Source organism: Mytilus edulis, chromosome 3 (genome assembly GCF_963676685.1).
Source record: "Mytilus edulis chromosome 3, xbMytEdul2.2, whole genome shotgun sequence".
Lineage (NCBI taxonomy): Eukaryota > Metazoa > Mollusca > Bivalvia > Mytilida > Mytilidae > Mytilus > Mytilus edulis.
Window position 1 is genome coordinate 105,048,804 of NC_092346.1, and position 72,089 is coordinate 105,120,892.

The 72,089-nt window shown below is 32.1% G+C and overlaps 2 protein-coding genes and 2 long non-coding RNA genes across 5 annotated transcripts; all 4 read left to right on the forward strand.

The window, feature by feature from the left end:
• Positions 1 to 4,561: 4,561 nt before the first annotated feature.
• Positions 4,562 to 5,272, forward strand: LOC139518091 (uncharacterized). Its single transcript, XR_011663294.1, has 2 exons — positions 4,562 to 4,651; positions 5,018 to 5,272. It is a non-coding gene; the product is annotated as an uncharacterized lncRNA (long non-coding RNA).
• A 9,947-nt stretch (positions 5,273 to 15,219) lies between these two features.
• LOC139518092 (uncharacterized) lies at positions 15,220 to 33,941 on the forward strand. 2 transcript variants are annotated; one of them, XM_071309757.1, is made up of 7 exons: positions 15,220 to 15,355; positions 16,871 to 17,015; positions 17,876 to 17,949; positions 22,658 to 26,201; positions 30,672 to 30,837; positions 31,292 to 31,374; positions 32,673 to 33,941. In XM_071309757.1, the coding sequence occupies exons 4-7, from the start codon at positions 26,147 to 26,149 to the stop codon at positions 32,840 to 32,842; spliced, it is 474 nt and encodes a 157-aa protein (XP_071165858.1). In that variant the 5' UTR covers positions 15,220 to 15,355; positions 16,871 to 17,015; positions 17,876 to 17,949; positions 22,658 to 26,146; the 3' UTR covers positions 32,843 to 33,941. The 2 variants fall into 2 exon arrangements, with proteins under 2 accessions (XP_071165858.1, XP_071165859.1); XM_071309758.1 differs by lacking the exons at positions 30,672 to 30,837; positions 31,292 to 31,374; positions 32,673 to 33,941 and having other exon boundaries at positions 22,658 to 25,679.
• A 4,644-nt stretch (positions 33,942 to 38,585) lies between these two features.
• Positions 38,586 to 45,183, forward strand: LOC139514723 (major prion protein-like). Its single transcript, XM_071304328.1, has 4 exons — positions 38,586 to 38,721; positions 41,452 to 41,551; positions 42,480 to 42,556; positions 44,044 to 45,183. The coding sequence occupies exons 1-4, from the start codon at positions 38,673 to 38,675 to the stop codon at positions 44,331 to 44,333; spliced, it is 516 nt and encodes a 171-aa protein (XP_071160429.1). The 5' UTR covers positions 38,586 to 38,672; the 3' UTR covers positions 44,334 to 45,183.
• A 7,282-nt stretch (positions 45,184 to 52,465) lies between these two features.
• On the forward strand, positions 52,466 to 62,444 carry LOC139515014 (uncharacterized). The gene is made up of 4 exons (XR_011662798.1): positions 52,466 to 52,616; positions 56,822 to 56,882; positions 59,946 to 60,019; positions 62,256 to 62,444. It is a non-coding gene; the product is annotated as an uncharacterized lncRNA (long non-coding RNA).
• Positions 62,445 to 72,089: the final 9,645 nt, after the last annotated feature.

The following is a 72,089-nucleotide window of genomic DNA, read 5'->3' on the forward strand; positions in this document are numbered from 1 at the left end:
AATCAAGCATAATGAAGGTTGGTCAGAAGGAAACCCAATGCAAACAATACAATCTTAAAAAGAGAGTGATGGTCATCATAAATTAAATTAGCTTCGTGGAGGAAGATCCATTGTTCCGATGGAATTCGGGTTATCTTCTGTGGCCCGATCGTAGCCATATCAAGCATATATGGGACATTTTTGCGCCTAAAGTGCACGAAAGGACACCACAGTTGAAATACGTCATGAAATAAACAATACCCTTCGTCAGGAACGGTTGCTGCTACCCTAGCAACAAATAAGCCGACTTATGGCAGGAATCAGAAGACTTTAATATGCGGTTAACCGTTTGAATCGAGGCTGTGCACAAAGTACTAATTTTTATTTAAAGATTAATTTTTAAATGTCTGACATTGTAAAGTTCGACCACAAGTAAAAGTTGTAAAATACATTTTTTTTTTGTACATTTTGTTATAATTTTTTTTGTTAGATAAAACATTTTTTTTCATAAATCGTTTGTTCGTTTTAATGCCAATGTTATCATTAACTACCTTTCAATATTATATTACAAATATTTTATCATATTCCGTCCAAAATAAGATGCTGATATTTGAAGTTTTAAAAAATCAATGTGTTGCAATACTTTTTTCCATGTGTATATATTGACGTTTTATAATTGATGGGTCACTGCAACTGCTGATGAACTTTACGTTCCTAAACACTAGTCAAGTAATCTGCTCTCCTGTGATGACACAAGTATCATTGATAAGATTATTTCCCTTCAATTTTTTTTTTAAATGTGGCTTTGCAAACCATTAGGGCATTTTACACCCAGGTATAGGATAACTCTAAGGAAAATTTGGTTATACTTAATGTACATCATTCATCCATTCTGAAACAAAACAAAAAATCATTGCTTACAGATGGACCTTATCGTTGTTTATCTTTAAATTATGGATCATTATTTCAATCATATGTATATAATTGATTTCATTCACTCTGCAAAAAGCTTTTATTTCAGAGTTCTTGTTTGTTAAAAGTGGATTCATTTAAATTCAACTATTTGAAATCAGTGGTCTATAAAATTTACAAATTGAAAAGAGACTTATATGAGTCATTTGTAGTAATTTTAAACAGACCATAGACCTCGTAAAATTTTGAATTTAAAAAAGACTGATATGGAATTTTTACTATTCACCATTTCTGTTTCCGAGTTGATAAATATTGTTAAAGGTAGGTAAAATGCAGATAAAAAATATAAAATGAATCTGAAAATGCGAGATTTTTTTATATTGCATCCTTTTTTCTTTTTAATCTCAATTAAAGTGCATTGAATAGACCAATTCATGAATAGATATTTTTAAAATGCTAAGATATGAAAACTTCAGTCATATATAAAATGAATTCATGTTGTATGTGTAATCCAATGGTATCATACCAAATAAAACATTAGGTGTTTCGTATACATTGAAAATATTCTAATTTGATGTAAAAACAACTACATACGTACATACCTTCCAATCTCATTTCAAGGACATTAAAGTTCAAAAGCAATCTTAGATTTTGTCTCACATTCATATAGGCATTAATTTTAGCATACAACTTTATTGGCTTTACGTAAAAAGTTATCATAGATACCAGGATTATAATTTATACGCCAGATGCCCAAAGTGATGACTACTGGCTGGTGATTCCCTCGAGGATGAAACATCCACCAGCAGTTGCATCGAAACAGTTGGGTGAATATTTATCAAAGATACCATGATTATAATTTAATACGCAAGACGCGCGTTTCGTTTTCATTAGACTCATCGGTGACGCTCAAATCGAAATAGTTATAAAACCAAACAAGAACAAACTTGAAGAGCATTGAGGACCCAAAACTCCAAACATTTGTGCCAAATATGGCTAGGTTATTTCTATGTCTGGGATAAGAAAATCCTTAGTTTTCGAAAAAAGGAAATTTATAAGAATGACCAAATAATTGATTTTCATGTCAAGACAGAATTGCCGACTACTGGGCTGGTGATTCCCTCGGGAATGAAACATCCACCAGCAGTGGCATCCAAACAGTGGGGTGAATAGTTATCAAAGATACCATGATTACAATTTAATACGCAAGACGCGCGTTTCGTCTTCATTAGACTCATCGGTGACGCTCAAATCGAAATAGTTATAAAACCAAACAAGAACAAACTTGAAGAGCATTGAGGACCCAAAACTCCAAACATTTGTGCCAAATACGGCCTAGGTAATCTATGTCTGGGACAAGTAAAAGGTTGAAGAGTATTTCGAACCCAAAATTCCAAAAATGTGTGTCACATACGGCTAAGGTAATCTATGTCGGTGGTAAGGAATTTTGAAAAAAGATATTCGACAAACATAAAGCAATTCAAAAGAGAAAACCCACGGTGTGGTTTATGTACAAAAGAAAAATAGAGCAAAAAACGACCACTAAATAACAGTGGCTATCAAGAGGCACTCGTCGATAAACAAATAGCAAATACAAGTCCGATAAAAAAAACTTCCTGGTCAGTTCTTTGTTGTGTTGTTGTGCAGATCTGTATAATTCGAATGCATATCTTTCATACTTTTTTTTCGGTAATATCAATAAACAATATACAATCATTTTTCAGTTTGGGTATGTAACTGTAGAAAAAAATAAGCCAACGTATGTTGAATCCAACTTTACTTTTCAAATTTCATTTCAATAGAATTTGAAGATTATAATACATGTATAAATGTTATGTGTTTTATCCCCTTTACCGCACCTTGAGGTGCACAAGGAGTCAAGGCAAATTAAATTCATTAACCGATACAGATAATATATGCTTTGAAAAAACATTTTCCTAATCATTTCAGAAAATATACCATGTTTTGCCAAGCAATTATATATTCTTGATATTGTTAAAAATTCACCAAGAGATTGATCCAGCGTGTGCTGCAAAAAAAATTGAAAATCACTTAATAATCAAAATGTTAATTATGTGCAAAGTATATACGCTTTTCTGTTGACAGCATGCCTGTGAACTATACGATTAGTTTTGGCATCTGCCAATTTTGAAATTATCATTATTCATTTGACATACACGGAAATATGGTCTCCATATCTGACTTTAAATCATCGACTTTAATACACTGACCGTGCATTATCTGTCCCTTGAAAGCTTATTTTCTTTACGTTGTCTGTTTGACTGTTTGACAATAATGCACACGGTGAATTAATTCTCAAATAAATTATACCTTGTTGATTGGATTTCTTATGATAAAGAAATACCAGGCGATATAATAAAGTGCATAGAAAATCAACCTTACGATGTTATAATGACTGATTTGAATAATGAACTTTACAGGTCGCTATGAATCCTGTCCTAGTAACTACGTGTCTTCAGGAGAGTCAACATGTCTTTGTACGTTTTATAACGTTAATGTATTAAAAGTCTGATAAAGTCCTTGGTAGATATCAAACAAAGGGTCACTTGGAAAACAATTGTTATATACCTGAGTTTCTGCAGGCATTTCCAAAAAAAAATGATATTGAATTCAACTTGATATTAAGGCTAGCTTCACTCCTACTTGTATCTTTAAAAGTTCAATCCTATTGTAAAAATTGGTTCAGCAACCCAAGCATACTCAATTGGTTAAGCTTGGGATCAAAGATCCATATTTTATAAAAACAAAACACAGAACAATAATGACCAATGAACACAAACCTTAACAATGTCTGATGGTGAGTACATGTATTCCTGAAAGCTTAGTAGACCCGTCTCCATATGTGACACCCTTCAAATTATATTTCATAATGCATCAATTAGAAGCTCGTTTACAGTAAGAAATACAAAATATATGGGGTATCCATCACTGACGCAATTTGTTCTAAGTGTCTTTTTTATTGTAAGAAGGATGGATAAATAACCTGCCTAACCCAGTCTATGTTTTTGATGTTTTGCTGCTTTGTATCGACCTAATGAGTAAACCCTTTTAAACTGATTTTGACAGTTAGTTCTTATGTTGTGCTGCCACACATTTGCCTCAGTTAAGGGGAATTAAGTTTTCAATGCGCTTGTCAAGAGCCAACTAGTTCAGTGGTTTCCGTTGGTTCATGTCTATCATATTGATTTTCGTATTTTTTTTTATATATAAATCAGGCCTTTAGTTTTCTTATTTAAAATGTTTCATTTTTATCATGTCGCGTGTTTTTATCGTTGTTGGGGCCGTAAGGTTGCCTTTAAAAAAAATCAAAAGCTCAGGTCATGTACATAGAGAAAGTGTCGGGATTAAATATGTTTGAACTCGCAAACAGCTCCCTTACCTGGGAAAGTGGTGTGACAGTACAAAATAAGAACAGGCCTTAAAAATCTGATGAAAAGGACTAAACTGATCAGTTTCATACAAAACAAGAAAAAAAACTTAACAAAAAACATGGACTGGACGTGCCATTTCTTGATTTTTCTAACTTATATCCACTTCAGCAACATGACTTTATACTATAATTGTTGTTATTATTCGCCGTCGATTATGAATGAGTGTCAATCAAACTTCTTGCTTATGTATTTGAAAAAATAACTCGAGTATGCATTGAATTATATTTTCAGATTTATTATCGGAATCTGTATTGCATCTATTTTTGGTCTTGCATGTTTATGCGCCATCATAAATGGCTGTTGCAAACGTAAGTTTCTTTCAAGCATACACAAGCTCAATCAAGTAAACGGTTCTAAAATAGACGTGATTAAATGTGAATAAATATGAATTCCATTTCAGTGACATTAACAGACTATGTTGCTAGTTTCATCTTTCAGCAGTTTTGAAATATAGCTTCTCCTATGAATGTATAAACGCTCATATTTTATTTGGGTGTTTCATATAATTAATCAGGATGAGAATAATGAAAATGAACAAGGTTTTTAATTAAAATCAAGTTTAAACAGAAATAACTAAAAATGTGCTAAAATATTTTATAATGACTAATAAATATTTATGTTTTCAATAGTAAAGATACTGATGGTTTCAATATAGTTTTTAATATGTATTTCAGATTTATGTAAGGAGGATGGCAGAGTTGGAACTCTTGGATCAAATCCAGTTGTTGGTCAACCCTAGTATGGTCAACCAACTTTTGGACAACAACCAGCATACAGTCATCCGATGTAGGAACATTGTCCAATTAGTGATTGATCCGACATACATACAACCTTTCAATATCACTTGTGTTACACCGCCTATTTCAGAAACTAGACATGTATTTGTGTTAACATATAGTTCATTTTGTTGATTAAATTTCTGGTTTTTCTGGGGTTTTTTCCATTTTAAACGGCCTTTAGAAATATTATGATGAAATAATTTCAATCAGCAGAGTTAATCAGACAGACTTTTTAAGAAACTTAAAAGTTGGAGTAATATTAAACTTTTTGAATGTTCTCCGCCATTGTAGCATTAAATAGTGCTGTTATAACAAAAAATACGGAAACCTAACTTCAAGTTTCTTTATATAAGTCATGAAAAATCTTACTGTGTAAAAACACACTGATTTCTAAAAATTAACATGCGTGTATTTTTAACACAAAAACTGTCCAGACAGAGTAAAGAAGAACAACTGAAATCGAGGTAAATATTATTCAAGGTCGACACCAGAGAATTTGTTGACCGATACAGTCTGTGAAGTAACTCACTAGATATTTTTTATCAGTTATAGATTTTAAGATACAAGAACATTCATCTGATTTGTGATTTTAAGGATTTTATTACATTCTTGGTTATGACGTTTTGTCTGCGTGTGGATTTTCAGAGTATCTGGATAAATTATCCTTTTGCAAGTCTTGAAATTATGACACATAAAATTGAAAAGCTGAAAAACTAAAATCTGTTACGTACTTTTAAAATTCAGAGTATTGAAATTGATGTCAAAATGAAAATGAAACAGTACTTAATTTCAAGTGGACCCTCCATAACTTCCTTTTCCCAGCAATTGGGATTAATTACAAGGTTTTTACATTCAGGTAAAGAGATCAACAATTATAACTACAAATTATAGTAGAAATATGCTGATTATTAAAAAATAATAAATATATTTCAGATAGGTCAAATAAAGGTTTCCCTTCAGGCGAAGACGAATCCGGTTGTGTATAAAATAAAATAGCTTGAATAAATAGTCAAACATGGTGACAACCATTTAGAACTAAACATTTTTATGGAGTTCCCCTTTCGGAATAAATATTTATCTTCGGTATTTTTTTATATCTGACTGTTTGTTTTCGATTACTTATAATATAAAACCCAAATATCAATTCTGCCAAATAAATATATCATCATATGACATTAAAATAGTGAAATATATCTTATATGAGTTTATAAACAGAAGACGTTATCTAGTCTGTACGAAATTGGAAAATAGCATGTAATAGTTAATATAATGAGGAAGTTGGTTGGTATTCATGTGGAACATATCGTTAAATTATGTTTCACAAGATTTGTGTTAAATAATATTGTTACTGAAATCTGTCGGACGAAAACTTAGTAAAGATTTTTCACCTTTTGAAGTTTAAAATAAGATATGCAAAATACATATATTTGCACATAAACTACCTACTTTAGGATAGTGCACAGTGAGGTAAAAGATGGAAGAATTACAAAGTATATTTCACTTTAATTGGCAGCCACTTGACCTTGTTCTGTTTATTTATTCCTCAAATTTGGCTATTCAATTTTATAATTCATTTGGCCTTTCTAAATTTTTTTTAATTTAACGCAACTTATGAGTCTTATAAAGACGGAGCCACATCTAGCGCACACGGCCTGGTGACCTTGATGAGTTTTACAACAACTCAGTTCATCCCAAATTCCTATATTGAAATTACATATTTTCCTAAAGTGGGGAATTTCTTCAGATTAACTGTTAATAGAATAATAAAAGGCCATATTTTGGTTTGGCACCACGTTTCCGATTTTTGATTTTATATGCTTTTCATGGTTTTTTTTCAATGATAACTATAAAAAAAAAAAGAATGTGTTAATAGTACCAGGATACCCCACTTGCACTATCATTTTCTATTTTCAGTGGAATATAAAATTAGAGTCAAAACTGGGCATTACAATTAGAAAACTCATATCATAAGGAACATGTGCACTAAGTTTCAAGTTGATTTGACTTCAACTTCATCGAAAACTACCTTGACCAAACATCTTAACCTTAAGCGGGACAAGATGACGATCGGACGAAATGACGGACGAACGAACACACAGCCGAACGTACAGATCCACAAACAGAAAAAAAAACCATAATGCCCATAGATGGGGCATGAAATATGCCTCCCATGAACCAAATTAATACTTGTATATATGCTGATATTTTACATAAACCGAGTCTTTGATACGACTATTTTCTGTCAATTCAATTTTCTATGAAATTAGGATTATGTAAAACATTAAGGTTTTACACCCTTTGCATAGATGATGTTTTTCAGGTGACATGTTTAACACCAGTCATTGTAAGGGTCATTTATAGCTTGAAGTACAGTGTGAGCCAAGACTCCGTGTTGAAGGCCGTACTTTGACGCATAATAGTTACTGTTTTATACAAAGTCATAAATATTCTATATCATATGATCTTTTTGATTTTAATGCCAAATATAGAGTTTGACCCTCAATTCCACGGTCCAAATGTTTAATTGGTGTGTGGAGCTGGCATGTCAGTTACTGCTAGTAGTTCTTTATTAATTTATGAATCATATTCGTTTTGCGTAGTTTCTTTTGTTTACTATTCTGTCATCGGAGTCGGATTTCTGTTAAACTGAGTTTTTTTCTGTGCATATTGTTGTGTGTTTGTCCATTATATATTACCTAGCTGTAGTTGTATAGCGGGAGGGTTGAGATCTCACAAAGCATGTTTAGCCCCGCCGAATTTTTGCGCCTGTCCCAAGTCAGGAGACTCTGGTCTTTGTCAGTTTTTTATGTTTTTCAAGTTAAGTATGACGTCCAATTTCATATAACTAGTACTATATATTTTTTATTTAGAAACCAGCTGAAGCCCGCCTCTGGTTGCAGGATTTTCTCGTTGTGTTGAAGACTCATTGGTGGCCTTCGGCTGTGCTCTCTGGTTAGGTTGTTGTCTTTTTGACACATTTTTTATTTCCATTCTCAATTTTATTGATTGATTGATTGATTGATTGATTGATTGATTGATTGATTGATTGATTGATCATTTTACTACAAGCAAAAGTCATCATCATTTTAAAATCCTTTATTTGTATTGTAGTGTTAATTTCACCAATGCAACTCTACATTAATTTTTGTCTTAATATTATTTTTTTACATAAATTACAATTACCGTCTGATTATAATAAGACCCGCATGAATAAAATTATTTGGCCTTCAATGTCTAAACCTTTTTTAATGTGAGTAACTTCATTGTTCATTTAGATTTCGATTTCTATATTGGTTTTTTTTCTAGTTTCCATAATTATAGATTTCCGGTAATTGTTCTACATAAAACCCTATGGGAAAGAACATTGACTTAATTTTCCAAACATTTATTCAATATTGGAACCCAATGATTTGGCAAGGTGTTGCAACCTGTAATGTAAAGAAATTACAGCCGATTGCATTGAGTGTGTAGGCAAAGGTAACATATCCTTGGTTAGCGTGCTTATATTATCAGGTTAGGTAAACTACCCTCCTTTAAGAGTAGACTAGTTCGACAGATAACCATTAAATCTGTCTGTAGGACTAAGCTCCTTCTACAGGAGGTAAGTATACCTTACCTAATAATGATTTCACAGTTCAGCTAACAAGCAAGCTAACCAAAGATATTACCTTTGTCTACACACTCAATGTAATCAGCCGAAATGAAAATGCGGAGTTTGTGAGACCAGGCTCAAGCAGCCAGTCGGTAGCAGAAAGTTTTCAAATATATATAAACACAAATGTTGCATAAGACTCAAAACTACTTGTTTTTATTAATATATAACTGTTCCAGACGTATGAGTATTTGGACCGTACGCGTACGGTTTGGACCGTATGCGTACTTTTTCAATATACGCATACGGTCGGACCGTAGGCGTACGGTCTGACTAATATTAAGAATTTGGTCAAGTTTATTAGATACAAATGTATATAACAGATCAACATAACTTATATCTCAAATTAACATAAAAAGTTGAATAGTTATTGAAATAAAAACTTAATATTTTAAAACTATTTGTAAAAAATCAGGCTTATTTAATCTGTTAATCTCCTGTACTTAGCATGTCAGTAATTCATTAATTACAGCCCAGTATGCTCATTGAAATTGAAGTTATCGGAAGTAAACATAATGTGGGAGGACAATTGTTTTAGAATATTTAGGAACTTTACAAAAAATGCATATGCAAAGGAACATGCATGAACAAAAAATGTTAATGTTAAAAAATATATGACGTTCCTTGTGGAAGCAAGCGTCATCTTGGGCCAGAGTAACAAAATAGAATTCACGGATATAAAATTAAACAAAATTTATTATTTAATTTTAATTGTTCGCTTATTCCCTTTATCCATCTAATTGTAATAATAACAATTTGTATAATTAAAAATAAAGATTTTGATAAATGTTTGTTAACATTTAACCCATAGGATCCCAAAACATGTATGGTCAGCTGGACCGTACGCGTATACTCATACGGTCCGACCGTACGCGTATGGTCGGACCGTACGAGTATACGTATACGGTCCGGACCGTACGCGTACGGTCCAAATACTCGTATGGCCTGGAACATAACCACTATATCATCAGTGTTTAATATATAATTAAGCAGTCGAAGACACTATTCAATGAATTTTAAAAAATGTCATTTCTGGTTCATTTAAGAATTGAATGCTTCTTTTTGTTACTTCATTGAGGTGTAAAGCGTTGATCGAAGTACGTTTTGTATGTGCGCACGGTCAACGCTTTTACAACCCTATGAATTTACAAAAAGAAGCATTCAATATTTATAAATACATTTTCTAGCTAGGATCATGAAAACACGATTTTCATCAAGTTTTTATTAAATTCACCTGTGCACTTTATTGTTGGACCTTGTGTCATCATGAATGATGAAGCTTTAAAAAACAAATAAGCCAAACAGCAACCTTGACTTTTTTCTACAGCAGACGCCAGCTACCCAGCTCCCCTTTCTGCGGACAGAAGTATTTCCGTAGACATTTATTATTAATTTTATGTAATGATGGGATAGGGTGGGTAACTAAGGTCCACTTGAAAAAAAAAATTTACAGGGACTCCAATGTGGTGTGGTTTTATGCAGAACAATTACCGGAAATGGTTATTTGCCAAATAATAGGGGTTTTTTTATAATGTGATATGTCATATGTTGGCAAATAATGAAAGCAAGATGCTTAATTAATAGACATAGAAATAAAGAGAAACCGTATGATACACAATAACAATATCCTAGAGACAAACTAGCGTTCATTAAGGCAACTAGTATGATTGTCTGGATTTGGGGTTCTTAATTTCTGTATTCTTTGATATTTGAGTCCATTTTTCTCTATTCTTCATACTTTTTGACAATAATTCTCTTCTCATTACATTTTAACACCATTATTCTAGCTATTTTATTTATTTCTTATTCCATTGCCTCTCTTATTTATATGTTTTGTCCACTATTCTCAATTTCATAATCCCCCATCAACGGCCTCTAGTTAATTTCACCTTATAGTCTTCACAAATAAGCAAAATTAATACCGTATAGGCTTTTAATATCCGGATTTGAATTCTGAAATTGCGGAAATTTGTAAATTTGATCAAGCAAAATACATTATCGTCTTAGATGTTCGTAAAATACTGCCAGCTGGCCCTTGGTCGTCAATAGGACAGGTCCGGGATACGGTTTTCAGACGAATCTGTCATGTGATTTCCATTACCACGTGACAAAAATGTATGCATAGAAATTTCCAACTTCCGAAAATATATACAATATATGACAAACAAAAGACAGCAGAGAACAGAAGTTACAGAGTATACAATAATATTATGAAAATATATGTGATCTAATTTTCCAAGCTGCATTTAAATAATTGCATAGTTTTACTGTCAGAGATTTAGAATACCGTTTATCTAACTTGTGCCGATTTGGCCAAGGACAGTAGAACAAAATATAAAATTCTATACGCACAGATATATACGTTGGACATGATAAAACTAAATGATATTCGTCATCCAAAACATTCATATTGCAACATATACAAAATCTATTTTATCTTTGAGTATTTAGATAACGACCTAATCAACATTTAATCTAAGTGTGCCGCTACGCAATTTTGTTAATATAGCTACATTACAATGAAAATCTAAGTATATTTTAAAACTAAATACTAGTTTATATCGTTATAAATACAAAGTTGGTTACATTCTTCTAAAGCTGAAGATTACACTGACATATTAAAGCAGACTATTTTGACCGTTATGTTAATTAATCTTAATTACAAATGGAACGGTTTGATATGTCATCTTACTTTGAGTGTTACCTTCACGCAAACATGGACATATTCATGCTGTAATGTTCACTTAGCATATATATTGAAGAAGGTACGGATGCTATTTCATTACCATATCTTAGGCACTGATCTTAGGTCACACAAATAAAAGTCAATCAACACCTAGGCCATATGGTATCATGCATAAAGTGTTACCTTAAACTACTAATCTCACTAGGCGACAGTTAGACACAATTATTATACCCTTAATAATCATCGTTAGGTGCTATTAAAATATATGTTCAAAATCCTAGTCCTGCATATTTCATGCGTGTATTAAATTTACATAAAGTTTATTATGCTTTTAAAATATTTCGAATGCATCAGATATTGACAACTATTGAAAGGAGGGGGATCTGGGTCATTCAGCATTTTTTTTGACATCTTGTGAAGCATAATAATATTGTATGTATACAGAATATCTAATTAATTTCAATGAGGTTTAATAAGATCTTTAACAGAATAAAAGATACTTCATATTTTTTGTTGATCTTCAAAAAGTAGATTTTCACACACATATATATATATATAGTTTGGCATTTGATTACATACTTTTAATGAACAGTTCTGTCGTATATTTATTTTTGTGTAAGAAATTTCACGTTAATAAATATTGTTATATTACAATTACTATATAAAAAAGACCCCCCCCCCTTACCCCCTAAGACAAAAAAAAATATTGTCGTCTTGTCGAAAGCAAGGCGGTCTTTAAGTTTTATGAGTGAAATAACTGCCTACTTGGATCTTTTTACATATATCCTTCTTTTTGACAAGTTTCGTGAAAGCGATACTTGGCGATCCTAGATTCCGTCGTCAGCATTAACGCCGACTACGTCAGCATTTAGGTTCAATATGTGGTTAAAGTTTTGTTTAACATCAAAATCGTTGTCAAACATAATGGAATTACGGGAAATTGGGACAGAAGCTTCTTAATGTCCAAAATACAGTATACATTATTTATTTTCATTTTTTCGTATTTTACTACTAGATGGACTTCGTTTTTCCTGAACAGTTTATTTCATGTTTTGTCTGAGGTTAAAGTTTTTCATGCAGACGAGTCATCAATAACCGTTTTGTTTAATCGTCCAGTTGCAAGTTAAATGCATATCTATGCAGGTCAAGATCATGATCATGATATATGAGTGTTGAAACTGTTTTGTTCTACATTGCGCTGGACTTTTCACTTGTTTGTTCAGAATGCAACAGAGTAAAGACATTGTATATCTTATGAGTGGGTGTTGCTTTCAAGTTTGCAAAGAGTTTTATTCCATATGACGACCTGAAGCTGTTTGATTGTATGGGAACTTATTTTATTATGGTTAGAACAAGGAACGTGTACACTGTTCCAAGCCTGAGGTTTAACGATCGACTAGTTATACAATATTGAAAACATAAAATTTATGAAGCCATGGTTATTTTTAATGGAATACATCGCATAATATCATTTATGATATCGACTATGTGTTATGACCAGCAACAACTTTTCAAAAAGCTCCGTTTTACATGACAATCATATGGTTTAAATTTTTTATCTATATTCCTCAAAGTTCTTAACAGCTTCCCGGGACTTGAAGAACCTCGTTCCTTCTTTATCAAACATTTCGTTTTAGCTATTTGCAACCGGTAATTTTCTAGTTTTCTTTAAATTTCTTTCCAAATTTTCTCCCGAAATTTTCAAACACTGGGTCTCAAAATTGTTTACAATATTTGTTATTTTACTTCATTAGACATAAACATAAACAAATAAAAAACAGATGACACAACGACTTCACAGGTAAACGGGAAAGCGGCGGACGTCCTAATAAACATCGAATATTGATGTTTATCACATATTTGTTATGAATACCTTAGTTAGGTTTTGCATATGCAATAACCTCAAAATTGCCCGGGGCAAAAAAGAGTATATTGATATTGTGCCCTCCAAATGACGTGACGTCATTGCGTCCTTAACGACAATGGCGAACAATAACGGTGCAAAATTCTCGCGTTTGTTTATTGCCATATTCCAAATTTCTCGCGTTTGTGTGTTGCCATACTCCAAAACTTTCGCGTTTGTGTATAGCCATGTTCTAAAATAAGTGGAAATGTGACAATAAATTTCTAAGGAGTAAATGATAAAAACTAAATTTGAAAATGTGATAAAACTTTTGTGATTTTTTTTTAAAGATTTACCTGTTTTGTTTCATTAAATTCTTATAATTGAACTTTTTCCCCTCTTTCCTGCAAAACATAAATATGTGATAAATAGATTATCACATATTTGTTACGAATACGTTGGGTTTTGCATATGCAATAACCTCAAAATTGCCCGGGGCAAAAAAGACGATATTGATATTGTGCCCTGATTCCAAATGACGTCACGTCATTGCGTCCTTAACGCCACTTTTGTGATACAAAATTTAAAATTTTACCTGTTATGTTTTATTAAATTGTAATAATTGAACTTTGTGTCTCTATTCTGCAGAACTTAGATATGTGATAAATAGATTATAACATGTCTTTTCCATATTGACCCTGGTATCATCCCTCGACCCATATCGGCCCTCGGCTAAAGCCTCGAGGCCGATATGGGAGTCTCGGGATGATACCAGGGCCAATATGGAAAAGGTCATGTTATAATCTATACTTATAACATGTCTTTTCCATATTGGCCCTGGTATCATCCCTCGACCCATATCGGCCCTCGACTAAAGCCTCGAGGCCAATATGGGAGTCTCGGGATGATACCAGAGCCAATATGGAAAAGAGCATGTTATATTCTATACGTACCATATATATGACTTTGCCACTTTGCCCCCAGTTTATCCAAATCTCGCATATTCTCGCATGAATTTTAATTAAACGCTTGACCCACTCAGAATTCTAAGTCGCGAACAAGCTTTCCTTGAACTAGAGTATTATGAAAGTGATGGAAACTTTAAATAGAGCAGGGATACAAGTGCACCTGCTATGACATGACGTCATAAAGGCGCGCAAAATTGACGATTTCTTCCGGTGAAAGACATGATTCCAGAAATGACCTAAAAGTCTTGAATCGACCTTTCTAAACTTAAAAGTAAAGTTCACTCACCCATATTGTTCAGATTTTTAAAGACTTTTGCATCCGTCGACATTATCTTCGATTAAAGTAGTATTGATCTGACAACCGCTGTGCATGTATACTTTAACGACCTTTAAATGAATGACAAATGACAACATTGTGTGAAAGATAAGTTGAATACACTTTAGTTTTTCGTTTTTTTGTTTTTGAGAAATCAAAAATGAAAAATGAATACACTTTAATTTTTCGATTTTAGTTTGTGAGAAATGAAAAATTAAAATACTTTTGTTTTTCGTATTTTGTTTTGTGAAATCAAAAACGAAAAACGAAAACACTTTTGTTTTTCATTTTGGTTTTTAAGAAATCAAAAACGAAAAATGAAAACACTTTCGTTCTTTGTTTTTTGTTTTTGATATTTCAAAACGAAAAATGAACGGACATAGATACACACGGACCGATTTGATATCCTTTTTATAATACTTTTTTTCTTTTTTCATACTTCCACCTGTGGAAATTACAACGCATAACAGTACTCGTTATGCCTTGTAACGATAAGATTTTGTTTGCTTTTTCAACCCGGATTTTCTTTTTTAATTAAAATATTAGAAATATAGAGTAAAAATTTCGCAATACTTGTGTTATTTGGGCTATTTTCTTGGTCTTTGAAATTTGCATATAATAAAACAAAACATTGAAAAAGAAAATTGTATTCGTCATTTGTAGTACTTCTAGGCCGATCATAGACCTCAACTAGTTAACGCAAAAAGACTGAAATGGATTGCGCTTTATTCATACTAACTATTTCTGCGTTAATAAATATCATTAAAGGTAGGTTAAATGCACACAAAAATATTTTATAAATTATTTATGTGATATTTCATTTTTTTTTTTTTATCTCATTTCAAGGGCTTTGAATTGAACGATCAATCAATAAATAATAAACAATTTAAAAATGATAGGATATCAACACTTCAGTCATATAGAACGTTAATTCGAGTATTCTTTGTTTTACATTACTAGTATAATAAACAAATGAATAATTGTTATAGTAAAGGTTTCGTATACAAAGAAATTAGGAAACGTGAAACAACTTTATATGCCTTCTCATTTAATTTCTAGGACATAAGGGTCCCATATCAATCTTTATATTCGATTTTGTAATCACAGGACATCATACAGGCATTTATTTTATCATACAACTTTATAGGCTTTACATGATGAGTGCAATTTCGCATTACTAAAAGACGTGTCAGGGTACTTGTTATTCAATTTGAATGTATTTAGTAATGATGTTGTATTTGTAATTCTGATCGGATATTATCAAATGTCTTATCGTTTGTAGAGTTGTACGTCTTATTTTTCAATTTTCTATTCGTATGTAAAATTAAAGATAAATAATCACCCAGTTCATCTATACTATTTTAGTTTGGTGCAACTATGCGTACACGATTATATGTTTTACAGTTTGGTTTAGAAGAAATACCGACATGGCTAGATAAAACAATTCATTATCTAAGGATTTTCTAAGACCAGACAGAGATTACCTTTAACGTATTTGGCATAATTTTTGGGAATTGTGCTCTTCAACTTTTTACTTGTTTGACTTTCTTCACTATTTTGATCTGAGCGTCACTGGTGAATCTTATGTAGACGAAACGCATGTATGATGTATTAAATTATAAGCCTGGTACCTTTGATAACTATTAGCTCGCCACAGTCCTATTTTAGTGTTTATTTGTGTTTTTCTCTGTCATGAATGGTCTTACCTTAATTGTACTGTAGTCCTGTCATGTAAGGTTGTCATTTTAGTGTTAAAAGGGCGAGGTTTGGCTAGCCACAAAACCAGGTTTAACCCACCATTTTTTCTGAAAATGTCTTGTACCACGTCAGGAAAATGGCAGTTGATCATATCGTATCAAAATTTTAACTTTTTGATTATACCTATTTTACATTTCAACAAAGTCTGACGAATACGTTAAAATTATATTCGATACAAAGATACTATTCATTGATAACGCCGTTCTGTTTTTTTTTTGTATATTTTATTTTTTTAAACGTGTTCTTAGTTGATAGAAAACGGCAATTGTGATTTTCAATTTATTAAATGGTGTTTTACTATTCTATCATACTCCGTAATCCGTTGTTCACTATAGAAACACTTCATATGAGTAACAATCGTATACGAACGACGTTTTATATTTACACTTTGAGACGACCCACTATTTATTTTCTTCCTGTACGTGTAAATTGTAATCGTAGGTGTATGACAGTTTCCGCAAATGTCTACAACATTATATTAATAATTTACATTGCTTTATTTCTTCATTGATGACACGTGTTCAGGAACAGGGTGTCAATATCGTTACTACCATTGTACTGGATATAACTGGTGTTGTCCCAATGGATATTATTGTACAGGAACATCTACATGTAATGTGAATCCTTATTCATCATCTTATTCTTCTTCCATCAGTTACTCGCGAATTGGGTGAGTAGATTACTTTTAAACTCAGGTAGTTTTCAACCAAAATGTAACGACGGTTGATTCATACATTTAATGATATACATGACAATACCAATACAATAACATGCAATTGTCGCAATATTATATCGTTGGGAAAAGTCCTTGATTCTCAGTCTGTGTTGTGGATGACCCTGTTAGATCTCAGTCTGTGTTGTGGATGACCCTGTTAGATCTCAGTCTGTGTTGTGGATGACCCTGTTAGATCTCAGTCTGTGTTGTGGATGACCCTGTTAGATCTCAGTCTGTGTTGTGGATGACCCTGTTAGATCTCAGTCTGTGTTGTGGATGACCCTGTTAGATCTCAGTCTGTGTTGTGGATGACCCTGTTAGATCTCAGTCTGTGTTGTGGATGACCCTGTTAGATCTCAGTCTGTGTTGTGGATGACCCTGTTAGATCTCAGTCTGTGTTGTGGATGACCCTGTTAGATCTCAGTCTGTGTTGTGGATGACCCTGTTAGATCATAATTGTCAGTTCTTGTTTATAATACACACCAATTTGAACAAAGCAACTTTAAAGATGTGTATTAAGCCTATTCGGGAAAGAAAGATGAATCTTTCTTTTACTTTTGTTTAAAAATAGTTTATCAATAAGATTATCAAAATGATAAGTTAAAAATGCCCGATCATACAAATATTAACTAATTCTCGTTGATATAGTTATCAAATCTTCACCGTTAAATAAACACACAAAGGGTAAACATTATTATGTTGAAGTACATCTTTGTCAGTAGGAAATGAAAATACCTTTTTATTAACTTTGAATGTTTAAAGTAATCGATTTGAAACTCTGTTATGTATAAATCAATTCATGTTATTTTTTTTAGGTATATTGTTGGCGGCTGCATAGCAGGCCTTGTTATACTAATTTGTATAATAGTTGCCGTGTGTAAATCCAGTTGTAAGTTTATATTTTTCCAAACAAAGTGTGTCAACTTTGTTTAATGTGAATATATTTCCAAACGAAAGGCGTTTTATATCTTTTATTGTAACATCTAAAAAGCACAACGGCACAAATTTTGAAATAAATGTGTTTGTAAATTAATGCATAATAAAAATGAGAATGGAAATGGGGAATGTGTCAAAGAGACAACAACCCGACCAAATAAAAAACAACAGCAGAGGGTCACCAACAGGTCTTCAATGTAGCGAGAAATTCCCGCACCCGGAGGCGTCCTTCAGCTGGCCCCTAAACAAATATATACTAGTCCAGTGATAATGAACGCCATACTAATTTCAAAATTGTACACAAGAAACTAAAATTAAAATAATACAAGACTAACAAAGGCCAGAGGCTCCTGACTTGGGACAGGCGCAAAAATGCGGCGGGGTTAAACATGTTTGTGAGATCTCAACCCTCCCCCTATACCTCTAACCAATGTAGTAAAGTAAACGTATAACAATACGCACATTAAAATTCAGTTCAAGAGAAATCCGAGTCTGATGTCAGAAGATGTAACCAAAGAAAATCAACAAAATGACAATAATACATAAATAACAACAGACTACTAGCAGTTAACTGACATGCCAGCTCCAGACTTCAATTAAACTGACTGAAAGATTATGATTTCATCATATGAACATCAGGCACAATCCGTCCCGTTAGGGGTTTAGTTTCATACCATCATAACATATATGAGAAGAACATAACCCGTGTCATGCCAACAACTGTTTTTAGAATAAATGTGTTTAGTTCCGATGCAAAGACCTTATCAGTGACTCAATATTAACGCCAAAATATGCAATCTTTAATGACTTGACAACAGTATCGTAATTGTATCCCTTCTTACACTACAAAAGTCTAAAAGTATGAAAAGACCAGTTTTTGTCTTAATTTGCATGAACTTTTACTCGACATTCTCCAAAAGTATGACTTGTGTCTTAATTTTTCTTGACAAATTCTCATTTATATTAAATTTGTATTAAATTTACTCGACATATTCTCGACATTCTGAATATTGTCTTAAAATTTCTTGACAAATTTTTGACATTTGAATACTGTCTTGAAATTTCTAGACATATTCTTGACATTCTTATTTTTTATCAGTATGGCTTGACATATTCTGGACATTTTGAATTGTGTCTAAAATTTACTTGACAGTTCTCAGCTCTACAAATCATGACCAATATACATGATATAACTTTATCTTTATTTCTCTTTTTATGATATACTGTTGTTTCAAGTTACACTTCTTACAACAAATATAAAAGTTGAGCATGTAAAATAATTGAAAATTTGGATATATAAATATTTTTACAAATGCAAATATGGTTATGAAATCTTAAGTATGAAATAATTTAAATGTGGGTTTTTAAATAATTACAAATTTTGAATCCTAAATCTTATAAATTGAATGATTAAACCAATCATACTGTAGACATATTTCATTACACATTCATAATACTCAATTTTTATATGATAAATAATTATTGTACCAAAATGTGGTTTATATAAATAGCAAATCATGATGATATACAAATCATTCATTTAATAAAAGAACAATTTGTGTAATGTCACCTGTTGGAATACACATGAACAGGATGTTCCCCATAAAATTAAGGTATTCCACACCCAAGAGTACATGCAACTGTTACATAGAAATTACTGATTTACCTGTTATCAGCCATACAACTTATCAGTCTACTGACCATGCCAGTACAATTTAAAAGTTTGTTGATAGATGAAAATGAAAATCATCATTTTGATGATGAAAAATTGAATTAAAATGAATGTTCTTCATCAAAATTATGAAGTTAATTATTTTAACATAAAAACAAATTGAATAATTCCCAAAGATTAAAAATAAATTATTATCTACTCCGGGAATAATAAGTCTGTTCACATTTTAGGCGAAATTTATACTGTTGAGATAGTGTCAAGACATATTTAAGACTGTCAAGAATGTGTCGATACATATTCAGACATTATTTAGAATGTCAGGAATATGTCAAGACATATTCAGACATTATTAAGAATGTCAAGAATATGTCAAGACATATCGAGACAAATTTAAGACAGTCAAGAATTGGTCGAGACTAATCCAGACTCTTATCAGATGATACAGGAAGTGTCGAGAAATTTTAAGACAATGTTCATACTGTCAAGACACATGTCAAGAAAAATCAAGAACCTCATTAGACAAATTCATACTATGTCAAGAATTTTTAAAAATTATTCAGGCAAATTAAGAATGTCGAGTAAAAATTCATGCTTATTCAGACAAAAACTGGTCCTTTTAGACTTTTTTTACTTTTGTAGTGTTAATAAGTCTATTCAAAGGTTTTGTAAGTTTCTGAGGTGAATACTGACACCTTTGTGCTTTATAAAGAATATTACCATAAAAAATTGGATGTGAAATACCTGAACGTATTAGAAGTCTGCATGTTGAGCTATATTTACGAATGATGTCTTTATACCGATGATAAAATTTAGTAAATGTTTTGACTAGTTTGTGATATCGAAAACCCTGGTGTAATAATTTTTCAGTAATACATAAATTTCTCTCGTTAAAATCTAAAACATTGTTACATACACGAGCGAATCGTACAAGTTGAGATATATAAACACCATAAGATGGTGACAAGGGAACGTCACCATCTAAAAACGGATAATTAACGATAGGAAATGAAAAATCATCCCTTTTATCATAAATTTTAGTATTCAGCTTTCCATTAGTGATATAGATATCAAGATCGAGAAAAGGGCAGTGGTCATTGTTAGTATTAGCTTTATTTAAAGTAAGTTCAACAAGCTTTATTTAAAGTAAGTTCAACAAGCTTTATTTAAAGTAAGTTCAACAGGATAAATTTCATTAATATACATACTGAAGTCGTCATTATTGAGAGCCAAAATGTCATCCAAATATCTAAAAGTATTATTAAATTTGTTTATCAGATGTTGTTTCGATGGGTCTTTGCTTATTTTTGTCATAAATTGTAACTCATAACAATACAAAAACAGGTCCGCAATAAGTGGTGCACAGTTAGTCCCCATTGGAATTCCGATAATCTGACGATATACGGAATTTCCAAAGCGAAAAAAATGTTATCTAGTAAAAATTCAAGGGCATGTATAGTATCAAAGCATGTCCAATTAACATAGTATTTGTGTTTATTGCTACTAAAAAATGACCTAAAAGAGTTTGAACATATATATTCACATTCTGATTTTTTGAATGCCCATTTAATTAGGTGTGTGAATTTTTTCTTAATGAGAATGTGAGGCAATGTGGTATACAGGGTAGAAAAATCAAAACTTTGAACAGATTCAAAATCACCAATATAAGCATGCAATTTATCAAGTACTTCCAACGAGTTCTTGACACTCCAAAAGTAATTTATTCCACTATTTTCGAAGGCCTTATTTGAACAATTTATTATCAGGTTTTTAATTGTACCAAGTGTGCTGGTAAGAAGAATAGACAATTTAGTAGTTGAACAATGGCTTGAAGACGAAAAAAATCTATATTTGTAAGGGGTTTTGTGTAGCTTCGGAAGCCAATACATAGTTGGGACTTTCATTGTATTTGGCTCTGCTTGTAAAGCGGTGGCTAAAAGTTTATGTTTGTAACAGATTTCGTTTTCTGAAAATGGAGTCAGTTGGAATGTTGGTGAATTGGTGATTTCCTTTTTCAGAACCTCAATGTAAAATTTACGTCAAACAATAATAATATTATTAGCAGCTTTATCTGCCGGGACAAAAACAAATTCCTTGGCTAGTTCTTTTAGTTTATGTTTGATACGAGAAATAGGTTTATTGTGGTTATTGTTTATAGTAAAATGTTCTTTAAAATGTTGAATACGTATATCAACTATCTTCATTACTGAATTAAAAAAAGAATCCAAAGATTTTTTGTCAGCTTTTTCCCGTTTTATCCATTTCATACAGTAAGTATGGAGTGAGTCGTGGATGATATTACGACACTCATTCCAATTAATAATTGACGGGGGACGATATTTAGGTCCTTTACTGAGGAATGATTTTAACTCTCGGTCTTGAACGATGTTAAGATCTCCTGTTATAACATGGGAAATGGGTGCATAAATATATTCGGAATTACTGCAATTACATGAAGTAGGTGTATTTTCACTGATATTAACATCTTTACACAATTGACTATAATTAAACACAAATTTCCGGGTAGATTTCTTGTAAATATAACAAATGAGAGGTAGCTCAGTATTGTCAAAATATCCAGGAATTACTTCTTTAACAGAATGGTCGTTAAATATACCGGCAATATTTACAAAATCAAAGCCTTTATTGACAATGTATTTTAACATTCGACATGTTAAATCAGATGAAAATAAAAATTATTGTCGATAGACAATTTCGCCGACACTAAATAGATGTGATCAAGGAGAAAGTTTACAGCGTTTATCGTCATATCATATTACAGTTTTGATTCTAATCATTTGAAGTATAAATCAATAAAATACAAACATGATAACAGAACTCGCTTTTTATTTCATTTCGAGTAAAAACGTGAGCAACTCAATTCATAGACCAACATTTACATCAATTAAGGTATGACTTGGTAAAATACAACACAATCCTATTTTATAAATTTCATTCTTTTACTTCATATTTAGCTTTTTCATTTTAACAGCTAAATCTAGAAGAGTGATTGCACCTCCAGCTGTTCGAAGAACAATTGTAGTGGCAGCGAACACTGCACAGCCAACAAATATTGCCAACCAGCCTCCTTCTTATAACCATATGTAGACAATACACATTTGATTGATAAGCTTGTATGACATGGAACAATTGAAATTGTGTATTATTATATATATATGTAATACTGTCAAGTGCGATTGGGACGCTAAAGTACGATGGTCACGCTAAAGTGCGATGGTCTGTGCTAAAGTGCGATGCCTCCATACGCTAAAGTCAGTTGGCTCGCGGAAGTATAGACTATAAAAACGCAGTTGGATTATGACGTTAACAGTTGTTTATACAAACAAAAAGTGTACATACCGTAAGATAAACTAAGACTACCACTTGATCAACATCTTTTTCAACCAAATGTCTTTGACATTATTTCAAACTTAACTGTGCAATGTCGACTGAAGCAAATGTGGTTTTTAGTACTAAAAGATGAACCTGTGTCCTGCAGCCGATCTGGCATTTTACTATATAGATACAAAATAGTATGCACATAGGTTTCCTGTGTCCTGTTCCTTTGGAAGCGAAACAGATCAAATTATATCATTATTTACGTTGCAGTTTTTTTTGCGGTCCCCGTTTAAATATTGTCGATTTTATTGAAAAGTGATATCAGTAAAATAAAAGTTCCGTTTTTTAAGCATAAATACTAAATTGTCGGCTACAACGGCATAGTTTGTACATTGTAGGAAAGTATAACATGTATTGGTACTCGTTACAAAGAGGAAGAAAGCTTTGCGAATATTGCATTTTTCTCGCATTTAGATATAAGCTTATATCAATGAATATTTCTTATTTAAACATTTTGTATTTGTAAATTACAATGACGACTGTAAATAAAAGGGGGAGGCGTTTAGAATATTGATAAACTGTGTGAACGGCAAGCCGCGCCAATCATCCCAATATTTAAAAAAAACAAGACTGAATTGTTAAAAAAATGATTTAACAGGAAATACAGTATTTTGTCACGCCTAAATTATTTTTTTTAAGCAATTATAACGTTTTTGGTCTTCTACATACAACCACTTAATCCTACAGTCCAGTATATCATAAAGCCTACATGAATCACATATGATATACCTCAGCATACTTACTTTTGCAAAAAGACTATTTTTCAAAATGCATGTAATTTAACGTTTAAATCCCCCAAACCTTACCCTATTGGTGCATTACCTATTGGTGCATTGTACTTTAGTGTTATATACCATCGTACTTAAGAAACACAAAACCATCACACTGTAGCATGAGACATCATCGTACTTTAGCGTAGACCATCGCACTTTAGAGTCTGTCATATATATGATTTCAGCTTTTCAAATTTCAACTTTCCATTCATGAGGAACCACATTGTCTTGTTATGCTGTGTTAATTTTTTGTATTTTTGTCTTTTAAATTTGTTGGTTTTTGTATTGATTAATATTTTAACACAATGTTGAATGCTGTATCTCTATTTTTGTGATTTTTATTTTGTTTACTGTCAATATAATTTAATTTTATCAGTGTTGGCAACGATTAACCGTCGAAAGGACCGAATAGTGAATACCGAAACGAAACGCTCACCGGTTAACCGTTTCTTTTCAATTTGTTTAGATCTGATATTGATATAATCGACTACCTACCGAATTAGACTATTTACCGTATTTGTAATAACATGAGGAACACAACGGTGCCACATGTGGAGCAGGATCTGATTACTTTTCGAAGCTCCTGAAATCACCTACAGTTTTTGGTGGTGTTCGTGTTGCTCATAATTTCTTTTTCTATGTTGTTTCGTAAGTACTATTATTTTCCTGTTGTCGTTTTATTTTTAGTCATTGCGTTGACAGTTTATTTTCGATTTATGAGTTTATTATTTATGACTGTTCCTCTGTTATCTTTCGCCCCTCTTTTGAAATCTATAATGTATTTTGTTAACTTTCACGTGCTAATTTAAAAGAACAATTGTCCAGTTAATTGAATACTAATTTAACTTTAAAAACATTAAAGTTTTATAAAATTTATTAACACTTATACGACTTATTTCTCAGCTTGGGGCAGCCTCTTAAGTGACCAGAATTAGCATATATGTTTTTAGAACAGTGATCAGCAAATTAAATTTTACCTTTAACTTTTAATGTTCTTCACTTTGTTTTAACATTTGGTAGACCTGCATTAAATTATGCATCTAAGTCGTCCTAGGCAGAGTCATTCGATAAACGAAAAAAAAAGTCAAATGCAACTTCAGTGGAATTATTCATTACTTAAAATGAAATAATAACACCTTAGCGTCAGTGCTAAGGGACATTGTTCACAACCAGTAGTGAAATAAAATATTTATAGTTGAAAAAAAAATAATTTTAAATTGGAATATTACCGAAAATTGTTGGATACGCAAGAAATAAAATGAAACGATCACCATTTAACACTTTGTAAATTCGTCGAGATCAAGACGAATCGAATGTCATCTTCTAAATCCGAATGAAGATATGTCGAGAACTTATGGTAGTATTGGATTATTACGGGTAAAAAAACTAGTAGTGATCAAAGCTGAGCATTATAATGAACAAGTATAAATATCAATTCGTTGTACTAACAACCGTGCATTAGTCGAATACTGTAGATATATAAGACATGTAAAAATCAACTTTACTATTGGTTAACCGGTAAATTGGCCAGAAGATTGTGCGAGTAACCAGGTAGGAAAAACTGTTCGATTTGACATCACAAAGGTTTATGCGACTGTCAAACAATTGAGAAGTTTAGCTAGCTATAAAACACAATCAATCAACTATTTTAACATGTGCATGTAACATGTCAGGAATATGACAGTTGTTTTCAAGTCGTTTATTGTGCTTGTTCTTTTGATTTTTGTCATTTGATAAGGGACTTTCCAATTTAAATTTTCCTCGGAGTCCAGGATGTTTGTCATTTTACGTTTAGTATCATAATTTGTTTGACCAACACTAGAAAATAAATCTCAAGGATATTTTAGTTTTGTTTAATCATATCAGGCGTTCGATATAATGATCTCACTACAAACCAGTAAAAGTCTGAAATATTACATATGACGTGTTGCTTATGTTATACCAACAACAAGTCTTCCTATTTTTTAATGTATGTCTTTGATAAACCACTATCTCATACTTAACTCTGATTTGTGTTTTATTGTTGCCTAGGGAACATATATAGATGCGCTACATTAACTTGGTAAAGTAATCTTCTACAAGTTATACAAGACCTGTTATTGATATACTACGATTAAAGCATTTTAGTTGAAACTCATTATCAAACCCGGATATACAATTTGAATATTTGCAATACCTATGGGTTTGGTTTTTTTTTAAAAAGGTTTTTGGTAGTAAAGAACATATGCATATATAATAAAGTTTAGGACTTTCTGTGACGTCTTCATACACCACAGAGATCGAATAGTTGTAAAAGTAATATAACTAATATGGATTTCGTGTTATTTACAATAACTATTTTGGAGTTTATTAATATTGTGAAAGGTAGGTTAACTGTAATCAACAAACATTTTACTAATGTTTTTAATTCACGAATTTTGTATAAAAAAAAACACGGACTCAAAAAGTGGTATTTTTTTTTTAAACTGACATTGATTTTTATACTTCGTTTTAATGTTGCACTGTTAATAGTTATCAAAAATACCAGGATTATAATTTTATACGCCAGACGCGCGTTTCGTCTACATAAGACTCATCAGTGACGCTCAGATCAAAATAGTTAAAAAAGCCAAACAAATACAAAGTTGAAGAGCATTGAGGACCAAAAATTCCAAATAAACCACTGTTCCAGGTTAGGGGAGTGTTGGGATCCCGCTGTCATGTTTAACACCGCCACATTATGTATGTATGTGCCTGTCCCAAGTCAGGGCCTGTAATTCGGTGGTTGTCGTTGGTTTATGTGCTACATATTTGTTTATCATTCATATTTTTTTAAATAAATAATGTTGTTAATATTCTCGTTTTGAATTGTTTTACATTGTCCTTTCGGCGCCGTTTATAGCTGACTATGTGGTTTGTGATTTTCTCATTGTTAAAGGCCGTACGGTGACCTATAGTTGTTTATTTCTGTGTCATTTTGGTCTCTAATGGAGAGTTACTTGGTATGCAGTTTTATTACATTAAACATATCAGTTACTAGTACATTTAGGATATTTGACCCCGCTTCCTAAGTCATGGTCTATTGACTTTGAAATTTTTAAGTAGTTTACATGTATTGGTTTGTGAAGAATAGTTTAAGATGAACCACTAATGTGAAGTAAATGGTATTTGGTATGCTAATGTATTTGCATTTGTAACTCTCATATCCGTAAAAACCCCAACAACCATCATGGTTCCTCCACTTTAAAACTTTTACATCATTTGCATGTTAATGTTTCTGTCCAGGTTTGTTTGAAGGAAACGATAAGTCAATAATATTTAGTATTCAGCTATATTCACATTTACATATCTTATTTCCATGGATATTGTTTAGCCATATACTTTCAGTCATGACTCATTAGCTTTAAATATTTGCATAACTTACACGTAATGTATTGCTATTTTTATATCAACATTTGTATTATCATGTTTATAAAATTCGAGACATATCTCTGTGTTAACAGTTTATTAATAGTGTACAGTGCGCTCTTTGTACGTCCATTCTGAATTGTATAATATGAACTCGCTGTTTGTTCATTATATTACTATCAATGTTAATATCAATATAACCGCTACGAACTGATCAGAAAACATTTCATTACAAGATGTTCTTTATTTTTATTTTCTTATCTAGATGTGTTATTTTTGTAATGAGAGGTTTATGTAGCTATAAAACTAGGTGTAATCAACCATTTTCTATCATAAAATGCTTGTATTAAATCCGAAATATGAAAGTTCGTTTGATGTTATGGCGCTTTTAAATTTGCCATTAGATAAGGGACTTTCTGATTAGAATTTCCTTGAGGTGAATTACTTTTGTAGTTTCTTTTTACTTATACTAACATTTATATTCTGTTTCTTAAATGCCTTAATTTTGTTGCATTTTAATAAAAACAGCAAATTATATATTAGAGTATAAACTCGTTTTGAAATTCCATTGAGCTAATCTTATCTTTAACTTCAAACTTCTACACCAAAATAAAAGTAATCTTAAAAAAAGAGATACTAATGACATTCACCATACTTTGCTATATAGGAGATTTCCGTATTAATATTCAAACTAAATATGGAATGCTGTCTAACAGTCACTTTTAAAAACCACATCGTATTGTATCTATGTTTATGTTGATGATTACCAGTGCTGGAAAATATTGCTAACAGTGGGAAGACATATCAATTAATATGTCTAACTGAGGTTTGGGGTGTTGTTCTTGATTTGTGGTAGAGCTTTAGAAGCAAGCATGACACGCAGATGCAGGGTGATTTTGACTGTATGATTTCAGTTGCTGTGACAAAATAATTATCTTGTTGACGTGAGTCTTCTGACAGGCCTGAAAATAGTCGAATCTGATTTCTGAGATAAGAACTGTGAAGTGTCTTGCTATTTCACCTTGAACAGTGTGAACTCTAAAAGTGTTTGACTGGTTTCTGAATTGTGCAGCCTGACATGCATGGGATTTGCAGTAAACAATTAAACAAATTATAAACTATTCATTTGTACTATTTTAATGTCTCTCTAATTGAATAATTTCGACTTATTCTCGGAAACTTTTACTATCAAAATCATGTATTTACAGTGTAACATAGCTGTAAGTTATTATTTACAGAAAAGCAAACAGTTGTAAACAAATTTGCATCTAAAGGGGGAGATAACTGTGAAAGTTAAATCTTGGGACTGGGACTAGCTCACATACTAAAAATAAGAACATGGGGAACTTTATACATCTAGTATATAACACAATAAACGAAGTTCAATAAGCGCATTTACTTTGAACAAGAAAACTATATAAACAAACTGGGAATCTTATGAAATAAGAAAACAAGAAACACTGGGCTTTGCAAACGGGATAAATAGAGGACATCAGTTTACTAGCTTCTAAGAGCTTTCTGTTACCTAACGACCATGGCAACTAATGCAAAAAGCTTTGAATAAACTCATCATAAATTTTGTATATACGCCAGACGCGCGTTTCGTCTACAAAAGACCCATCAGTGACGCTCGAATCCAAAAATTTTAAAGGGCCAAAATAAAGTACGACGTTGAAGAGCAGTACGGACCAAAATTCCTAAAAGTTTTGGCTAAGGTAATCTATGCCTGAGGTAGAAAAGCCTTAGAATTTTAAAAAATTTAAATTTTGTAAACAGTTAATTTATAATTATAACCATATCAATGATAATTCATGTCAGCACAAAAGTGCTGTCTACTGGGCTGGTGATATCCTCGGGGAAATAAATCTCCACCAGCAGTGACATCGACCCAGTGGTTGTAAACAAACTCATCATAGATACCAGGACTAATAATGTTCTTACACAAACCATTGTTCACAAATAATGGGTAAACTGTAAATTGATACATATTACTTGCTCATGAACTTGTCGCGGTGAAACTGGAGTTGTCACCCACATAAAAAATACTTCTGATGAAGCGTATTTATTTTAGTCTAGTTTTAGCAACTAGTGTCCATTTACAAAAATACTTAATATGTTTTAAATTGATAAATACTTCCAAAATATTAACTTGAAAAGATATATACATATTTACAATTAACCAACTGGTTTGGCGTCTTTCTCTAACTATTTAAAATGATAATTTCTCTTAAAATAATAAATTGGCTTAACTCATTTACCTGAGCTTTTAGAACTTTAGAAACGACACATTGTAAAAATGAAATAAGTACTTTGAATCTATAAAGAAATAGATATTAAAATAAAAATCAAACTTAGTTTTCAATTACCTGAAAATAGTCAAATCAAAATCAAAATCTGAGAAATAGTCTTTATTCACTGCGTTCAATTTGAAAAGTGACGCTTTCCAGTGAATAAAGACAATAACCATTCACAGATTTGAACAATTTTGCAGGTTCAACCAATCAGAATTCGTTTCTACTCATTAATTCATGTTTACACAAAAATTGAAGTCACCACGTGTTAGGATTATCCCCTATATCGCTCGGAGAACCTTTACGCAAGAGCATAATGATTAACAATGCAAAGAATTTACATCTTTTTAAACAAAAGAGTGTAAGAGGATCTTATGTAATAAAATCTGTTACTTTAGTTTTGACAAAGAGAAAAGTTAATTCTTAATTGAACACCTGTTTCTTATGTCCTTAAGAATTTCAAAATGTGACAAAGAATAAATAAAGTTAAGAATTCTTAATTTAACAAAGAATAAATGAAGTGTCCATTTGTAACAAAACTTCAAGATGTTTGTCCTCAACCTCAACTCAATACCAGCTTTCAAATGACCGCTATTATCCGTTCCGTTGACTATTATTTCGTGTTTGTTTATGCCTGAGCCCTGAACTTCTCAGATTTTAAACTAACACTAATTTTCTTAACTACCGCTACCTCGAATGAAGGGTTACCACAGATTTCAATATAAACAATATGCACATGTATATTTACTGGTAACATTTCCAAGTTTTGTCTCTATGAGATGCAACATACAGATCAGAACTGGGAACCAGTATGTAAACAAAATTAATTTTCTATCAATATTCTAGATCTCCCAAAAGAGGCGTGGTTTGAGAAACAGCTGTATTTACAAGGTGCAACCTTAAAATACAATAATTAAGAAAAAACGATTGATATTATTTGATTCTGTAACTTAAGTTGAAATTTAAAGAATAAAGTGTATTCAATTCCTTTTTCTGAATTTCATAGATTATTGTTACGATTTTTGTTATAATTGTTTTTTATTTCAGTAGTTATTGGTAGTAGCAGTGATATTATTATCATTAGTTATATAAGTCGTAAGTAAATATTATTAATTATAAACATGTATATATTTATTTATCAACGCCACATTTTCAGGGGCGCAGTGTCAATCTCGTTACTACCATTGTTCTGGATATCTCTGGTGTTGTCCAAATGGATACAGTTGTACTGGTACCTCTATGTGTAATGCAAATTCGTTTAATTCACCTTATTCGCCTAATTTGTCATCTTATTATTCCTCCATCAGTTCAGCGCGCATTGGGTAAGTGGATTACTTTAAAACACATGTAAAGTCCAACCATAACTTACGGAGGGTTGATACATATTTTAATATATATATGCAGTAAACAAAAGCCAAAACAACATGCAGTTGCCGCTATTTGTTGGTAAAAAACAAAATTATTCTGCAGTCCGCTTTATAAAAAAAAACAATATTTATGACGATCATCCAGTTAATGGAACAGGTACAATGTGAAATGGGAATAGTTCAAGATGTATTTTTAACGTATACGCGAAATAAAGGTCAAGTCTTGTTTTCTTTAATTTCGTTTAAAATTGTTATACCAATACCTCGTGGTGTCAGTATTGTCCAAACAAAGAACGACTTTATCGATAGAAAGATCTCCCTAAAGTCGTTCTTTCATTTGACCAATACAACAATACAAACCTTAACATTATATTATCTTTAACTTAATCTTTATTTATTTTATTTTAAGGATGATTGTTGGAGGCTGCATTGGCGGTTTATTTTGCCTTGTAATAGTAACTTGTATAATTGTTTACGCTTGTAAAGCCAGATGTAAGTTGATATTTTTAAGTCATTTAGCAAAAGGTTTAAGGATGTTCTCTACTCTATTTTACAATAACAATCTTTCTAAAAGACTGTTATAAATTGCTAGTATAGAAATAAGGGAACTAAAAAAGCGGGACAAGAATGAAGGGTGCGTGTGCTTGTTTTCGAGAATTAAGCCATTGAAAATCTAGCATGAAATATTTTCAAGGCTTTTCATATATTTAAAAGTGGAACCCCTTTTCTTTATGTCTTATGAAGCAAAAGAATGGCACTACATAGATAAAACCAGAAGATTCCGAATATGTGGCAAAAATTCAAAAAAAGAAGATGAGCGAACATCCATAACTGAACAGACCGGCAATAAAAACAACTAACACAATGACTCAGAAAGAACGACCAAAGGAACATTTACGTCCTAAAACAAAATAGGGAAACAAAAATTCACGATTAAATCAAAATAATTCCCATTGTGTAAATTTCCGCCGTTTCTTAAGAACAGTTTTGACTATGTACAGCGAAGAATTAACAGGGTAATGATGTTATTAATAGTTTTACCAAAATTGTAATTAACCACAACTTGTGTTAATACAGGAGTGAGTACAATTACAAAATTCCTACCTCTAAAGCTATAAAGGGCCCCACAATTACTAGTGTTAAACCATTCAAACGGGAAAACCAACGGTCTAATCTATATAACATCGATACACGAGAAACACGTATAAATTACATAAACAAACGACAACTACTGTACATCAGATTCCTGACTTAGGACAGGTGCATACATTTGCATTGGTATATTAAACACAACACACAAGACTACAGATAGAACATAAAGTACTCCAACAAAAAACCCAAGGTTGATCTTATGTGCCCTTAAGAGGTAGACATATCCTTCTCCACATATGGCACCCGTTGATAGCTCGTGTAAGAACAAAACGGTGATGCGGAAGGTGATACTCGAAAAAAAATAGACGGGTTTGTGGCAAAAAACATTGAAACATGTCAGTCATCATTTGTGAGACAGATAATCCAGAAGTATTAACTCGTGATGGTGTCCGTCAAATTGTCGACGAGTTCATATTTGAACTTAAAGCTTACTTGTAAGCGCCAGTACATATCAATTTTTACTAGTTCATCAACCAACACATTTCTCAGTGAGATAATGTTATAGACTTTAATATTTGCTTTCCGAAATGTCGATACTTCTAAATAATTGTTAAGGATATAACAACGATTAAACTTGTGATACAATCCTTTTTGTAATTGCTATACATTTATCAATAATGTTTTGTTTTCATTTGAAGCATCTACGCCTGGACGGGTGATTGCACATCCAGCTGGTCGAAGAACAATTGTAACAGCAACGAACACTGCACAACCAACTTATCAGATGCATTCAATTAACAGACAACAATACATTGTTCCTGATTCCCGAAATATTCTTAAGTCGCCTTATTCTTATAATCATATGTAGACCATGCAAGTTTACAAATTATATGTTTCTAGGGTTTTTAATAAGCTTAAATATAAAACAAATATTTACATTCTTCTAAAATATGATTTCAAAAAGTAAACTTTCCATTCGCTGTCATAATATATATGATATATTCCAGGTTACTCAGGTAAACATTGATTAATAACATTTCTCACACTACTTCCGACTTTCTATGTGTAATTTATAACTTTCCATTTGTAGACACTTTACATCCGGATTACTTATTTGGTTCAAATAACCTTATTTGTAATATTACTTTGAGTGGTTTCTGGATTTAATAAACTTATTATAGATACTGGGTTTTAAATTTTGTAAATACACCAGACGCGTGTTTCGTCTACACAATACTCTCGAATAAAAAAAAAGGCAAAAACAAAGTACAAAGTTGAAGAGCATTAAGGTCCAAACATTTCTAAAAGATTTTCCATATACAGCTAAGGTAATCAATTAAAAACAAATGTTTTCGTCGTTAAAAGTTTCATTCATAGAAAAAATCTATTGTAATTGCTGTTTATCTATTTCGTTTCATTTGAATAGTTTTCCATTTTCTGAATATGTCAATTTTACCATCTAATCGATTCAGCAGAGTTTTCTAATCCAATAATTTTAATACGAATGTTCTTATGAATAAAATACAAAATTATTGTATTTCATTGGCGCCTAGTAATTATAACTAACAATGTGTTATAATACAATTTTAAAAATGAGTTAGAGGACGACCATTTGATATTCTGGGGGTGGGGGGAGCAGAAGGTTTGATTTTGATCAGTTATTTATTTTTGGAAACTAAGAGGACAGATTTTTTATTATCTGCACTGTTGAAGCAAGATTTTTCATTTTCATTAAAACAAGGGACTAATTATTCATTTTTACAACTATATTTATAATATTTAAAAACATACAATTTTTAAATGAATTTTATTATACATTTTATAAATACTACATGTAACTATTATGTATAATCATTGTCATTTAGTACCATTTAATTAGAATTAACCATTATCATCTGCAGCAATGAATGTTGCCAACTGCGTATACATGTATTTCATACATACACAGTATTAAAGTTTTGCTGGAACTTGCCTTTTAATTAATTATTGCCAAACATATTTCGCCGAGCGGAGCGAGACAATATTTTTTTGGAAGGGGTTTTGATGCTGCTGAAGGCCCCAAGAAGCTATGGAACAACTGATGCTAAATCATGCTTTCTGGGTTTTAATCCCAGACCTTTCCTCATCTGAAAATGCAAGTTCTGCTTTAATCATTTTTGACAATATTTTCAGTGTAAGAATTACGTTTTTAGGGACAACATTAAAAGACCAAAATGTAGGATAAAGCAAAAATGTAATTCTCATAGTTAAGTATGTGACATCTGTTGTTCTTTTTTAAACTCATGATTAAGTTAATAACAAAATTACTAAATTACAAAAGGAATGCAACACTAACAGAATACAGAATGAACAAAAGACAAATAAATAAGAAACACTGATCCTGAAAAAACAGTGACCATGTCCAAGGAGAACAGAACTTGCTTCATTATGTCGTCTAATCTTTTAATTACCAAACTTGACTTATTCCTGATTGTGACTGTTTTGCTGAGTGTGAATTCGCATTACTATAAGACGTGTTACGGTACTTGTCTATCCCAAATTCATGTATTTAGTTTAAATGTTTAATGTTATATTTGTAATTCTCATCGGATTTTGTCAAATGTGTTGATGTATTTTCTATTATATGTTTGTGTTATGGTAAATAATATTAATCACCGCATTCATTTCTTAGATTTCATTTTGTTCAACGTAATCAGTACGATATTTTACGTTTGAAGTCAGATTCAAAACAAACCGGACATAGCTTTATAATATAGTTAATTGCTACCTTAGTTTAATAAATATTAAAATGTGCATTGTTATTAAATGCAATATCAGTATTTAGTTCAAATATAATCTTAAATCGATCTTAATTCTATCTTATTCATTCAAATGACGTCATTTTTCATTTTTTGATGATCTGTTTTACAAATTCAAATGACGTCATCATTTTTTTGTCATTTTTTACAATTTCAAATATGACGTCACTGGTGGATCTTGTGTGGATAAAATGCACTTCTGACGTATTAAAATTTTCAACTTGTTGCCTTTTGTTGGCTGTTGTTCGTGTGTTTCTTTGTCAATTGTATTCTCCAATTTATTTATATTGTAGTCCTGTGGTGTTGAGTTGTCATTTTAATGTTATATTTCACATGGCTATGAAAGGGGAGGTTTGGCATGCCACAAAACCAGGTTCAACCCGCCATTTTTTTCTTCCAAAATGTCCTGTACCAAGTCAGGAACATGGCCATTGTTATATTATAGTTCGTTTCTGTGTGTGTTACATTTTAGTTCGTTTCTGTGTGTGTTACATTTTAACGTTGCGTCGTATGTTTTCTCTTAATTTTGAGTGTAAATTCATATTGCGATAAGACGTGTCACGGTACTTGTCTATCCCAAATTCATGTATTTGGTTTTGATGTTATATTTGTTTTTCTCGTAGGATTTTGTCTGATGCTTGGTCCGTTTCTGTGTGTGTTACATTGTAGTGTTGTGACGTTGTTCTCCTCTTATATTTAATGCGTTTCCCTCAGTTTTAGTTTGTTACCCCGATTTTGTTTTTTGTCCATGGATTTATGAGTTTGAACAGCGGTATACTACTGTTGCCTTTATTTATTCATTTTCAAAATCCTTCCCCCCCCCCCCCCCCCCGAACATTAAATGCTCGTCCCCTTAAACCTTTCTGCTCCGTGGTTGTTGTCTCTTTGAAACATTTTCCAGTTTTATTCTCATATCTAAGCTCTTACTTCTTTTATGGAAAGTAAAATTTGATATGATTGTAATGAAATTGGTATAAAATTTTGTCAAAAAAAGCTTTTAGAATATATACATATATATTTAACTTGTCTCTTCATTCAATATCATGCGTTGCGTTACAGTTTATAAGTAAATGTTCTTATATATGCATTTGATACGGTACATTTAGTATGCATATGTTTTAGAATTCATTTATGCAAATCTATAGAGCAGACACTTTTGATGTTTTTATCAATTGTTTATGTATATTCAAACAAATTTCAAATTGTAGTTTTTATTCAAACTCTGCAAAACTAATGTAGGGTATGTAGTGATGTGTCAGCAAAAGAAAGAAGTCGAGAAAAAGTGTGCATCATTTTTAATGAATATTAATCATTTTGCATCTTGTGAAAATTGGATGAACCTTCAGAAAACAGTGTTTTACTTTCAATAAAATATATCTATCTTCGGAAGGTAGTGTATTACGTTCCTCCGTAAAAATGACACGGTGTTTAGGGGAAATCTTAAAAGGTTCTTAAGTAAGTTCATGCTCAACGATTGAAATAAATTTCATAAATCACATTTAAAGCTAACCAGGTGCTTGTGCTGTTTGTATAGACTAATGGAAGAAGAAATGTTACCATGCTTGACTTTTTGTGGTATCTGTCGTTGATGAAAGACAATCGTTGTTCTTCTGCGGTTTGTATGCTGTGTCGTCTATTTGTTAGTGTGTTTCTCTGTGATGAGTGTTCTTGTGTGTGTTGTTCTGTATTTCGGTAATGTAGTGTTGTCATTTTAGTGGTATTTTTGTAACATTATCATTTAAAGCGGGGGGGTTGGCTTGCCATAAAACCAGGTTCATCTCACCATTTATTTCTTAATTTGTCCTGTACCAAGTCAAGAATATAAACGTCGATGTTTGTTTTAGATGCATTTCAGTGGTCTTGTTATTCCTTTTTTATCCTTTCATAGGTGACGTGTTTCCCGTGGTTTTAGTTTATTACCCTGATTTGTTTTCTCTCGATTGATTTATGATTTTCGAACAGCGTAATACTGCTGTTTACTTTATTTACCAAATGCATATACAATTTATATCATTCATTGCTTTAAACTGTACATAATTCATACCCCCTCTCATCATATATTATTGTCAACGCCTTTGTCTACATAAATTGGTCACGAACAGTTCAATTTTGTAGTTTTCATAAGAATACAAGGCTTCTTAAATTGATATAAAGCAATACAATTCAAAAAGCTGTACTAGGAACAAATGGCTTGTGTCAAACGATTGACGTAAATATATACCATGAACAATTACACCATAGGTAAGAGAAGAAAGAAGACCAGACACAGTATTTATCTGACTTCATTATGTACACCTAAGAGATTTGTCCTGCTGAACTGACTTTAAATAAAGATAATACTTTCAATGAACACTGCTCTTTCCTGGATCTGTATTTCTTGATCTTGAACGGGAAGCTAAATGCCATGTACGATGAAAGAGATAGATTTATCATTTCTTATTGTAAATTATCCTTTTTTAAAAGGTCAAGTTCCCATGTCACCATCTTATGTTGTTTATATATCTCAACCTGTTCGATTCTTTCGTGTGTGTAACAATGTATTGGATTAACGAAATAAATATGTATTACTGAACAAAACTATCATACCAGGGTGTTCTATATTACAAACTTATCACAACATTTTCTAAATTGATAATCGGGAAAGGGCCTTATATTGGACCAACTGAGATCAACCCCAAATATTTGGGGGGATTCGTGTTACACAGTCTGTAGTTTTCTATGCCTAGCTTATTTTGCGCACTTTTTCGAGTTTTCTATTCTTTTTAAGCCATGCAGTTGTCAATTTATTTTCGATCTATGAGTTTGAATGTCCCTTTAGTATAAAATGCCTCTCATTAACAGCTTCAATTGTCTCACAACGCCTCCAGTAAGCTAGTATATCTAGCAAATAAACTTTCTCATTAGAGAAGAAGGCTTTAAATGAGTTGCAGCTAATATATTTGCATTCAGTTTGAACAAACGACCATTCAATAACATAGGGAAAAAATGTTGCATACGTTGTTCAGGAAGTGCAGTATAAAGAGTTCACAAGTCAGAACTGTCACATAGTCACAAGGACCATGATTTTGGCATGCAATTTATCTAAAACATCCAAAACATATGTTATACTCTAAAGAGACTTTGATAAGTTTTATTGTCCCTCTGGTATCTTTTGCTCCTCTTTTAAACTCTTTAACTTTCCCTGTCATACTATTTTTTTACAATTTCAACCATAAATAACTGTATCACTTGCCTGTTTGTAGTATAAAAAGAGTATAACAAACGATTCTTGCTGTTTTCTGAGTGAAAGTAGATAACCTATACATCGCATTAATTAACGGTACTACTACCGGGTCGAAATGCAAACTGAGCATCAGTTATAATGATATAGCTTAGCCTATCAGACCAGAATAACAATCTTATATTCTCACACGACGTGCACGATATGGCCAACTCACTAATTAAGCTTGTTCTGTCATAGTTTAAATTATCAGATGGATCGCCATTTTTCAAAGCTAGAACAGGTATTGTAACAGTTCATTTTGTCGGATTATAGAACGTTTTCATTTTTTTGGTCAAATTTGAAGTGTTCGCTTGAATTATTTATTACCAATTCTACAACCTGTGTGGTTAGCAGTATCAGATTGCTCTAAAACAATTACTACAATTTCATAAAACTATGATAATAATAGGCAATATCTTGCTAATTTTCAATAATCAACAGAACAATAAATAATACAAAAATCTATATTCATGAATATATTTGTAAATAACAATGTTTGAGTTCAAATAATAGTTTGTAAGTTTGTTAAGCCATACATATTTTGTCAGCATTTAACCATCTGTATATAACCAATAATTAAAAAACATTGACATTAAAATCGTTATTTCGAAATAGTTTACATCAGTGCTTGTTCAGATATGGATTGCGTTATTTTCGTCTTACCGTTGTTAATTGCTGTGGTAGACGGTAAGAACATTTATATATATGTTTAGAATCAACAATTATATAACAGAATTTACAATGAATGTTTTAATGTGTCATCTTGTCTGTTTGATTTGACAGATGTTGCCTGACACTGGATGCGAAATATTTTGATTATTGCACATCTAAAAAATTGCTTGATTTGATCAAAACACTGTCAACGTTAATGTATAACGCAAAATAATGTGTGCTTACATTCTGTCTTATATACGCATTCGTATTATAAATTTTGGTGTGTTTGTTGTATAAAGTCACTTAACTGACCCCTTTGAAATGGGTTTTATTGACTTATTCTGTTGATAGAAATGCTGTTTATTTTTATTGATCAATATGTTTATTTTCAGATCCATTTCTGTTCAACATTACATTTTCGAAAATTCTTTGTCAGTGTAAATTGTCTTTTCTATTTGAAAAAAAAATGTTCATAGATCACTTCATTTACAACATGATTTGTAAATATTAACTGGAAAAAACGATTCTTTATTAAACATTGACATAATGAATGTATAATTGCTTTACTAAAGCCATAGAAATACAGACAACAAATCGATTATTCAAAACGAAACCTAATAAGTTTTTTAATTGAGGTCATGAGACTATAGATTAAATAAATATGGATTGATTATTATTTATATTGTTATATTTCATTAAATTACAAATTTGAAAGTTATGTTGTATTGTACATACAGATAATTTTATGTGAAACATGTTTTTTCCATATGTTTTCTCATGAAAATAAGGAAATAAAGACCACCGTAGCACTCCGCTGTTCAATGGTAATGGAAAAAAATTGGAAACAACACGTTTAATCATTTCTTGCGTCCAAAGCGCTTTTCTGGTTTTACCTCAGGAACGTTCAACGGCAAACAGAAGATGTATAAGTACCGAAACCGTTGAAAAGGTATTTCAAGAATACCTAGAATAAATAGCCAAATTCATCTAAAGCCAACTTTGCCTGAGGGAGTTGAAAACTTAGTTCCTTAATAATTTCAAAATTTATAAATGGACAATTTCAGTTTGTTAAATCATGACAGTACCGTATAAATGATAAAGCTAAGTCAAACCAGAACAAAGAAAACACATCAACTGCAAGAGGAAAAACATGGAACAACAGAAACACTGAAATTCAACAAAAACAAACGCCAACATACATAGAAACAGGCTCTCTGATAACAACTGCCATACAATTTTGCATTTTTTCTTGTGTTTAAGCTTTTTAACATTATACTTTCAAACTTTAAGTGTAGTTCAAAGCTCTACAATCTATCAAGTGCTGTACATTTTATAATCTTCACTTTATTTCTTTTGAAATTCAAATTATTATTAGCGGTTTGGAAAAGAAAAATGAGAGCAGAATACAATTTCAAAAATGAAAGAATACATTTGCAAATCAATTTATATATCTACAAATGGAGTTCGTTTGTATTTAAACGCCATAAACAAATAATCATATAAAAAAAATGTCACCTGCAATTTTTCTTTGTTATATTAAAACAGTGAAGGATTTCGTTACCACACATTACTTAAAAGAGTCGTCAATAGGAATAAAATAGTAGGTTAAAGGTCTTCGGATGTAAATCAATTCAATTCATTGTTCCAACAAAAACGATTTTATTACATTGAAAAATAGTTTTTTGATGTATTATACTCCTTATTTTTTCAAATGTATCTATTTAACAATATTTAACATCAAATATACGATCTATTAAAAAGAAGGAGTATAGATTTTGTTATTAAACTACAAAATGACAGACAACAAGTATTACTCCTTTTTGTCATTACAATACATAGTTTTTCTTTTCACATATACATATATCTGAGCAGAAAAACATTTTGACTCAATAAATTTAGAAGGTACACACCGGTATTTATGGACACAGGATAACAATTCAAATGTTACTGACAACTAATAGAAACTTAAAACAATGAATAATATTATAGATGGTATCTTAATAAAACATGTATATGTCAATACATCTAATCAACTGATTATTCCTTGGTAGTAAATGTAGTGTACCAGGAAACGTAAGGAGAAGCTTGGATGACTGGTGGTTTTTGTAACCTATAGGTCATCGTACAGCCTTCAACAATGGACAAAGCCCTGCCGCATAGTCAGCTATAAAAGGCATTGAAATGACAATGTAAAACAGTTTAAACTCAAAATAACAGCCTTATATATATAAAAAAAAAATGAACGAAAAAGAAATATGTAACACATTAACAAACGACAACCACTGTATTACAGGCTCCTGACTTAAGACAGGCACATACACACATAATGTGGCGGGGTCAAACATGTTATCGGTATCCCAAACCTCCCCCTAACTTAAGTCTTTATTTTTATATGTTATCCTTTGTGTGCAAATATTGGTGTGTTTGTCGTTAGCTTTTTTAGACATGGCATAGCAAGTTCATTTTCGATTTATAAGTTTAAATGTAGCTCTGGTACCTTTCGTCTTTTACCCGAAGATTTGGAATGGCTATTTTTAGGATGCTATGATGTTGCGAAAAACAGTCTCGATGTCTTTCAAACAGTGTAGTATAACACTTTTATTCAAATCGTACAAAGTAAAATTTTAGTAAAAAAAGAGGTTTTATTGTTACTGATGTGTTGATGACCCATAGAACATGTTTTTATTAATTCCTACTTTAAATCAATATTTGATAATATCCTGCATTTAGTTATCATCAAACACACGTAATACTGTATTACAGGTCAGTCGTGTTACTATGGCTACTATCACTGTACAGGATATGACTGGTGCTGTCTAGATGGATACGTTTGCACTGGGTCAACAACCTGTTTATCCATTGGGTAAGAAGTACGGTCATTGCCTGATATTTTGAGAGAAAATTTTTATCGTTTAAAGGAGGTTTAAAGGGGGCATTATATGTCAAATTCATGTACAAAGATTTGACCTCAATCCTATTTTATTTAGTGGCCTCGGTATCCGTTTGGCTTGAGTAGCATAACCACTGAATCACTATCATACCAACACGTGCCAGTGCTCTCGACTCCAATCTTAAATTACTAGGAATGGCATTGTCTTTATCGAAGTTTGATGGGTTATCCCCGGTCACACTGCTACTCAACCAACAAAAATGAAAGGAAAAAATCTGACCACCACAAAAAGCACATAAGGCTGAAAGTGGCGTTAAACACAGATCAATTAATGAAACATATATTATTTATAACACACTAAAATTAACATCCAACAAACAAAAAGTATAAAACCAATGTACTGGAATTGTTCCCTTATATATCATGTCTGTTACATGTAAAAGACACATAAAAATCGTTAAAAACCAAAAAAAACAATCTCAATTCGTTTAGTAACAGAGACAAGGGAACACAAAAATAAGAATGAAAAACATAGCTTATGTATCAAGTCACAGGTAACCTTACTGTAAACAAAAATAATAACATTTACCAAGCCTTCGAAAAACCAAATAAGGATACAAACCAAAATATAAAGATGCAAATCACAAAGAATGCAGTACAAACCCCGAGACAGGTTTATCAAAATACAAACAAGGCGACCAATCAACCATAAAATTTGATGTTTTTTTATGGAAAGGGGATCATTGAGCTTTTCAGACGATCTGGAAATGATCATAATGATGTAAACAGTTCTACAACTCAAATTATCAGTTAATGATTGTTTTGCGGTATACTAATGTTGTCTTTATTTATTTGCTCGTTAATATACCATTGACTCACCTGAGATTTATTCTGTTTTCAGAACAATAATCGGAGCCTGCATTGGAGCTATAGCTGGTCTTGTGTTTTTCATCGTCCTCATATACCTCTGTTGTAGAAGTAAGTTTATTTTAAGTATACAATTAGATATACAAAATAACATTGAAAACAGTTTTGGTTTGCACAGAGTTAAACAACAGATAAATTATGTTTGATAAATATCTAAAACCTATAACACCAAATGGTGTTTATCAAAGTACTTAGCATTTTCATTTATGTGATATAACAGACTCAGTCATAGGATTTGAAACTCATGTTTATATTGAGACTAACGGAGAATGAGCGCCAAAATTGTTACTTTTATAGACCTATATATTCAAATGAGGAATTTGGTTGAGTTTTGGGTAAAATTGAATGCATTGATCTCATAAAGAAAGGACGAAGGACAATAATCGTTGCTGAATCTGGGTTTTAAAACTTTCCCAAATAATTGTTCTGCAAATATATGGTGGTGCGATTTCTGCACATGAATTATATCCGATCTTTTTTCAATCATGTTAGATAATTGTTATGATATAGTTAAAAGTTATATAGACATGTATACGCCAAAATAATAAACTCATAAAATAATAAAATCTAATAATACAAACGATTGTTTTTACACAGTAGTGAACACGTACAGTTCTACATCCTGTTGAAACTTTTAATGTCCTGCTTCTTCAGACTTGTTAACACTTAATTCGTTGGATGTGTAAAATTATGGTGTTGGTGTTGTTTATTCTTTAGTTTTTATGTTGTGTCATGTGTACTATTGTTATTCTGTTTGTCTTTTTCATTTTTAGACCTGGCGTTGTCAGTTTATTTTAGATTTCTGGGTTTGACTGTCCCTTTGGTATCTTTCGTCATTCTTTTTTTTATGTCTTTGTCGTTTTTTGTTTTCACTTTTGAAAGAGGGAAGAAAGCTACCAGAGGGACAGTCAAACTCATATAGATAGAAAATAAACTGATAACGCCATGACTATACAATTAAAGTACAAACAAACAAATAAAACTACACAAGACACAACATAAAAAAATTAGGACTAAGCAACACGAACTCCGCCAAATCCTTGGGTGATCGCAGGTGCTTCAGAAGGTTAAGAAGATCCTGCTCCATATATGCACCCGTCGTGTTGCTCATGCTATTGCAAACCCGATAAATAGTATTTTTCGTTAGGTCACATTCGTAAAGAGGAACGGGATTGTAGTTACGACATAAGGATCATATCATATATTATATGTCAACCAACTTATGTTGGCATCCGTAAAATTTACGAAGGGATGATTTCAGTTGCACATTTTGTCATATCAGGTACTTTCATAGATTAAAGTACTATATGGATTCTTCTTATTAATGGTGACCTATTGTAATTTTCATTCTCGTAGTTTGGTTTGTTGTGGACAGTTTTTCATTATACTACACTCATAAACTTCATCTTGTACTATCTTAATGTGTAAATAATAAATAGCAAAAATTGGAGGTTTCATATTATATTGCCAACTTGTTTAACAGCTTATTAAAAAAAATAATCAAATAACAAAATCTAGATTCAATTTACTTAACGCAGCGAAGAAAGGTACAGTTGGTACTGTTGTAACACGTCCAGGTGTCAACACCACAGTAATTGGGCAACAACAGTATGGTCAGCAAGCTTATGGACAACCGCCTGCATACGGTCAACCACAGTACGGACAACCAATGTATGGTCAACAACAGTATGGTCAACCACAGAACGGACAACCAATGTATGGCCAACCACAGAACGGACAACCAATGTATGGTCAACCACAGTACGGTCAATCAAGCGGGTTTGCACAGCCAGGCCCGGATCCAGTATATCCAACCACTAAACAATAACGTGTGCGCTACAGCTGCTGTTTTAAGAACTTAACGTTTAATTTACTGTGTGGATTTACTTGTATTTGTTATCTTGATAGTATGATACTTGAAAGAACGGTGTACATTAAGTATTTTATCAAAACCAAAAAGAGAGCAATAAAGTATTTATGAATTTAAAAATACAAATTTAGAAATATTCAGTCACAGGTCATGTTAATCACAAGTAACTCAAAAAGTAATGATAGTTTCACATATCAAACATAACAGTTCCAATCTAGACTTTCTTCTAATTGATAGCTTGAGAAGAGATTTTACACAATCAACTTAACATTAAAGTGAGAACAGGTATACACAGGTTTTGTTGCTCAATGTAACACTTTTTTAAAAGGACATAAGCTGCTAAATTCATGATAATAGCAGTGGCTCAATTTACTTAAACGTATATTATAACCACAAAAGTCCCATGGAAAAATATAATTATATTTGCTTATATCTGTTTCACAGAAATCATTTATCAGAACAATCAGCTTCCTTTTGGGTATACATCAACTTAAGAATTAGCAAATGAAATTTTCTGCAAACATTGCAGAGACAGATTAAAAGATAAATGATACATTGTAGACATGTTTGGGATGTACAAAAATTTGGTTAGATATCTATTTAATACTGATGAATTGAAATTCAACTAAAAATGTTATTATATAAGTCAAGTTTTTAAATATATTTGTAACAATTCATGTAATTTGGATTTATTACTATAGTTTTTTTATTTTGTTAGATTAACATTACGTGTCATATTGTACATGTTGTATACTTAGATGACGTATCATTTTATATGATTTATGCAAAAAAATATTTTTTCAAATTACTATATATTCAGAAATAATTGTGAAGCTTTATTATTGCAAACATACGTCTAGGTGAATATCGATATACTAAGAACTCGCAATCTATAGAAGTCCAAAGGTGTCATATATCCTACTTTGCAATTCTTGAATTGTATGTACATAGTTCGGTAATTTTGAATGCCAACTTTGTCTAAACTATAATCTTTTGATTTTTTCATAATATATAAAAATGTACTTTATAACTATTTTTTTCAAAAATAAAATAAATAGTATGGGTCACCAGGTGTGCAAATTGTCAGAATTTGTATAGATTATTCATGGAAACCGAAATTGTGTGTGATCAAAAGAAGACATCGTGATAGAAGTTTAAATTGAAATATATGAAGATAGTTGAACAAGATGCCTCAGATAAAAACAAAAAAAACAAAAAAAAACATTATGTCAAATGGCTCGTTTTCTTGCTTCATAATAAACAAGGATGTGTCCAAAGTACACGGATGCCCCACTCGCACTATCATTTTCCATGCTCAATGGACCGTGAAATTGGGTAAATAATCTAGTTTGGCATTAAAATTAGAAAGATCATACCATAGGGAACATGTGTACTTAGTTTCAAGTTGATTGGACATTTTCAAAAAATACCTTCACCAAAAACTTTAACCTGAAACTCGCACTTTCATTTTCTATGTTCATTGGACCGTAAAATTAGGGTCAAAAGCTAATTTGTCTTAAAAATAAGAAAGATCATATTATAAGAAACATGTGTACTAAGTTTTAAGTTGATTGGACTTCAGCTTCATCAAAAACTACCTTGACCAAAAACTTTAAGCTAAAGCGGGACAGACGGACGAACGGACGGACAGACGAACGAACGTACAGACGAACGAACAGAGGGACGCACAGACCAGAAAACATAATGTCCCTCTCCTATCGTAGGTAGGGCATAAAAAGGTCAATTCACATGACATTCTATTATAAAAGTAAATTTTAAAAGTTGCATCCCTTATATCTGTGTTCCAAACACGAACGTTGATAAGTTGAAAAGTTAACTTAACAAAAATGGTCTCTGTTTTTGTCAAATATAACCATAAATATGACAAAACGCATAATCTTCTATATTAACGTCACATGTCTTAAAATGAATTATATACTTTAAATAAGGCCGTTGGTTTTTTTCGTTTCAAATATTTTACATTGTCATTTCGCGGCCTTTTATAACTGACTATGCGGTATGAGCTTTGCTCATCGTTGAAGGCCGTACAGTGACCTATAGTTGTTTATTTCTGTGTCATTTTGTTCTCTTGTGGAGAGTTATTGCTTTCCTTCTGTATCTTTCGTCCCTCTTTTATTATACATGACTCTGTGTCGCAACCAATTATAGATATAAATGAATTCCAATTGATTTTCATAAAAAAAAATGTAGTTTGTGTTTGTCTGATTTACGTATCGAAAATCTGTGATCAGCATCGATCGGGTTTTTTTTTATAATATAAGCGGTGCAGTTAGTTGTGACGCTTGTATAGACTAATTTCAGTTTAACTTCATGTAAAGACAGTTGCATAAGAACAAAAACAAACGTGAAAAAACGAATGTATGTTTAAACTCATTGCTTGGTACGGAGTATTGATTACCGATTTATGAATCTCGAACAGCGGTATACTACTGTTGTCTTTATATACCAAAATGATACTCGATTTATCGGTTTCCTGATACAGTGTTGTTGCTTTCTTACGTTTAAACAAAACATATTTTTATTGAGACATTGTAAATTAATCAAATTTAAAAAAAGAAATAAGCTTTAGATTCGAATATTTCCGTTGTATTTTCATTTTAAAACAGTTCAGACAGAATTTTGAACACTTGTATTTTTCCAAGGCTTACACTCAAAGCTAATCTTAATCACTCCCAACCTCTGTACCGTCAGAAAATATATCTTGATCAGGGCGACCGTTAGATACCCAACACATTTGGTAAATCGACGTCCCAGAAAAATTTGATAAAATAATATTTTTAAGTAAGAACAAGTTCGTTGCACCTTGTATCGACTCTCAGAAAATGATTAATGCCATGAGTACGTTCTTACCCTCACCCTTTTGTTGATTATTAAATGGGGTTTTCACGGTTCCTTCATACTATTCTTTGAGTATTTTTTTTTTAAAAGACCCAGCAACATATCGTTGTTTGTAATGACACTTACAGTAATCATGGTAATTTGGTAAAATTTCAAAGGAACATATCCCTAAGATTATCCAATATTTTCTCTTTCACAAGTTTCATAGAAGTTTATGTGTAGTTTTTAAGTCAGTACTTATTGTTTTATCAAGCAGGTCATGTTATTTTGTTCAGTTCACATGGACTCATCAAAATTGACTTATCACACTTTTTTGAGAACGAAATCAATATTTCCTATCCACTTATGTAATGATATTCAGTTTTCGTTTAACTTGAATCGAACAGGTGCTAATTTTTGTTAAAAGATTTTTGTTGTTTACTGTTATAGATAAATTCACTACGTCATAACTGTTTTCTCGGACCTATATTTGTTTCATGTCTGTCTGGTTATATTACGTCATTTTTTGTCGGGCTGTTCAATATATTTTTTATAAGAATTCTTCGACTGTTTAATAAATTGTTTTTGTATTCCGTTATTGTAAATCTTAATTCAATGTTATGACTTTTGGTCTCATTTAAGCTTCTCATAACCCTTTAAATAATTATGATTTTACGAAATGGAAAGAAAACACTAAGCACCAATCCTTCGAGAAAATTCACGTGCTCTAAAAACCTTATTCAAAATATTAGTTCAATCGCCGTCAATCGAAATTCCCCATTTAAATTTAGCAGTTTTTATAATTGTGTTAAAGGTGGCAATGCTGCTGTAGCCAGATTATTCAATAAAAATGCACGTGGATATCCACAAATATTTCCGTGCAATGCCAGAAAATGACAAACCTGTTAAATTATCTTCTGATAATACTATAAGGTCAACAGTGAACGGGAGAGCTTTGTCGCTTTCCTTTTCCTGTGACATAACTTGAAAAACCCAAAGCCTCGTTTATCTGGTTACATGAACAAAGCAAAAGTGTGGTATACAATATGTAGGACAAACAGGACGGGAGTTTTTTAAACGAACACAAAAACATCTAGACCGCTTCCGAAAACCTAAGAAATTCAAAAGTATAATTTATCAACATTTAGATAAACACAACCACAATATTAAATTTATTAGATTTCAACCGCTCGAAACGTTCCAAAAACAATAAGGGCAGTCGCATTAACAATTTGAAGATTCCCGTAAAATTATCGAACTGTCTTGGATTAAACGACTTCAAACAGCTTACCCCCTGGGTTTAAATGACAATATACTTGGACAAGGAAACGTATCTACTACTTCTTCTATTGAAATCATGAATATTATTGATAAAAAACAACGAAATAATAGGTCTCATGGGAAACGTATCAATCGAAATCAACGAGTTAAACATCATATGAATTATACACTTGGTAATCTCCTATCTATATTCAAAAACAATGGTAGGCATCAATTATTATGTAAACTTGGTCAAATACCCATTAGTAAATTACACGATATTTTCAAAGAGTGTGACACCATCTTTTTTTTCAGCCCACTGAATGAATATTCTCGTATAATTACAGCTTTTTGCCACCATGGTCGACAAACCTGAAGATCATAAATATCATTTTCTGAAAATTAAATGTATTAGCAGAGGTATTGATTTTATCAACTTATCTAGTTAGTATATTTAATGACTCTATCGTTTAAAATTTTATACCTCCCTATTTTGATAACATAGAACCACCTATAATTTCATGCACATACAAAAAAGCCAGAAGAAGTTTAATTTTTGATTATACGTCGGTTACATCAGACGTGAATAAAGATAATAATACTCCCTGAACTTGAAACTGTGAATCGTCGAAGTTTAGTCTCAATATCGTCCAGAACAGAGAGGTTAAAAACTGTTTGAAAAAAGGACCAAAATATCGTCCTCCATCTGATATAGATTGGAAAGAGTGTCGTCAAGTCACCAAAGATGCGCTTTCCTCGTTTTGTAAAAAGTGGTGTAAACGGGGAAAATCTGATAAAAAATCTCTTGATTCTTATCTAAATAAATGTATGCATGTAGTAGATAAGAGAATATCACATTTTGAAAATAATTTAGAAGTAAATAATAGAGTACATAATACACCTATTTCCAGAATAAGAAATAAACTTCAAGAACTTTCAAAGCGGTTTGTGTTTGTACCGGCCAACAAAACAGCCAATAATGTGGTGGTGGTTTGCCGTAAATACTACACGGACGTTCTTAGGAATGAAATTTTAAATTCATCCACATTCAAGTCCATCCGCTCCACAGAGAGTCATATAGTAAACAAACATATCACTACCACATCAAAGCTTAAGGCTTCTTCTGAACATTTGAAGATCCCTACTATGTATTGGCTACCTAAACTACACAAAAAACATTTAAATATCATTTCATCTCGGCCTCTTTTTAGTGTTCTACAACTAATCTTTCAGTGCACTTTACAAGTTCATTAATTACTATCAAAGAGCTGATCATAAACTATTGTAATAAAATATATGAACATAATGGTATAAACCATTTTTGGAGTGTCAAAATATTTTTGGATGTTTTAGATAAATTACGTGCTTTTGATTGTCCCTTTGATTATGTTGACAGTTTTGATTTTTCTACTCTCTACACTACACTTCCACACTATTTTATTAAACAAAAGTATTCCTATTTAATTAAATGATCGTTTGGTAAAAGCTGAATGCAAATATATTTGCTGCAACTCATTTAAAGCCTTCTTCTCTAATGAGAAAGGTAAATATGCTAGATATACTTACTGGAGGTGTGATGAGATGATTGAAGCTGTTTATTTTCTCCTTGATAATATTTATGTACGTTTCGGCAACAAAGTTTATCGACAGGTTGTAGGTATCCCCATGGGCACTAATTGTGTCCCTTTAGTAGCAGACTTGTTTTGTACTGTTACGAATTACAGTGTACGACTAAACTCAGTAAAGACCCGTCGAAATTGCATTTAATTGATAAATTCAACAACACTTACCGTTAGCTTGATGATATTTTTTCGTCAAATAATCAAGAATTTTCTCAATATACTGCAGAAATTTACCCCAATAAACTTACTTTAAAAAAATCTAATTTATTCGGTGATAACTGTCCTTTCCTGGATTTAGATATTACGGTTTTAAACGGGAAACTCCACACTAAAATTTACGACAAAAGGGACGATTTTTCGTTCCCTATTGTTAATTTTTAGATGGTGATGTTCCTTTGGTACCATCTTACGGTGTTTATATTTCACAGCTCGTTCGCTATGCTTGTGTCTGTAGTGACGTTTTTTAATTTTAACGAACGTAATTTATGTATTACTGGTAAATTATTAAACCAGGGATATCGTTACCATAAATTACTTAAAACCTTTACTATATTTTCCCATAGATATAAAGATTTAGTTTTGAAGTCTGGTTGTACATGTAGAAAACTTATCTCAAACGGGATAGCACATCCTCATTTTTACGGAAATGTTGTTAACCGTGCCCGGAAATTTAGAAATGATCCATGTTAACTTATCGCTCCTTTAAATAAACTTATTCTAAAAGGTTACCAATTCAACACTGTAATAAGATCATTGAATATTGTTTTTATTGGTATAAATATTGATGTTGTTATCAGTAAATTAAAAGCAAACTAAATATTACTAGTATGTTATATACATATACACATATACACATTCATGGATCTACAATATGTCGATAACTGTAACTTGGCATTGCACAAGGTCATGTTTTTCTCTGGCTGTTTATGACGTCTTTACATTAAATCAATTGAATGTTGGATGCGTACTGATTGATAGTTTAGTCTTAGATGCATGATTTTTTTATAAGTTGTTAGTGGCTTTGAACTAGCAGTCAGATGACTGCGAGTACTCTCATATCTGTTCTTAGTGTCTTTTTTTGTCGGGATGTACAAGTACCCGGCCACGTGCACTATTTTTGCCCATCTGATGAGTTAAGCCTTTTTCAACTGATATTTATAGTTCGTTCTTATGTTGTACTGTTATACCACTGTCCCAGGTTATGGGAGGGTTGGGATCCCGCTAACATGTTTAATACCGCCATATGATTTAAGTATGTGACTGTCCCAAGTCAAGAGCCTGTAATTCAGCGGTTGGCGTTTGTTTATGTGTTACACATTTGTTTTTCGTTCATTTTTTATATATAAATAAGGCATTTAGTTTTCTCGTTTAAATTATTTTACATTATCTTATCGGGGCTTTTTATAGCTGACTATGCGGTATGGGCTTTGCTCATTGTTGAAGGCCATATGGTGACCTCTAATTGTTAATGTCTGTGTCATTTTGGTCTCTTGTGGACAGTTGTTTCATTGGCAATCATATCACATCTTTTTTATACTTTAAGTTGTGCGTTGTTTGAAATTTTGACCGCCTCAAGATCTAACTTTAGTACAGTCAGCAAGTGAGAACGGTACGTTGAAACTGATGTTCAAATTGTCTTGTTACAAAAATATACCAGTAAAAGGATTTATATTGAAACATAAATAAGCATTCAATCGATTTTTGATTCATCCTCAGTTTTTGATAATCTCATTCAAAGACTATTTGGCTGGTAATTATAAATTGTATTCATAATGTCAATCAGAGAATTTTCCATACGGCTAAGTTTGTCTTGTGTATCAAGCTTTCAAGGGGAACAATTTCTTTATAATATAAAAAAGAAGATGTGGAATGATTACTAATAAGACAACTATTTACAAAAGAACAGAGTGACACAGAAATTAACAATTATAGATCATCGTACGGCCTTCAAGATGGTTATTTTTGATTGGCCAATTATCTGTTCGCTCTGTTCCTAAGGAAGTTGAAATGATTGATTGAGGCGATAGTATTTTTTCACAACGTTGTATTCAATCCTGTGTTTGTATTGACAACACAGGGGTTAACGGTGGTCATGATGCTTAAAGTTTTAATTAATTTTCGGTGTGACAATTTAATCTAGATTACACGATATACTCCTATTATGTAACACAACCGGTTTTAATAAATTGAAGGATATTACAATTTTAGATTTTAAATATATTGATACTGTCTTTTGCATTGTCTTCTAATCATCGGTTAAGTAAAGAATGAAATACAAAACGCTTTATAATAGTTGATTTATTAAAACAATATTGCGTTAAATTACCATGCTGTATAAAATCTGTATCGGAGTAGTTTAAATCATCAGACAGTTTATCCATATCTATCTTAGCGAACAGAAAGAGTATACTTGGTGATACCATTATTATGATCTGCTTAAAGTTACCTTTACAAGTTTACAAAAAAAGTTCAATGGATGCCTTACTGATAATTATTCTGGTGTTTATTTCTTCAGTACTTGGTGAGTATCTTCCTAAAACTTTAAATAAAAAACACTCTTAATATCTTTGAACAAAATAATGCGATCTTCAAAATAATTTTTGGAAGCCAAACATACAAACATGTGTAGCATCTACAAAACAATAAGACGTAACAATTGCATCCTTCTTCCTCTGTATGCGAAATGGGATAAGGGATCATTTATAGACCGTGTCTATTGTGTATTTTTGTTTATTAGTAGAAATGACAATTTAGTACTCTAGGTGACTTACTTAGAGGGTACATCTATTATTATTCCAACCTTTTTATACAATGATATTATAAGTTTATTTATTTTATGAAAATGTACTCCAAGCACTCAATGCTATTTTTATTTTATTTTCTATTTTATTTATTGTTTTATTTTTTATTTTTATATTTTGTAATTTGGTGCTTTGTCAAGATCTTCAGATGATAAACAAATAACTGTAAATAAGATGAATACTGTATTTGGTTCAAAGTTTTTGATAGTGGCCATTGTTAAGAAAAACCAGGTGAGCGAAACATGTTCTTTGGATCTTTACTATTCCTACTGGATTAAGGCTGCAGTAATTAACCGGAGTAAATTGTCGGAAACCCGTTTAGAATATACAGTCAAGATAATAATAATAGTTTTGTCTTTGTGGAGTCAAAATGTCAGGAATGTCCACAGATTTTTTATGACACTTATAGGGTCTGCATTTGACTTAAATATTCCTTCTAGTCATCAACAAGTTATTTATTTACATGGATTTTAATCTTAATTAAGGATCTTAATCTTAGACGGAATCATTGAAAAAAAAAAATTTGGTATCATTTAACAAACAAAATTCTGCTTTGGTAATATTTCAATTTAGCAATTATATTATATCTGGTTATTAACAGTATTAGCCTTTTATGTTTGTTTTATACCAAAGATTCGATACCAAACAAATTGTTAAAGTATTTGCATTTCAATTTAGGCATGCATGGTATAAATATTTCATTTTGACATAAACAGCTTTTAGTTTCAATTTCATTTATTGTAGATATTACATAGAAATAGAAATATTCTATAAATGAATGTTGGTTCAAAGCATATTAAACACTGTCATTAATATTGATTTTGTTATCAGTATATTCAAAGCAAACTAAATAGTTTGCTTATCAGTAAATTCAAAGCAAACTAAAGCTAACTAGCTGTCAGATAACTGCAGGTACTCTCAGATCTGTTCATTGTGTCTTTTTGTGTCGGGATTTATATGTTACCGGCCACGTCCACTTGTATTTTTGTCCATCTGATGAGTTAAGCCTTTTTCAACTGATTTTTATAGTTCGTTTTTATGTTGTACTGTTATACCACTGTCCCAGGTTAGGGGAGGGTTGGGATCCCGCTAACATGTTTAACCCCGCCACATTATTTATGTATGTGCCTGTTCAAAGTCAGGAGCCTGTAATTCAGTGGTTGTCGTTTGTTAATATGTCACATATTTGTTTTTCGTTCATTTTTATATATATATAAATAAGGCCGTTAGTTTTCTCGTTTGAATTGCTTTACATTGTCTTATCTGTGCATTTTATAGCTGACTATGCAGTATGGGCTTTGTTCATTGTTGAAGGCCGTACAGTGACCTATAGTTGTTAATGTCTGTGTCATTTTGGTCTCTTGTGGACAGTTGTCTCATTGGCAATCATACCACATCTTCTTTTTTATAAATAGTTTTGTTATATACATATGCATTTTGAAAGATCTTTAATCTTTAGATTCTTGTAGCTTTGCATTGCACAAGGTCAAGATTTTCTCTGGCTGCTTATTACGTCTTATACTAAATCCATTGGATGATAGATGTGTAATAATTGATAATTAAGTCTTAGATGCACATTTTTTTCTATTAATTCTTATTGCTTTGAACCAGTGAGTGCTCTTAGATCTGTCATTTTGTTGGAATGAACAAATATCCGGATTCATTACTCTATGTTTTTGCTGTGTGAATTTGTATCCTTCTGATGAGTTTAGCCTTTTTTCAAATGATTTAAAAATTCGTTATTATGTTGTACCGTTACACAATTGTCTTAGGTTAGGTGAGAGTTGGGATCCCTCTAACATGTTTAACCTCGTCAAATTCTGTATAAATGTGTTTGTCCCAAGTGTGGAGCCTGTAATTCCGTTTTTGTCGTTTGTTACTGTATTATACAATTGTTTTTCGTTCATTTTATTTGAACTTATGTAGAACGTTAGTTTTCTTTTTCGAATTATGTAACGTTTGTGTTTTCGGGACCTTTTAAATCGGATTACGCGGTATTAGCTTTGTGCACAGGTTCCAGACGTAGTAGTGACTTATAGCAGTGTCATTTGGTTTCTTATTGCAAATTGTTTCATTTACAATCATACCGCCACATCTGCTTTTATATAATAAGTTCTTTGTTCAAACTAATGTCTATCTAACTTGCTTCGTTTATACAGTATGAAATAGTCTCTTAATAATGGCAACAGTAGTATACCGCTGTTCATAAGCAATACAAACAAATTTAGCGAAAACAATTTCGGGTCACAAACTGAAACTGAAGGAAACACATCAACAGTATGAGGGAAACACTGGAACAACAGACACACTATACTGCTACAAAAACAAACGCTAACATACATGGATAATTAGATAACAACTGCATAATTTCGGACTTGCTATTTTTAATACAAAATGTTGGTTAAAAACTTCCCGCATATATGGCAATACTAAACATACAGCTAAAAAATCAACATTGCGTGAAAGGAATTAAGTACAAATAAATGCAAGAACATTCATGATAGAGATATACATACAATACATATTCTAGTATGAGGTCCTTATTAAGCTTTGTATAGCAAAAAAAGGTAAAATTACAAAAATACTGAACATTAAGAAATATCAAAACGGAAAGTTCTTAATCAAATGACAAAATCAAAGACTCAAACTCATCAAACGAATAGACAACAACTTTCATGTTCCTGACTTGGACGTAAATGGTGGTTTAAACCTTGTTTTATAGCTAGCTAAATCCCCCACTTGTGTCACAGTCGCAAAAATACAAAGCTGTGTTCTAAGTACAAAATATGTCTGACATTTGCGCACAAACTTACTGTTCATATTCTTGTTATTTTCATTGTAATCCTTATGAAATATAATCAATTTAGCAGCTTACATAAACTGTAATTATAATATATTGTTTATCAATTAACATATATTTACCCTGCTATTATTTTTCAAACTTATCAAATATGAAAATGTAATGTATATACTCCACGGGGCATAACGGGAACAGCTAATAATCAATAAATATAAAAACGAAGATGTGGTATGATTGCCAGTGAGACAACTCTCCAGAAGAGACCAATTGACACTGAAATTAACAACTATAGGTCACCGTACGATCTTCAACAATGAGCAAAACTCACATCGCATAGTGAGCTATAAAAGGTTACACGATATTAAAGGTTTTTTCGTAAATCTCGACTTATAACAAATAATGCATTTGTCCTATTAGAAACGAAATATTTCTTTCGTATGATGCTCTATGCTAATTTGTACATGTGGAGGCATTATTTTTAACCACATTTTACACCTCACTAACTCGCAGTGCAATATATCGACACACATAATGACTACATATAGAGCACGACATGTAGGAATTTTTTCATTACAATAACAGAATTACAACGGACAAACATTCATTTACCTACAATAGCATACCTGTACACTACGATAAAATAACAAATTGGGTGTCACACGAATTTATCAACGCTACAAAAAGTGACGTCACAGATATTGTTTTTAAAAATAGAATAAAAAATTGAGACTTAGTGTAATATGTGGTCATGTTATGTATTCGATAATCACCATCAGATTTCTAAACATTGCGATCCTAAAGCTCTGAAAAAATTAGCTAGTACATATTTAAACTATATAAATCTATAAAAAGTTAAGCTTTTCAAATTTATATTACCGTTTTTCGTCACCCCCAGTTTTTAGGAACATAAGTGATGCTCAGTCTTTAGTTTTCTTTGTTGTTTTTTGTGTACTATTTATTGGGTGGTTTGGTTTGTTTTTTTTGGTTTTTTTTAAGCCAATACGTTGTCATTTTATTTTCAACTGATGGATTTAAATGTTCCTCTGGTATCTTTCGTCTCTCTTTTTCGTCGCATTTGTCGACAAATTTACGAATTAAAACGTTTAATGAGCACGTATTTTACAGGTGTCGATCCGATCTGTCCTAGCGGAACGGTCTACACAGGTTCAACCTGTCTGAGTATTGGGTAAGTGGCGACATTACATAAATCTAAAATATGAATTAACACAGGGAGAAGTGCGCAAGTATTTTCAAGTGTCGACATTGCATAAATCTAAAATATGAATGAGCACAAGGCATCGCATAAGAATAGCCTAAACTGAACGAGGACAAACAAAAATATGAAATAGTTTAGAGCAATATATATTTTAATTACATTTCTCCTCCTTTAGATACAACCAATTATTGAGAGAAGCACAAGTCTAATAATGTTATGATCCTATCAATTCAACTCTACAGAAATAAGGATATAAGGTATGATTCGCAATGAGACAATCAAATATCAACAGAAAATGACCAGTAATACCGTACAGCTTTCAACAATGGGTCAACCTAATACCGTAAGGTACAATTAGGCGTATATGAAATATGAGACATTTATCAAAATTAAGCAACTGCAAAACTAATACAACAATAATTAACGAAATCATATACGTTAAACAGCAACAAACATAAACTACATTTAGGGGCACTAGCTATCAAATTCATGTTCACTGATGTAACTTCAAATTCCCATATTTGATGTATAACAACGTAAAACATTTATCCAAATTGTACAAAGTAAAAAATATACAATTTACAGTTCATGGGATCGATAATACTTAGCTTCGTTTCGTGTGTATTTTAGTCTAGACGCCATCTTATAAACTATTTGGTTGATCTCCAAAGACATCAGATGGTGTTATAAGCGATATAAACATAAATACAAATAGCGAACTCATACATTTACATATTTCTAGGTCTGTTTAATACCATACTACAACTTAAGATATAAGCTTATCATCGTTTTCACCTGTATAAGAATGATTTTTGTGGATCGAATCAGTCAATCAATGGTTTACATTTCTTTTAATTTAATGTGGACATTCTATACCTTTGAATAACCGAACAAGCACAGTGCATGTGCATGCGTTATTCATCTCGAGCGAAAGGTTCGCTTTGCATTTTACATGAATACGGATTCTATGGGGTCGAAGTATTCAGTTGCATGTCAATAATTCATCGACAGTGTTTCTTAGCTTATTTTAATGAAGTTGATCCCTACTAGCTCTTTAAAGCGAATTATTATTTCACTATTTCGCTTTCAATAATAATTGAACTAAAACATCATATTTTAGATTTCTTATATATCTCATAGCTATATGTAGTGCCCTTATAATTTTATGTGCTAGCTTTGAACATATATATACACAAATGCGATGAAGTTCGTATGCGATGTTTTTGACGATTATACATTTGATTCCATTCACGCACACCTGCCATTTTATAGGTAAATCTTCTTAATTATAGCTCACCCTCATAATCTGTTCATTATCTTACTAATTTCGAATTATTTAACTTATAGACGAAAATACGAATTCACAAACGGGCATTTTAAAATCATATTATATATTACATTAATTGTAATTGTTTAATGATCATTTAACAGAGATTGCTGTTTTCAGGGGCGGATTTAGGCGTGGGCGAGGCGGGCGTGGTGCCCCCCCCCCCCCTAAAATTTTCAAAGCATGGGTTGTTTTTAACTTATTTAAGTATCAAAAGAGCCTATCCCATCTTTTTAACATTCAAAGTATAGAAAACAGTCAGTTAGTGGCTTGTGGCGAACACAGTATATAAAGTCTAGCACAACCTTCGAAAATCAACAAAGTAAAAACAAATATTATAGGACAATTAAAAATCGTTGGTAAAAGTATTTTACTTAGAAATTTTCCTTTGCAAAATCTAATACTAGTATTGGTAAGGTGAGCTATTGTGATCTGTCTCGTCTCACTTTGCGTCTGTCCGTCGATCCGCCCGTTCATCTGTCAACTCTTCACATCGTCTTAACCAAGTTTGGCAGGATTGGTGTTATGGGGTGTTAAAGAAGTTCAAGTTAGCCGGTTTCATTTCACATCATTGAAACCATGCATGTACAATTGGCTTAAACCCATTGACGATGTGCAAAACAAGGATTATTTTTTTATGTGGTGTTCCTGTTTTTCTTTTACCAGTACCATGTCTGTTAAGGTTTCGTTAAGATATTGATATTGCTATATAGATAATTTTACAACAAGTGCTGGTTTCTTGATTGTAGATCGGTTTGCATAGTACTTAACACACTGTGACAGAATCAAAATAAAATGTTCGCATGGTCTTCAGCTTCCTTTTTGGGCTGCAGCTTTATAACTGTAGCTTTATAAACACGTATATGCAATATGAATCCCTTAGTGCGTAAGTTAGAGGTGTGAGGAGATTGTTGTAGATTTTTTCGAATTTGTATGAGTCCTTGCCATCCTAACTCGAAGGTTCTTTGCGGAACAGGGACATATTGTTTTACCTCTGTCCGTCCATCTGCCAGTCAGTCACTTGATATATATATGGTTCGGAGGATCCAAGTTATGACGCATACAAATCTAATACGTGATTATTGCATGTTTTCCCTGAATATATTCGATTGACGTATATGAATATACGCAACCCCAGTTTCCCTGTAACCATTGACATATCATTCGCTAGATCTTTTTATTTGAAGGGTCGGCTTGTGTACTCCGGACATGCCGGACTGAGGTCAGTCTCTATCCTTATTGTCCTCAGTCCCGATTTCTGGGAAATAAATGGGGTAGTATCAATGAATAAAAGCTCACAGATTGTTGTAAGGGATGGTGTTAGGCTAGAAATTTTAATTTTTCGCTAGTTTACCACACAATAGTTCGAGATATCTACATAACACCCCCTTTATAAGAATATTTCAATAATTTTATCTCAAAATCTTTAAATATGCGCCCCCCTAACTTCAAATCCTGGATCCGCCCCTGCTTTTCATCATTTATAGCTTTTACCAGAAAAGAAAATAGGTGTCTTTTTTGTACTTTTGTTTATCTGTTTGTAGTTTTCTTTTAACCCATGCCGTTGTCAGTTTATTTTCGATTTTTTTTATGAGTTTGAATGTCCCTCTGGTATCTTTTGCCCCTCTTTTACATTGCTATGACAAAATATGATGTAAGATATGTCTAACCGCATACATGTTTTACCATTTATATATCTATTTCAGAGCCATTATTGGAATCTGTATTGGAGTTATAGCGTTTATAGCTTTTATCACTACCTTAATAATACTCATTAAAAGTAAGTATTTCAAAGAATTAAAGTTCGGTTTTTCTATAATTATAAGCGTATTCATAAAAAATTGAATGTTGTTTCTTGTTATTGAAGTTGTGTAAATGCAAGAAGTGAATAGTTGATTAGTAAGTACCCTCTGTATAAAAACACACTTCAAATATATTTGTTGTAACTTGTTTGGTCGCTGAGCCGCGGTAACCATCGTGTGACACCATTTTAAAATATTACTTTCGTCACAATGTTCAGAAATTGACACTATGAGTTTGACTGTCCCTCTTTTGATCCTCTTTGGTGGACATACAACAAAAAAACTGTTCAAGTTCAGAACTGAGCATATAGTTTGCTCCAGAAGACAATAGTGCAAACATACACCAAACAAACACGCACAAATGATATAAAGATTAAAACAATATTTTTAAAAAGTAAGGATGTCTATGAAAAGCTTAAGGCTCCTGCAGCTACTAATAAAAACAGTAGTGTACAAAATTATTTTATATATTTAAAATTTAACAGTGGGACAAAGCAGCAATAACAGCGATAACATGCATTTCAGATAGACAAACACAAATAACTTATAAATATTCAATAAAGCAAATAAATGAAAAAGACACTAAAACATTATGTATAACATTGAGAATGGAAATGGGGAATGTGCTAAAGAGACAACAACCCGACCATAGAAAAAAACAACAGCAGAAGGTCATCAACATGTCTTCAATGTAGCGAGAAATTCCCGCACCCGGAGGCGTCCTTCAGCTGGCCCCTAAATAAATATATACTAGTTCAGTGATAATGAACGCCATATTAATTTCCAAATTGTACACAAGAAACTAAAATTAAAATAATACAAGACTAACAAAGGCCAGAGGCTCCTGACGTGGGACAGGCGCAAAAATGCGGCGGGGTTAAACATGTTTGTGAGATCTCAACCCTCCCCCTATACCTCTAGCCAATGTAGAAAAGTAAACGCATAACAATACGCACATTAAAATTCAGTTCAAGAGAAGTCCGAGTCTGATGTATGTATTGAAAGTGATAGTGCATACAGGATATTGAATATTTTTTTCATGTACACTTTTCTGATAAAATATAAAAAATGTAAAATATAAATATATGGTTAAAATAAATAAAAACAACGCCATAAAACCCTCATGCGTCCGATTCCTACTTCAAGAACCAATTGCACCAAGAAAATAAAAAAACACGTTATTTGATTTCATAAGGATCAAATCAGTTCAATACTCATACGATCAAAATTGTATTTCATAATACCAGCAAATTTGGGTCATGGATAACTGGTGGATAATTTGTAGACGAAATGATCGTCTCGGTATTCAAAGAGGAAAAAAATAGTTGAAAGTCCAAAATCCAAACGCTTATAAAACAGAACAATTGGAGCGCATTTGAAGAAAAAAGTTTGAAAACATTTTTAAAAAATGTAAAAACAGCTGTACATAATTAATGGTGCACTTGTAATTTAATCAGTCACCATGTTTTCTTTTTGAAACATACCTGTCAATCATATGCCAATTAAAAGTACAATTTAACAAATGAACTAATCGTAGATGCCAGGATTGAAATTGATAACGCTGGATGCATGAAATGAATTTTAGTATGAATATTTCTGGTCGGGGAATAGTTATATCAAAATCTGTTATTTACAACTTTAAATGTGTAGTTAAAAGAATTAATGCGTACTTTCTTTTCTGATTTAAAAAAAGGTAATGTTGAATGCGAAATTTTAGCTCACACCTTGCAACATCCGCACATAGACCCCTCAAATAGTTGTTTAAACGTTTGTGTGTGTGTCACCTGTGCCAAATACAAGGCTTTGTCTGCATTCCAATCAGACTGGCTGTGTATTGATACATTTTCACAGGTTACAGTATGCCACTGGATACCATAGATTTGCAAATGTCGTATTGCCTGCCGATATGTCTGTACTATGACTAAGGTTTTTCAAAAAATTCAAAAATGTTTTGTAACAGCAAAATTTGTAAAAATGACCATATTATTGATATTCATGTCAACACCGAAATGTTGACTACTGGGCTGGTGATAACCTCGGGGACGAAACGTCCACCAGCAGTGGCATCGACCCAGTGGTGTAAATAGTTATCAAAGGTACATACAAACATCTCATTATGGTGCCCGGAAAACGCGCACGTGATGTATATCTTGTTTAATAAATACATTTTTTTTTAATTTACATAACTATGAAATTCTTTTATTTTTTTTACAGAAAAATACTTTTACTAGAAGACAGAAATGAACTGTGTGATCTGTCAGGTTTTGGGCAACAACTTGAATATCGGCAACTACTATATACACCTGGTTGTGTTTTCGCAAACAAGCATTGAAGATTCATTTATCTGCACTAGAGCTGTTATTTTTTCCCTTAAATCATAATAAACTCACATATGTTTCGGAGTTTATTCTTTTTTTTTTCGCATTGCATTGTATAATTGAAGAGTTTTTAATTGAATTAACAAAACAAACAAAAATAAATAAATCACGTGTATAACCAATCATCTTGATAATTAACACTTGATTAATTCTAACACGAAATCCAGTTTTCAGTTCGAGGTTCTTTATAAGGAAAGCATGAAAACCTTAACCACTGTATAAAACTCCTCATGTGGGGTGTTGACTATGTCTATGTTTGTGTTTGACACGTGCTGGTGGTTTTTAAAGCGGAGAAAAAGTACCAAAATTTTTTTAAAGAAATGTTCGGACCAAAGATTGAACCACATTTCTGACCCTGGTGAATAAAATTGTGGATTGGACCTGGTTTCATAGCGGCTTAACCTCTAACCTCTAACAATCGCATAACATTCTGTTATATTGACAACAACGTGTCAAAGAAAGAGGTACAGCAGTCATCATTGCGTTATAATCTTTTTTTTTTTTAACGTAATAATATCTTTATTGCATATTTGCTGTAACAATTTACTAAGTTTACAGCTTGTAACTTAGTATCCCTCATGTTAGTTTTACCTAATAGTTTAGGGAAGCACTATTTGGTAAGATATAACTTATTCATAATATTTGTATCTAAAGTACAATTGACTTCACAATTATATAAAAAATAAATATTGTGAATACACATACAGATCTTTGTTAAAGAATTTCTTTCCTTTTTTTTATACATTAAATTTTCCGGAATCTTTTCCGTTATCGGTTTTATCAAATGATCCGTATTCCATTGAAAGAAATTAGGCGTTATAATCTTAATCACTATTAAACAAAGAAATATGTCTACAAATAAATACAAAAAGGCATATAGGGTTTTCGATATCACAAACTAGTCAAAGCATTTACTAAATTTTATCTTCAGTATAAGGACACCATTCGTAAATATAACTCAACATGCAGACTTCTTATACGTTCAGGTATTTCACATCCAATATTTTATGGAAATATTCTTTATAAAGCACAAAAATGTCAGTATTCACCTCAGAAGCTAACAAAACCTTTAAATAGACTTATTAAGAAGGGATATAGTTACGATACTGTTGTCAGGTCATTAAAGATTGCATATTTTGGCGTTAATATTGATTCACTTATAGGGTCTTTGCATCGGCACTAAAAACATTTATTTAAAAACCAGTTGTTGGCATGACACGGGTTAGGTTCTTCTCATATATGTTATGATGGTATGATACTAAACCTCTCACGGGGAGGATTGTGCCTGATATTCATATGATGGAGAAATAATTTTTCAATAAGTTTAATTGAAGTTCTGAGCTGGCATGTCAGTTAACTGTTAGTAGTCTGATGTTATTTATGTATTATTGTCATTTTGTTTATTTTCTTTGGTTAAATCTTCTGACATCAGACTCGGACTTCTCTTGAACTGAATTTTAATGTGCGTTTTGTTATGCGTTTACTTTTCTGTATTGGGCTAGAGGTATAGGGGGAGGGTTGAGATCTCACAAACATATTTAACCCCGCCGCATTTTTGCGCCTGTCCCAAGTCAGGAGCCTCTGGCCTTTGTTAGTCTGTATTTTTTAACTTTTAGTTTCTTGTGTACAATTTGGAGTTTAGTATGGCGTTCATTATCACTGAACTAGAATATATTTGTTTAGGGGCCAGCTGAAGGACGCCTTCGGGTGAGGGAATTTCTCGTTGCATTGAAGACCTATTGGTGACCTTCTGCTATTGTCTGCTATTGTCTGCTGTTGCACGAGTGCTTCGTTATGCTGAAGAATGACTGCAATTGACACTAAATTATGACTATGGTCACGAACTGTTAACCGATGCAAGATTTCTGTGCATGTTTCAACCACTTTTGAGATGTTATTTGCACACTCAGATCTTAAGATGCAAGTTTTATCGTCTAATTTGTATTTTCTAACGTTTGTGTTCTATTGTGAATTGTGACATTTTGACTGAATGTTGGGAGATGATGCATGCATTTCAGGACTCCTATCCTATACAGTTTCGTTCCTTTTAGAGTTTAAGATATTTTCTCAGTTTGTAAGTATCGTTGAATTACTGTCAAATTATCATGTTAATTGCTTAGTCTTTAGTTTTTGATTGTTGTGTTTTGTGTACCATGACCATTTCGTACCTCATGACATAGTAACATGTAATACCCTTTCGTACCTCATGGAAGATTAATATGTATGCCATTTCGTACCTCATGGAAGATTTATATGTATGCCATTTCGTACCTCATTGGAGATTAATATCTATGCCATTTTGGAGCTCATGTAAATGCATGCCATTTCGTACCTCATGAAAGATTTTATATGTAATACCATTTGTAAGATCATCTACGGACAAAATGATCTATTGGCTGTCTGTAATTTTTCAAATTAAAAAGCCATAGCAAGTTCTTCGATTGTTCACATAAGGTGCGATTACAAACAAGTGTAACTATAACTATTGAAGTTTCCAAGTGCTGCTTAATCAAACCAAGCATCAGCCTTTATAAAATTGTTACGGCTAGATGCATAATTTTATTTAATATATTATATTTTTAAAAAAGCTTAAAATCATGAAAAACTTTACTAAAATACGAAAACATGTATTAAGCCCATGAGGTACGAAATGGTAGATGCATTTTGCCCATAGGGTACGAAATGGATATTAACGTTGGAACGAAATGGTAAATGTTTGGTACTAAAAAGCAGATTTGGGTACGAAATGGCAGAGGAACGAAATGGTCAGGGTACGAAATGACTTGCTTCCCCTTATTGTTTACTTGTCTGTCTTTTTTAACAATTGTTTTCGCAGTTTATTTTCGATCTATGCAGTTTGAATGTTACTCTTTTAATGACTTGTGAGTCAAAATGTTAAGCGGATATTCGAAGAACAAATCCAAAACTTGCTAGGCTGTTCGTCTTTTTGTATCAGCAGAAATCAATTTTTAATCAATTCTCAAATTTCTTTGACTGCAAATCTTTTTATTTAATATGAACCATTAGGGCAATCGCTAGATGATGAAATTAATGCCAGAACTGTTAGATCGGTAACCTAAGCCTTTCTGTTACTTCTAATTAAAAGAGTAAACTTCGAAACTACAAATGGCGAAAGATACCATAGGGACATTTAAACTCATAAGTGGAAAATAAACTGACAATGCCATGACAAAAATCTAAATCAACAAACAATAATATATTAAACACAACAAAGGAAACTAAAGATTAAGAAACACGAACTCAAACCAAAACTGGATTAATATCAAGTGATATGTAAGGGTAATAAGATCATGCTCCACATGTGGCATACATTTTGTTGCACATGAAAATACAAATACAGTGATAAGTAATTCGAATAATGAAGGTTGGATTGTATGTACGACAATAAGAACATATCCGTCATCTTCTATGAAACATATCATCAATAATGATCAACTAACTCGTGATGACGTCCTTAAATTTTAAAAGAAGATTTAAACCGACTACTTAAAATTTTTGGTTTAATAGCTTCAGTAAGAGCAACAACCCTCCATCAAGGAAAGCATGATAAGAAATACAAGCCTTACAATCTCTTATCAATGTTTTGATTGTAATAACAAATAAAACATAGAGATGTATCAGTTTTCGTTGTTACAGACGGTACTGTAATAGTTTGCAACATCTACAATGTATATGTAGATAGTATACACCAAGTAGTCAATCAAACATTATAAGTCCAAATATACCAGCCACAACCTGACAGAAGAGAAAAACTGCGACAGCAATCGATTTAACTAATCAAAACAACCTCATGAAATCAGCTGATCCAGTGGGAAAGAAGTTGCTGCTCCACATGCAACATTCATTGCCTTTCTGATCATGCAAGAACATTTACGACGAGTGTAAAATATCAGTAGACACAGATTTTCCGAAACAATAACCTTTTTTTCGAAAGGGAAACTATACCCCACACACAAACAGACGTTCAAATTTGCTGATTTGTCTTGTCGGTCATGGCAAGTGATGGAATTAAATACTACAAATTCCAATATCAACTATTTCTCTTAATGGTTGATTTTAAGGTAGATAGGGTGTCTTCCTCCATCTTTGATTTAAAAAAAAAACCAGATAACATTCGGTCTAGATTTTTAATGAAATGTACACATTTTAAGAGTAGTATGTCATTCGTGTGTAACGCTTTTCATTTTAATATAGAAAATAGTTGTGTTTTGTCATATTTACTGTCGTATTTTACAATAATCGGATTATTTTTGTTTTAATCTTTTTTTTAAATTTTGACATACAAGCGTAAATTACTCAGATACAAAGGAAGATAACTCGATAAAGTCACTTTTGTAATAGAATGTGTTGTACATTTACTTATTTTAGTATGTAGCTAGGAAGCGACTACCATGACCCCATTATTTTGTTTTCTTATCTGAAAGAATATTAGAGCTACATTATCATATTTTATCTTAAAATTATATGGTGAAGTTTTCCTTTTATCACCCAAATTTGGGTTTTCCATTACAATCTATACAAAATCTGACAATCTAGCTAAACCCGTAGGATGAAAAAAATGCATGGTGATCCATACTTTTTATTAAATATTTGACAAAAGCATAATATAAACTTCATTTTGACAAATTATCTAAAAATTCTATGATTTTTAATTAAGACAACTGTATACTGTGGAGCAGGATCTGCTTACCCTTCCGGAGCACCTGGGATCACCTCTAGTTTTTGGTAGGGTTCGTGTTGTTTATTCTTTAGTTTTCTATGTTGTGTCATGTGTACTATTGTTGGTTTGTCTTTTTCAATTTTAGCCATGGCGTTGTCAGTGTGTTTTAGATTTATGAGTTTGACTGTCCCTTTGGTATCTTTCGTCACTCTTTGTGGATACTTAAAAATTCCAAAGATTTTTTAGAGTACATACAATCTAACTCTCTTTCATCTTGTAACAGTATTAAAACATTTGACTTTTCTACTCTTTACACAAGTATTCCACATTCCAAACTAAAAGACAAATTGAAAGAGTTGGTATTACTTTACTTCATAAAAAAGAATGGCCAACGTAGATACAAGTATCTTATCTAAGGGAGGGATAAATCATACTTTGTAAAGAATCACTCTGATTCAAACAAAATATTCTCTGAAACCGATATTATCAAGATGCTTGATTTCTTGATTGACAACATATTTGTAACGTTCGGAGGACGTGTTTTTCAACAGACTGTCGGCATCCCAATGGGAACAAATTGTGCCCCTCTACTTGCTGACTTGTTTCTTTATTATTATGAGGCTGCTTCATGCAGGAACTTCTTAGGAAGAAAGATAAGAAGTTAGCAATATCTTTTAATTCTACTTTCCGCTATATAGATGACGTTCTTTCACTAAACAATTCAAAATTTGGTGACTATGTGGAACGCATCTATCCCATCAAATTGGAGATAAAGGATACTACAGATACAGTTAAGTCGGCTTCATATCTTGACTTACATCTAGAAATTGACAATGAGGCTCGGTTGAAAACAAAACTTTACGACAAAAGAGATGATTTCAGCTTTCCAATTGTGAACTTTCCATTTCTAAGTAGCAACATTCCAGCAGCACCTGCATACGGGGTATATATCTCCCAATTGATACGATATTCCCGTGCTTGCATTTCCTATCATGATTTTCTTGATAGAGGGTAACTGCTCACACGGAAGCTATTAAACCAAGAGTTCCAAATGGTGAAGTTGAAATCATCCCTTCGAAAATTGTACGGACGCCATCACGAGTTGGTTGACCGTTATGGAATAACCGTTTCACAAATGATATCGGATATGTTCCTTACTTCGTAACTACAATCCCCTTCCCTTTCATGAATGTGACCTACCGAATAAGACTGTTTACCGGATTTGTTATCACATAAGCAACACGACGGGTGCCACATGTGGAGCAGGATCTGTTTACCCTTCCGGAGCACCTGAGATCACCCCTAGTTTTTGGTGGGGTTCGTGTTGTTTATTCTTTAGTTTTCTTTGTTGTGTCATGTGTACTATTGTTTTTCTGTTTGTCTTTTTCATTTTTAGCCATGGTGTTGTCAGTTTGTTTTAGATTTATGAGTTTGACTGTCCCTTTGGTATCTTTCGTCCCTCTTTTATGCAATTTCGAAATATTTTTGGTCCCGCATATTCTTTAAGAGACAACTTTATCATAGTATCACATGAACTATAAAAAATACTATCGTGGATCGCTTTTTTGCTTTCACTTTCAATACAATTAAAATATTATCCTAATGAACACAGAACTTATGCCCAGCTTGGTCAAAGACTTGTCTTTAAAAACCCACCAACTAGCCTTATATAATAAGTGTACATATTTATATTATCTATAACGTAACAAATAGTTAAAATGTCGTATTACGGACATTTGAACCTGAAATTTTCAATTCTATTGTTTGAAATCAATACCAAAAAAACTGTTTGCTCAATAACACGAAAACATGAATAAAATTGAGCTATTCTCAGGATTGAAGGCATAACTTCGTTAAAGGACATTTTCTTTTATCAAGTTGGTCAGCACGATAAATTGATAAAATGGGACCAGTGATACTGACTATAGTCATTTCTCTCTGGATGAATATTGTAAAAGGTATGTTAACTTAGTTTCGATAATCTGAAACTAGTTAAAGATATGTTTGCCTGTCCCTAAGTTCCTTTGCCTCATTTTTCGATTTATACATCAAATTTTTATAAGTGGTCATATCGATACCTAAATCCATGACAAAGGAGACTGTTTCAATTTTGAAGTTATCAATTTATATACAATTTGAATCCATGTATCTATGATGAGTGTATTTGATAAACCAGGTTGTTTGTACAACTTCCTAGGTCATTTATCCACCCACCTGTCTGTCGGTCGTCCCACACAATGTGCCTACTCTATATATTGAGAACTGTTATAGTTTCATACTTTATACTTGACATGTATATTAACCAACACCAGAGGTTGTGTCATAATGTATGTACAACTTAATTTGTCAAAGATCAAAAACTTTGGTTTCAGTTGATAATTCCATGTCCTACTACACGTTATTTTCAGCGGGGACCACAGAGATAACCCCCATATCAATGATATGTAGTTTTTTTTAAGAAATGCATGCTTGCAACATAATTTATTTGCTCATTTTTAAATGATGGCTTATATCCCAGGCATAGATTACCTTAGCCGTATTTGGCACAACTTTTTGGAATTTTGGGTCATCAATGCTCTTCAACTTTGTACTTGTTTGATTTTATAAATATTTTGATATGAGCGTCACTGATGAGTCTTATGTAGACGAAACGTGCGTCTGGCGTACTAAATTATAATCCTGGTACTTGTGATAACTATTTACACCACTGGGTCGATGCCACTGCTGGTGGACGTTTCGTCCCCTAGGGTATCACCAGCCCAGTAGTCAACACTCCGGTGTTCACATGAATATCAATAATGTGGTCATTTTTATAAATTTCCTGTTAACAAAACTTTGAATTTTTCGAAAAAAACTAAGGATTTTCTTATCCCAGGCATAGATTACCTTAGCCGTATTTGGCACAACTTTTTGGAATTTTGGGTCCTCAATCCTCTTCAACTTTGTACTTGTTTGATTTTATTAATATTTTGATATGAGCGTCACTGATGAGTCTTATGTAGACGAAACGCGCGTCTGTCGTACTAAATTATAATCCTGGTACTTTTGATAACTATTTATGTGAACGTCGCATGACGACGTTTCCGTAGATTTTCTTCTTTCCTGTACAATTTTATGCTTCGTCTGTTGATAAATACTGTGAACATTTTGTATATGTTTAAATATATTTAATGAATGGCTTTTATCTATTTTGAATTTATTGAACCATAAAACTAATTTTTGACTCTTCACATTGAATAATCCGCGAAGCGGATTATGTAAAATGTGAAGAGTCAAAAATTTGTTTTATGGTTCAATAAAATCAAAATAAATTATTGCCATTCATTATAAATAAATTTGTATCAAAAATAAGGCTTACAGAACTTTTTATAATATTTATATGAACAATAATAACGTACACACATGTTGGCGTATGAATACACAACGTCAGAGTGGGCGTGTCGCCATCAAAATTGACAACATTGAAAATAAAACTAATAATTTAACCAATCAGAAAACAGTAAATACACCAAATTTATTTATTTACCTATGTTGAAAGACGTATATAATGTCAAATCATACAAATACAATTGTTTTAGTCTCAAAGAAAACTTGTAAGATTTTAGTAGCTTATTTTGTTGAATAGGTACAATTAGAGTAACGTTAAAATTATGATGACCATCTATTGTAGAATCTTGTCCTTGTAGTTACAATCATTTATGATATTGTGGGTTCTTGTCCTAGTAGTTACAATCATTTATAGGATTGTAGGTTCTTTTCCTGGTAGTTACTATCGTTGCACTGGGTATTCTTGGTGTTGTCCTTCTGGCTAAAGTTGTACCGGTACATCAAACTGTGATAAAAGCAATATATCCGGAGGGTAAGTCAACTCTTATAAATTCTACAAATATGCTTGTTCTAAATAAAACTGGTTGACTTTAATTTGTGAAAGTTAAAACAAAATTTAGAGTTGACTGAATATGTTAAAAGAAGTCAAAGTTGAAGACAGAAAGCTTGACCCGAAAGGATGTGTACTTTATCTTCGAACGCAGCTACTATTTTGCAAATGCTAAAAATGGTAGCAAGTTTGTTGTCCCTAGATGTCGACTGTAGTTCGAAATTGACTAGGAATAGACATATACCTTTCTGTTTCTCTCATCAATAGTCAATACGTGTTTAATTAATAAATAAAGTTGTCTTCAATTTCGTAATAGTTTTATACACAACCTGGCAAAAAAAAAACCGCAAGGACAAGAAGATGTGGTATGAGTGCCAATGATAAAACTCTCAATCAAAGTCACAATTTGTAAATGAAAAACCATTATAGGTCAAAGTACGGTCTTCATAATGACCACATGTGTGTCCTAATATTAATTTTTAGTATTTGATGTACTGTGAAGGTGTAAGACCACCAATTAAAAATCCCTAAGTGTTCAACCACATTTTGCAATTTTTCACAGCTTTCTTAATATTGAACCTAACATTTAACTCCATAGAAACCAGGTATATCTCGAACTGTACATGTATCAGCTTTCTTCATGCCAGTTTTCAACATACCTTTAGAGCTTTTTAAGAACAAAAGTGACCTTCGAAAACAGGTACTCCAAAAACAACCCCTGGTTTTCCGGAAATCTTAAATTAGTATACTATGGAGCGCATTTATCCTCAATTTTTAATGCAATCTCTTAGATAAGTAAATTTTGCCTCGAAATGGTCTACATATATTTCTCTTTCACCAAAAGTTTCATTTCTGCAAATTTGTTGGTTAGTTTATACAAATAAATTATTAAACGTGTTGTTTTATATTTTTAAGTAAACAAGGACATCAAAAGTGCTTTTTGTGTCAGAGTAGGGCTACTTGTACAAACGTTCTAAATTTGAGGGAGTAATTGGTGGTCTGACACCTGAAAAATCTGAGAGATTCTTTTTTTCAACTTCAAATATTTTATTATTCTACAAACCAGAGATTTCTAGTGCCGCGCGCAATGTAATTATTAAAATATATAACCG

Coding starts and splice junctions, on each gene's coding strand:
- LOC139514723 (XM_071304328.1), top strand. CDS start 38,673: ATGGATTGCGTTATTTTCGTCTTACCGTTGTTAATTGCTGTGGTAGAC. Junction 38,722..41,451: donor GTTAATTGCTGTGGTAGACG/GTAAGAACATTT, acceptor ACTGTATTACAG/GTCAGTCGTGTTACTATGGC. Junction 42,557..44,043: donor CATATACCTCTGTTGTAGAA/GTAAGTTTATTT, acceptor TACTTAACGCAG/CGAAGAAAGGTACAGTTGGT.
- LOC139518092 (XM_071309757.1), top strand. CDS start 26,147: ATGGATTTCGTGTTATTTACAATAACTATTTTGGAGTTTATTAATATT. Junction 30,838..31,291: donor ATCAGTTCAGCGCGCATTGG/GTAAGTGGATTA, acceptor TTTTATTTTAAG/GATGATTGTTGGAGGCTGCA. Junction 31,375..32,672: donor TTACGCTTGTAAAGCCAGAT/GTAAGTTGATAT, acceptor TTTCATTTGAAG/CATCTACGCCTGGACGGGTG.